Source organism: Miscanthus floridulus, chromosome 9 (genome assembly GCF_019320115.1).
Source record: "Miscanthus floridulus cultivar M001 chromosome 9, ASM1932011v1, whole genome shotgun sequence".
NCBI classification, from domain to species: Eukaryota; Viridiplantae; Streptophyta; class Magnoliopsida; order Poales; family Poaceae; genus Miscanthus; species Miscanthus floridulus.
Window position 1 is genome coordinate 67,466,652 of NC_089588.1, and position 72,089 is coordinate 67,538,740.

The 72,089-nt window shown below is 42.6% G+C and overlaps 1 protein-coding gene and 2 non-coding genes across 3 annotated transcripts; 1 reads left to right on the forward strand and 2 right to left on the reverse strand.

The window, feature by feature from the left end:
- Positions 1 to 12,799: 12,799 nt before the first annotated feature.
- LOC136482096 (receptor protein kinase TMK1-like) lies at positions 12,800 to 24,193 on the reverse strand. The gene is made up of 2 exons (XM_066479344.1): positions 21,757 to 24,193; positions 12,800 to 13,782 (listed from the first exon to the last, which is right to left on the reverse strand). The coding sequence occupies exons 1-2, from the start codon at positions 24,023 to 24,025 to the stop codon at positions 13,316 to 13,318; spliced, it is 2,736 nt and encodes a 911-aa protein (XP_066335441.1). The 5' UTR covers positions 24,026 to 24,193; the 3' UTR covers positions 12,800 to 13,315.
- An 8,832-nt stretch (positions 24,194 to 33,025) lies between these two features.
- Positions 33,026 to 33,134, reverse strand: LOC136484428 (small nucleolar RNA R71). Its single transcript, XR_010765949.1, has one exon. It is a non-coding gene; the product is annotated as a small nucleolar RNA R71 (small nucleolar RNA).
- Positions 33,135 to 71,881: 38,747 nt separating this feature from the next.
- LOC136484498 (small nucleolar RNA R71) lies at positions 71,882 to 71,988 on the forward strand. Its single transcript, XR_010766019.1, has one exon. It is a non-coding gene; the product is annotated as a small nucleolar RNA R71 (small nucleolar RNA).
- The last annotated feature ends 101 nt before the right edge of the window (positions 71,989 to 72,089 follow it).

Consider the following 72,089-nt stretch of genomic DNA (forward strand, 5'->3'; position numbering starts at 1 on the left):
GGATATGTAAGTGCTAGTGATGTTGAAGATGATTTAGCCCTTGCTGCTAACATTGATGCAGATCCCACCGAGGGCGATCAAGACAAGGAGGCCATCACCATTGACTCCGTGGCTGCTGCCGCGGACTACCCTAGCCTTCTTGTGCAGTGTGTGTTGAGTACATGTGTGGGACATGAAGAAGAGATGAAGATCCAACGCCACAATTTGTTCCACATGTATGTCATTGTGCAGGGTTGTCGTGTTCTCACTATCATTGATAGCGGGAGTTGCAACAACTTGGTGAGTTCAGATTTGGTTGACAAGCTTGGCTTGACCACACGACAACATTCGTATCCATATAAACTTCAATGGTTCAATAATAGTGGTAAGACTAAGGTAACTAAATCAGCACGCATTAGCTTTTTCACAGGCTCTTATCATGATACTGCTGATTTTGATGTTGTCCCTATGTAAGCTTGTTCCATTTTGTTAGGTCGCCCATGGGAATTTGATAATGATGCTTTACACCATGGTAGAACTAATACATACACTATCATACATAAGGACAAGAAAATTACATTGCTGCCTTTGTCTCCTACGGATATTATTAAACATGCTAATGAGATTAAAAATAAACCTCCAACAGACATTGCTAAAAATAATGGGATTAAGTTAAAAGGAGGTGTTTTTCTTGCTACAACTTCTGCTACTGCTGAGTTATGTGATAATCCTAATGCACCATGTTATACTATGTTTTGTCAACCTTTTATGTCTGGTGCATTGCCTGCTGTCACTAACCTTTTGCAGGAGTTCGCTGATGATGGGATGGAGTCGAGGACGACTCTAATTCTAGAAGGAGGGGATGATGAGGACATCGCCAAGATGGAGTCGAGGACGACTCCAATTCGAGAAGGGGAGGATGATGAGGACATCGCCATGCTAGACACACCGACGCCATGGTCTTCCCCAAGTTGCAATTCGTTCCCAACTCAGCTGCCACATCGCCCTCGGATTCAGCAGACACGTCGTCACTGTTTCGGTCATAACTTTCTCATACGACATCGAAACGGGCCGTTCTTGGATGCGTTGGAAAGGGGACAACGACGCTGTCGTTTTGGATCTGGTCCTAGCTCCAGAAGGTCCATGGATCATTCTGTGTGACCACGGCAAGGTGCTGCGTCACCTATTTGGGCCAACTTGGCCATGTATCATGTCGGGCCTTAAGCCCAAGTTGTGGGCACCCAACCCCTAGCCGTCCCCAACCCTAGGTCGAGTCTTAGACTATAAACACAGCCACCGCCACTGCTACACAATTGGGTTTTTGTTTAGAGTTTAGTTTTCCATCGAGAAACTGAATCGTTCATTGTAACTGTGGTGACAAATCCTTTTACAGTGATCCAGGGCCCCCGTTCTTGATCTCCTCCACTGTGTCGATTAGTCCTTTGGAACCGAGTTCTTGAATCCTCTATTGATATTCGCGTCATTCTTATTTGCAATTTCAGATTGCGTGTTTTACCTTCTTGCTTGTGCTCTTTGATTCGCTTGCAGGAAAAGCCTTCTTGGCGAGGTCAATCAAGTTGTGCTTGGTTGATAACCAACGGAGCAGTGGTGTAATGGTTGCAGGGTTCGAATCGCGTCAGATTTGAAGCCGGATCGCCAACGTCGAGATCTCCACAAATCGAACTTACCGGCTACCTCTCGGAAGATCGGGCCTATACTCATCAATATCTTTCTCAACTGATGTCCTAACACAAGAGGAACATAGATTGCAAACTAAAGGTACTAATCTCTACAAACTTACATAACAAAACAATGTAGTTGTTCTCCTCCTATGTGGCACTCCTGCTTGCTAGGCAAAAATGAATATAATTAGTGCATCCTTCGAATTGGTAGGCAATGCACCATGGAACCCCTCTTCTTCCTCCTAGCCAATGAAGGAAAATTGTTCAAAAGCACTCAGACTCCACCTGCACAAAGCAACAGAATTAATAATATTCAACACACCATTCTTTTAGTTATGAAGCCCTAATTGGCCTATATAGAATCAAAACAACAACCTACTTGAACAAAGGCATGACGTAATTACAACAAAATACAGCATATGCACCTTTACTGCTCTGCTAATGACTCCATGAACAAGGGAACATAAGGAAGATAGTGAGGTCCACCGCTCATACATAATAGTTTCTAGGTACTTCTAGGATAGCCAATGGCCCGGGCAAGGAGGACATGAACTTTACTACGGTTCATGTCATATACAAGCAGTGTTTTATCCTCCCCAACAAGGAAAATCAAATTCTATTCTGGATGAACTGCAATCACTCTGTAGGCCACATCACAAACCTCGGTACCAATTTCAATATTCTTCTTTCCCAATAGCTTCAATGTGGTCACCTTATGCTTTAATGTCCATTTACTAGTACCATAGTCTCCAAGGATCTAGATTGAAAGGTCATACCTATTCAAAGTATCAGCAGTACATAAACACAACTAACCCTAAGCTTCATGGATGGACATTGCATCACCAATTGGCCTACGAATTTTCCTCCATGTCTTTCCCTCCATATCAATAGCAACTATCTAGGTGAACTCCAGCATGTGCATAAAACCATTAACAAACACACCTTTCTCATATGTGGATACTACAATACCCTCGCCCCATTCAAATTCTTTAAAGATCCATGCTCTAGTTTTAGATGAGTAGATGTTGACACCTAAGGAGTTATCATCGTTGATCCCATATTCAAACACATGGAAATGCAAGGAGACTATCGGATCGAACCCCAAGCGAGCTAAACCACAAGAATGGTTGCTACCTGGCAGTAGCAACCATTTCTTAGTCACCAGATTGCAGACAATATAGCAAAACCTAGAGTACCAACAAAGGATGAGGCCCCAAGAGTAATCTGAGATCACAACATCCTGAATGGGGAAGGGCAAGAAGGACAAGGAGGGGTATTCACCATTGATGCTAGTGAAGTTGTGTTTGCATTTCCAGCTACGATAGAAGAATCCAGTGAGAATCTAGGGCAGCTCCTTACGGTACTCGGATCTTGAGATGAGGCTATTCTAGGAGCGACAGAAACACTTGTAGCTACATAAGGAGCGGGCGGTGAGGCAGCTGAGGATGAGGACCAAGACATGGTCTGTGAGGATGGCCACTTCGTTCCTCTTGTTCGGGGCCTCCTCCTCCATCTTGATGAGGATCTAGTGGAGCAGGGATGTGTTCATGAGCTCGTTAATAATCATATGGAAGCTTCATTCATTGCTAGATGCATGAAGAAGGGAATAAAAATCCAAGAACAATGCATTAGTGAAGTGCGAAAGCATTACCATTGCCTTGGATCTTGTAGCATTGAGCTCGAGCGGTGACAGCGGTGATGAGTACTAGCCTTATCACCAGTGGATCTGTGTTGTCTACCTGCTAGTGAGGTGTATCGGCATGGAGCACTAGGTTGTTGGCAGTGACTGGCGGCCTACACGCTGCTGAGTAGGGGCGATCGCACAGTTCGGCACTAGGGAGTAGGGGCGGTGATGAGGAACAGCAGCACTGAGGAGGAGAAATATACAATGAGGAACAACAGCACTAAGCAACTATATCAGACATGGGAATGCAAATTTCTGCAAAACTATGTAAATACGCGTGGGAGTGACGCGTAGGACTCATGCGTGGGCTTGGAAATTGATGAAAGCGGCGGTGAAGGCTACCAACGGTGGTGATTGGGAGATGTTAGTACCTACTAATGATGGATGTGTCATACGGTCTGCAAACTCTAAGGCACACAAATGGAATGTTCAAGTCACAACAAATAGAGATGAACTCAAAGTAATAACTACTAAATATTATGAACATTTTTATTCAGAACGTAGAGGCATGTTACAATCGAACTACTCATGGGATGCATTACGAATGATGTCCTCTACATCCACTACGGTCAAGATGCCATTGCCCATGACGGAGAACTCGTCGATCATATTCTCGCGCTATCGATAGCCCATCTCTCCCGGGAAACCTAGCTCCACCATGGTCAGGTCCTCACCCAGCCGAAGCTAGACGGTGGCCATGGCCAAAGCAGCCCCTAGGCAAATGCAGTATGTGGCCACCTCCATGAGCTGTGGTGGCATAGTGCGGAGGTGGTCCACTAGCGTTGTCCCCGCAGGCATAGGAGGCGAAAGCACGCGGACGGTGTTGCATACTACCGCATGGAAGTCCAAGTAGCGCCTATTGCTCTTGGTTGACATTCGGGAGAAGACACGGGCGTTGTCCTTGGCTACCTAGCAAAGGAAGATCGCCTCAACTGCCTCACCCTGTGTGACGATCAGCTGCTCCTAGACAGCTAAAAAGGAGACAAGAAAACACTACAACTAAAGACACGGCATCACACGTAGTGAAAGAGCAAGATCATATCGTGTTGAATGCCTTACCAGTGAGGCGTGCCTAGGCCTCGACAGCAGCAAGCTTTGCCATAGCCATTTCCTGCTTCATGGTGGCAATAGAGAGGCGCAGCCGGTCTACCTCCTGGCTCTCCTCGCAGAGGGCAGAGGTGGCCACGTCTAGGTGCTCTACCAACTCGAGGACAACATCTGCCCCATCATCGTCAGAGGAGATAGCCTGAAGCGGGGATCGGCTCTCCAGTGGCAGCGCCACTGAGCTACCCTCCCTGTCCTATCATTGCATCACACAAATGTAGGGATGAGCAGGGATAACCTCCAGTGACTCTTCCATTGGGTGCTTCGTTGCCCGATCCACCATTGGATGAGATCTAAAAGATGAGGTGTCGAGGCAGAGCACCAGATGAAGAAGATAGGTAAGTGTAACAAGTTTAGAAAAGAAATTGTGTACTTGCTTACTCGCCTTAGCCTCCGCTTTTATAGAAGGATGGGCGAGATAGGTGCCCGTTGGAGTTCCCTTCGATTATACTGAGCGAGAGTAGGAGTTACGGCGAGGCCACATCTCACACGATCTTAGTGCAGCATGCTTCTCCTGGCAGAAGTAATGTCGACGGAATGGTGCTGGAAGTTGAACAGAGAAAATTGACTTGACCACATGACTTGGCTCCTCTAGTGCTAACCTCGCGGTTTGGGGGAGATGAAGTGACGAACTGCTAGCCTATTTTATTCTTATCGACTGCTTTGAATTATCTTTTGTAATGGTAGAGGTGGGTAATTTACATGCAAAATTAGGGGGTTCACATGGTTTACATACACAGTTTACGTGGTTCACATGGTTTACACTGTTGGGGCCTCTAAGTAGTAATAGTAAGATAGTAAGATAAGATTCTTTCATTCTAAATTTTTGTCACATTTTCATACACGGTTTACTTGACTCACACTGTTCAGAGGATGACGATTGATTTCCTGAAGATGTTCAACATCCCCGTGCTATGGAACCTTCAAGAATGGAGCGATCATAAAATCCCAAGAGGGTTTTTTGGAACTCACCTTGCTCCACTCTAATCCCCTCCCCAGTGCTCCACTATACCGTGACGTCACTCCCCGACTCGAGGATCCATCTTTTGTTATCACCACGCGTGTCCTTGTTCCATGGAGAAGCTCCCAATGGAGATCGCTATTAAGATTGCTAGCCGCATCGCTGTGGCTGCAGTGGATCCCATGGAAGATTTTGGCAGCCTACGGGCACCTATTCGTAGATGCATAGGATGTGCGGCGACATCGTAGTGGGATGGAGCATACCACTGCGGTGGGTGCTGCTGCATGGGATGCAACGTGGGACCTAGAAGCGGTTCTACAACCATGAGTACCGTGCCAAGCTCATCGCCAAGCTTGCTAGCGTCGGCAACCCGGAGGCCTGCTTCTATGCTAGGATGCACACCGTCTTCGTGGAAGACCGCAATGCGCTCATGCCGCGGCTCGACAAGCTTGAGTGCTCTGCCGTGGCAGGCCATGATGTTGCTGCATTTGTTCTCTCCCTTGTGCTCCATAGGTTCAATAGCGGTGCCGGCAACGACAACATTTCCTGGAGATTGTTGAGGAAGACCGAAGGTGATGAAGCAGGCCCAGCAGCGAATGTGATGTGAAAGAATGAGAAATGTATGCGGTGCCTCCAACAGGCCATGGGTGTTGTAGGACTTGGCTAGGTGGCCGGTGCTAGGTGAGTCTAGTCCTCTGCCTCCTCTGGCCATGCCGGTGCGTCGCCAGGATGGACATCAGTGCGGAGGCAGAGGCTACGGTGACCATGCAGGATGGGAAGATTGAGAGGAGTGGGCTATGTTCTACAGCGAGGAGTGTAGGATCCGCAGTGAGTGTGATAGGTTCTTCAGAAGTATGTGGTAGATTTTGGGCAGATCAATGTTGATATGTATATATCTGGATGACAGGGATTTGTATGATAAACTCTTCATTCTCCTCAATACAATGATACACAAGTACGATTTCTTTCTAAACTCATTGCAGTTACCTTCCATCTTGTATGATGCAGTTTAGATTCCCTTGCACATGTTTCCAATTTCTTAATACAAGTTATTCAGTCATCTCCACTAATAAGCCCGAGCGGGGAAGGCAACAGTCAAGGTCCATGACATCCACGGCCACCCACGCGAGTCACGAGCGATGGAGCAGGGAAGACAACGTGGACCATTTGATTCCTTGCACTTTGTGATCTAACACTAACACTGAATCACCATATGAAATGGCAACAGGAGCTGTAATAATGATAATTTGCCAACACAGCAAACCAATTTGCAAATAAACCAAGGCAAATACTTCCACCCCAGCACCATCTCAATGAGATGCTTTATGCCATGTCTGTGTAGCCAAGGCAAATACTACGACACTTAAAAAATGTAGTAACAAGCATCACAACCATTCAGATATTAATTGTTTTTAAGGCAAAAACTATATATAAACGACACAGTAACAAGCATCATAGCAATTTCATTGATAACTTCAGTTACATTCCATATTTGTAAAATAACAAAGACCTATCGAAGACTATTGGGTGTACAATAACAAAGACCTGTCGAGTATAAGTACATCCCATAGTCGAGTCTGGAGATAAGCAGTGCAAACTAAGGACAAGGCAACACCTCGCAAAACTTCCACCAGTATCTCAGTGAGGTGTTTTACCTTCCCTGCTGCACCTCTCATGGTCAGGAGAGAGAGAGAGGCAAGAAGAGGAGGCGTGGAAGAGAAGTGCCACCGCCGTCACTGCTGCTCTAGAGGAAGGAGACGATCGCTAGGGCACCGGGACTGATGAATCAGCGACAGTACAAGAAATACGTAGGGCAGAAAGGTGGCAACTGTACATAGAGACATATCACCTTCCTAGTGGCCCTACACATATCGGATACCAAACCAAGGATACCAAAGTGAATTCAATACCCCTTGGCTTGCCCAAATAAGTAAACCCCCTTAATCGCAAAACTTCCACTAGCACCTAGATTGAGCAGCCCCCGCTGTGCTTAGATGTCGGTAGTACCCAATCTTGAAGGCCTTCTCCCAACGCCGCTGCTGGCGTCGGAGGAGTTGGAGAAGGAGCACCATGGCGATGAAGAAAATATAGATACTTGGCACAAGAGCTTTCTCTGTATCTATCTATATCTAAGGAGGAAGGAGTGCGTGGACTGCCAAGAAACACATCCAGCCCTAGCTTAAATAGGCCAACCTTGAAGATGGAGAAGCAGAGAGAAGTTAATACGCGTTAGGGAAGACGAGGCATACTCCATAGAAAAGTAATGGTGATGCAACTATATTGTGAGCAATTGGGAAATAGGGAAATAACTCACGCTAAATTTACTACTGTCAGTACACCAAATGGTCGTTTAGGGCCGGTGGCCATAACGCCTATCCCAGTCAGCTCGGCTTTTCATATGATAGAGAAACTATCACATCTATTGCTAACCCATGGGTGGTGAAAGTTTCAACTGTCGGATTCCTTCCTTAGGAGGCCTCACTATCGGTCCAACCGGCAGTGGAAGTATAACACCATCGCTTCTATCACCACGGAAGTGAAAGTGGTGACAATGATAAATCAATCTGTAGTAGTGTAAGTGTTGTTGTAGAAAAATTTTATTAGCTATTCAACCTCCTCTAGCCATTTAGGACCTTTCAGCAGGTCGACCGACCTACAAGTGGGGCCAGCCAGCCTACAAGTGAGCCCATTCGGCTCAATCTTCAGTGGTTTGTCTTGAATGGTGGATGTGAGGCCCTAGAAGTCGGTTTCATCGCGGATGATCTTGATTTACTCTTACGATATGGCCCACTTAGCCTATTTTCTAGATAAATCCTCCTGCATTCACAAATTCAACAAAACTTATGAAATTTGTTTGTTTAAACCCCTATGCCTATGTTTGGTGATTGAATTAAGTATCAATAAAGGTAAAGTTGATGGTTTATTCTTGCTGTAGTGACCGTCAACAATTAGATTGTGCAAAGTGCAATGGAAGCATTATTCTGAGGAAGAAGCCACTTGAGAAAGAGAAAATGATCTGAAGGCATAGTTCCCTCACCTCTTTGACGATCTTTCCTAATCTCGAGGACGAGATTCATATTAAGGGGGTAGATTTGTAACACCCTAAATTTTAAATTTTACAATTTCCTAAAATTTATTAGAAATTAAATTTAGATTATGGCCAAACAATAGTTGGAGGAAAATAATATGTTGATAATTAAAATTTATTGTGTTGCTTTTATGTCGCTAGCATTATTTTTATTGGGTGGAAAATAATTTATTAGAATTCGATTTAGATACGAATCGGTTTTGCTCTATTTATAAAATAAAGTATTTAAAAGTTTATCTAAAAGTAAAGTTCCAAAATTTTATTTCCCAAAAGCAAGTTTCAATTTCCAAAAACTCAGAAATGATTTGAAATGCAAGTTTTGTTTAAAAAGGATTTGAGTTTGAGCTTCAAATGAATTTACAAAAAATTAAAAAGGCTAAACTCCCTCTCTCTCTCACTCCCTGGGTCGAATCCGGCCAAGTCTTCTCCCTCTCTCATGCCCACCTCCCCTTCCCATCCTGGGCCGTGGCCCAATCTGGCATAGGAGCCATCCCGTCCACCTGTTTCCCCTTCCTCTCTCTCTCTCTCTTGGTCCACGGGACCATAGACGTGGTCCACAACGCCAGCGCACTGCATCCACGCATAGTTGGTGCACCCAGCCAATCACGTAACGCCACGGGGCGCACACATCAGCGGTGAAGTGGCAAACCCCAACCGACCCCTGGTCTTTTGCAGAAAGGCCCTCAACGTTTCCAAAATCAACCCACCATCCAATCCCTATTAAAAAGCATCAGAATCCAGTCCTATTTTCTTCCATTTTGGCCCCTGCCTTCCCTCGTGTTTGTACTTGTAGTCCAACATCCCTTTTAATTCCAGTTTTGTTTGTTTAAAATGCAAAATTAGTTCCTTTTAATTACAATTTTGCCACTGAACTTCAAAAGCCCATAACTTTCAAACTATAGCCGTTGTAGGTGGTTCTTTTGCTCATGAGTTCATATTGACAAGTACTACGCATTAATAAACTTTATATCATGTTTTTCCACTGTTTGGTGTACTGTTCTTTTTATGTTTTGTGGGCCATGTTTGTTGTTGTGTCAGCAGAAGGTGTTGAGTGCGAGAATTTCTAGGATCAGGAGTTAGAGTAGTTAGACCATTAATTGCATGCAGAGTCTTAATTGGAATCCTATGATAGGGTTTACTAGCTTTTGTCACATTATCTTTGTAACCCAGTTGGGATGGGTAGAAGTCATGCTTAGCTTTGCTGTCATGGATGGGTTGGGAAGGATATAATTTAATATTGATTAATGGCTTATGCAACATGGGATGGTAATCTTTTTAGCAACATGGTGACTAGGGAATCTGAGCAGGATGGACGGATTGGTATGATGGTTATTTGGTTTTGGTACACAATAGGGTTCCTTGGGTTGGTGCTCGTACCTGCTCTAGATTCTAAGGACCGGTTCATGGACAAGTAACCCAGCAAAACAGTGCAACCTGGTCTGGATAGGCTAGATCTAGCTAGGTAGTTAGTTTCCTCTAAGTTATGCTACATCGGGATGGTTTATGTGGCCCAAGAGGGTCCCCTAGGGTCTTTGACTTATGTAGGGGGAGAAACCTTAGAGGTAGGTGTAAAACAGACTTGGAGGTGCTTTGTAAAGGCCTTGTAGTGTGACCCCGCGAAGGACCTAGGTAATGTGAAGCGTAATGGGGAAAACATGACTCATGGTGAAAGTGTGTAACCTCTGCAGAGTGTAAAACTGATATATCAGTCGTGCTCACGGTCAAGAGCGGGCTTAGACTTCTTCGTGATTATATGGCACTAGTTTGGTTGGGTGGTTCCCTTGGTAAGGGAATGGGTGGTTCAGTTGGGAGCTTGGATGGAATCCAAGTGTGGTGCTTGGATGGAATCCAAGTGTGGTTCGGTTCTCTGAGGACAAGGCGGAATCTTACTTAGATAAATAGGTGCTTAAGATTTAAGGTAATAAGTGTGTCGCTTAAGTGCTGTGTCAACCTATATAAGCCTATCCTTGCTTTAAGCCTCTTTTCCTACACTTGCGGAGTACATTTTGATGTACTCACCCTTCCTCTTTGTCCCCCTGCTACCCCACCCAGACGCTGGAGACGATGAGGAGTATGTTGAAGACGGTGCCTTTGACCCCGACAACATGTTCTAGGCTGGTGTTGCCCCCGGTCAACCTTCCTATGAAGATGGCGTCCATTTCCACTGGAAGTTTAGTAGATTTTCTTTCAGACCCACGGGTCGTTTTGTAATAATGATTTCGTTATGTAAACAAATCTACTATGATACTGTAATGAAGTCGACATATGTATGAATAAATTGATCTTGGCATACATATGTCGTGCATTCGATTTTGTCCTTAAAATCGGGTGTGACAATCGTTGATCTGGTAATCTCTTTGGTGGACATAAGATGTACTTGGAACTAAAGTAAGAGTCTCATGCTCGGTTGTCTTTGGCAGTTAATCTATATGCTCTCTCTCATGTCATGTCTCTATCCTTGGACCATGCTCTTGTCGACTCCTAATCGTGTGACCATCCCTACTTGCCCAACCCGCCTATACGTAATGTTTATCCATCCACGATCTACATGTGCCACGTGATTTTTCATTGGTTGTGTGCTCGGTAATGGTGTTATGATAACAATTGACGGTGCAACGACAAAACCTAGAGCCTCCTGTGGACATTTCTCTCATTCATCTTATCTTTTGCTATGCAGATATTCAAGTTGCAATAGAGGATGCAAACTGTACAAGCTAAAGCTTAGACATTTGTTTGTTGGTTGTTGCTAGTACAAGGCGTCTAGTATGAAAATTTGCATGCTAGAAGTAGTGAACTCATGCCATTGCACTTTGTGCCATGTTTACTTCTCAATCAAATACTTATTTCCGGGAGGAACTTTGGTCAACATTGTTTTGATTATTGATGTAGTTCAGGTCACAAAATTGTGGGGATTACAGCTTGACTACACGCATGGCACATTATTTAAGTGGTACCATGTTTGTACTATTGTTGAACTGATATATAGGTGCTGAAAAATGCTTCTTACTCACAGAATTTGTGTTCATCCTTTATTTTTTTTCTGGTTTATTATTGTGAAAGTTGGGTCCAACATTTCAAGTTTGATCTAGTTGTATCAATGCCTACACTGATGAAAATTGTATCATTGCTTTTTAGTCACATGGCTTTCCATATTTCATAGTTATTAGCATAAGTTCTGTGTACTCCCATGCCTTACTAGCTTTTTTATCGGGATACTAGCGCCCGAACATCCGGACGGACGCCCACCTCCGGACGCCCACGCCTGATCCTACTCGCTATCTCCCACCCATCCCATCCTCCCGCGCCCGACGCAGCTCCCTCACTCCCACATCCGGACGCCCTCCTCTCTGCCCTCTTCTTCCCCGTGCCTGACTGCCCCTCTCTAGCCCTCCACCGCCGGTGGCCCCTACGGCCCACTTTCTCCCCGCGCGACGGTCGTCTTCCTCCTTGCCCGCCGCCCACCGCCCCGCCGCAGCGGCCTCCACCTTCCCCTCCCCCTTCCACCTTGCGCATGGGCATGGGTGTTGGCGAGCACTGCCACGACGCCCCCGCCCCGACCTGGCCCAGCCACCTCTACCGCCGCCAGGACCCTAAGCTGCCCATCCACCATCCCCACCCTGCCTCCCAAAACCCCTTCTAAGCCTGCCGGAGTTGGAGAAGAAGAGGGGAAGAGGTTGGAGAGGGAGGTAGCCACCGTCGATGTTGCAACCCTAACCGCCGCCCACGTTGTCTTCATCTTCGGTGGGGCGCAGGCGCACATGGACGTGGGCACGAGGTCGCATGGGAGCGCGGAGGTGGCGTCTAGACTCGGTGTCCGTCGGGACGCCCGAGTTCCATCATTACTGGCTTTTTATCTGTACAGGAAGGAGCCAATGCGAGAGGCAGCCAATCAACAATGAGAAGTGTGCAGCAACATACAAATTAACCAGACTGACCAAGCCAAACCGGACACCGGCAGACTGGAACGAAAAACCAAACCTGTGGAAACCCAGAGTGGACAGGCCTAGTATCTCATGATGATATAGGCTTTAAAACATGTTCTTGCATTTTCAATTTTCAATTTCTCACGTAAAGGTTTGTCTTGTTTGTACATAGGTCATTGAAATACATTTTCTATGGTGCCGATTCCTGCACTTTTATATGTGTTCATGTCAATGTTTTAAGAATTGCTACTAGATTCTATAAAAGCAACTAGATTCTATAAAATGCGACTTGTTTAATGGTATAATAACATTCTACAGATTGGTTTATAGGAATGTACGGGTTGGCAACCTCTTAATTTACTTCCAAAAAGCTAACGCAAAACTTGAACGTTAGGTAGCATTTCACATGTTCAGGTATTTTCGAAGAAAGCAACCCTCACGGTTGGTTGTACAGAGCAAATACAAATACTAGATAAATAATAACAAATAGTTTTGTTGTACACAAAAAGCAACCCTCTACGGCCTAAAAAAACTAACCATCAGAATGCAGTTCGGAAGCTATGGTTTCTTTCATCTCTTTTCCCTCATGACCATTCAAGAACAAACTGTTTCTCGATGTCCCCAGTGACCAAATGATACAAACTGGATAAGCTAGATACAGCACAAGTTTCAAGTATCATGACTTCCCTCAAGTTTGAGCCTGGTTAGCAGCCTTTAATGAAGGAAGATGCTGATTATCAAGTAACCTTGTTTTCAATGGGCTAACTACAACACCTGACAGGCTGGCGCATTGACCTTCAAAGCTGTCCGTGATCCACAGAGCTGTAGAGAGCCTCTTGATGCGTCAGATCATGGTTCCTCATTTATATATGACAAAAAAGGCCTCACTAATTGTCAATGGTACTTCCTTGATGTGTTGTATGTGCTGAATGAATCCGAATCTGATATAGTGAAATCATCGCATCTCCATCTTTCTAGCTGTTGGTGAAGACCCATCTCGCTTGTCCCACCCTCATCATCATCATCAACAATATTTGTTGGCTTCCACTGATCCACTAGGCTGGAAAGCCTGTTCACACAGTGACACATGTCTGGCCGCTGGTATGGTTCCCGCGCCGTGCAATGGCGAGCAAGATCAGCCACCTCCAGCAAGCTGTTCCAAGATTCAGCATTGAGCTCCAGGGTGTGGTCCAAAAACTTCCTGAACTTCTCTTTGTCAAGCATATTTTTTCGGAAGATTGTTACAAGATGTGTTTCATCCTCGGGTAATGAGTCATCGAGTACTTTCCTTCCCGTAATCATCTCCATTAGTATCACACCGTATGCATACACATCTACTTTTGTAGTGACCTTTCCTGTAGCTGTATACATATCAATAGCATGTTTATCAATACTATGCCACAAAATGGAACAAATAAAAAACATGACAATGCAAAAACATGGGGAAAAAACAATTGTTCACATACAATTCTCTGCATTTATTTCCAAAAGAATTAATGCTGAAATACCGAATTTGAAGAAAATGTACAGAAAAAGGATAAAATTTGAGCTCAAGTGAAAACAAAAATGTCTGGGAAATGACTGAAAAGTCCTCCAGAATTGATTTATGACACTGTCTTTTGAATCTTTTTCCGTCAATAAATGGATACATGAAATCAGTTCCAGTCCAATTTTATTTGAGTAAGTTGTCCTAATTGTATTCCAATGTACTAAATGGTGCAAAACCACGTCACTGTTTAGTAGGAATAACAGAACTAAGGTCAGGCTTTACTAGGTGCTGAGCATGATATGAACCAGATATACTAGTAGTCAATTTTTTACATCACAAAAAAAGAACAGGCATGTAAACGATTTTCTGTACTTTCGAAAGAATGGACGTAAACCAAAGGAAAAGGTTCAGTAATTTCATTTGGAGTTGACCAGTGGCCTCTTCAGGTGCGTGCCCGTAGGGATAAATAAGCTAAGATTGAAAAAACAAAGTGGTGGAAACTGAAAGGAGAGGCGTCAGAGGTATTCAGGTAAAGGGTTATCAAAGAGGGCTCTTGGAAGGAAGAAGACGACATAAACAACATGTGGGAGAAGATGGCAACCAACATTCGGAAGGTGGCCTCAGAGGTGTGTGGAGTAACCAAAAGAAGTGGAGGCGAGGCTAAAGATACTTGGTGGTGGAACGAGGTAGTCCAAAGGGCTATTAAGGAGAAGAAAGAATGCTATAGACGCTTGTACCATGACAGGAGTGTGGAAAACATAGAGAAGTACAAAGTGACAAAGAAGACTGCAAAGCGAGCTGTAAGTGTGGCAAAGGGTAGAACGTACGAGGATCTTTACCAACATTTGAGTACGAAGGAAGCAGAGAAGGACATTTATAGGATGGCTAGGGTTCGTGAGAGAAAGACACAGGACTTCAACCAAGTTAAGTACATTAAGGATGAAAGGGAGCATATCTTGGTGAAGGAGGATGAGATCCGACATCGATGGCAAGAGTATTTTGACAAATTGTTCAATGGTGAGAATATGAACACAACCTTTCAGTTGGATGACTCTTTTGATGACACCAATAGACGCTTTGTGCGGAGAATCCAAGAATCTGAGGTCAGAGAGGCGTTGAAAAGGATGAAAGGAGGTAAGGCGATGGGACCGGATGGTATCCCAATCGAGGTGTGGAGATGCCTCGGGGACATAGCTATAGTATGACTAACCAAGCTGTTCAACCATATTTTTCGATCGAACAAGATGTCTGATGAGTGGAGAAGTATATTGGTACCGATCTACAAGAATAAAGGGGATATTCAAAGTTGTACTAATTACTGGGGAATTAAGTTGATGAGCCATACTATGAAGCTATGGGAGAGAGTTATCGAGCATCGCTTGAGAGCAATAACGCGGGTCTCTATGAACCAATTTGGTTTCATGCCCGGAAGGTCAACCATGGAAGCTATTTTCTTAATAAGACAAGTGATGGAGCGGTATAGGGAGAAGAAGAAGGACCTACACATGGTTTTTATTGACTTGGAGAAGGCTTATGATAAAATACCAAGGAATGTTATGTGGTGGGCTTTGGAAAAACATAAAGTCCCAACGAAGTACGTCGGGTTCATTAAGGACATGTACAACAATGTTGTGACTAGAGTTCGAACAAGTGATGGAGACACAGATGACTTCCTGATTAGGATAGGACTACATCAAGGGTCAGCTTTGAGCCCTTATTTGTTTGCTTTAGTGATGGATGAGGTCACAAGGGACATACAAGGGGACATCCCTTGGTGTATGCTTTTCGCGGACGATGTAGTGCTAGTTGATGAAAGCCGGACAAGAGTGAATCAGAAACTGGAATTATGGCAGGAGACTTTGGAGTCCAAAGGTTTTAGACTCAGTAGAACTAAAACTGAGTATATGAGATGTGACTTCGGCACTACTACTCGGGAGGAGGAAGATGTTAGTTTGGAAGGTCAAGTAGTGCCTAGGAAGGATACCTTTCGATATTTAGGATCAATGCTACAGAGGGACGGGGATATTGATGAAGATGTTAGCCATAGAATCAAAGCAGGGTGGATGAAGTGGTGGCAAGCGTCTGGTGTCCTATGTGACAAAAGGGTACCACAGAAGCTAAAAGGCAAGTTTTATAGGACGGTGATTAGACCTGCTATGTTGTATGGTGCAGAATGTTGGCCTACGAAAAGACGACATGTTCAACAGCTAAGTGTCGCGGAAATGCGTATGTTGCGTTGGATTTGCAGTCATACAAGAAGAGATCGAGTTCGGAACGATGATATACGTGATAGATTAGGGGTAGCGCCAATTGAAGAAAAGCTTGTCCAACACCAGTTGAGATGGTTTGGACATGTGCAATGGAGACCTCCAGAGGCACCAGTGCGTAGTAAAATCCTAAGCCAGGATAGTAACGTGAAGAGAGGCAGAGGAAGACCGAAATTGACTTGGGTAGAGGCAATAAAAGGAGACTTGAAAGGATGGAATATATCCAAAGACTTAGCCTTAGATAGGAGTGCTTGGAAGACAGCTATTCACGTGCCTGAACCTTGATTGCTTCTGATGGGTTTCAACTCTAGCCTACCCCAACTTGTTTGGGACTTAAAGGCTTTGTTGTTGTTGTTGTTGACCAGTGGCCTCAACTATCAGCAATAACATTGTACGTTTTTCCAGATATCTGCTTAGCAAAAGTTTGTGTGTTAATATGCCATCACCAGCAGAAAACTGAATAACTGTTGTGTTGCTTGCTTGGGAAATGTTCATCCTCACAAGCATAATCAAACATCATCTGTACAGTCAAAAATGGCAAGACAATCCCTCAAATAAAATGGCAAGACAAAGGACTCATGAAGCGGTTGCTACAGAACCCATCTTGAAAAGAAAAGGGGGTGAGGATTATGTAAAGCAGTTATTAAAACCACTTTCTGTTCTAAAATGAAATACCCCATGATTTTGGGGGGTGACTTCAATATTCTAAGATATAGTAGTGAGAAGAATACAAAGTTTAAAGGGCGTACCCAGTGCAGAGAGCTCCAGCTCTGTGCGGGGTCTGGGGAAGGGTGTTAGTGGCAAGCCTTAAACAACAAATACATTGAGGTTTTTAACTTAATCATCAATTCCTATGAACAAAGGGAAGTGGTAATGCAAGGAGGCAAGTTCACCTGGAGTAATAGAATGAACCCTACTCTTGAAAAGCTTGATAGGGTGCTTATTTCAAAGGATTAGGAACAGGACTTCCCTCTATGCAATGTGAAGAAAATACCCAGATATAAATCTGACCATAACCCTCTGGTCTATGGTTCAGATCTGGAAAATAAAGTAGTATCAAGAGCCTTCTGCTTTGAAACTTCTTGGCTAAAACACCCTAGCTTCACTACTAAGAGATTGGTTTGTTAGGAAAGAAATAAGTTGATTGATTCGGTTAGGATATTTCCTTAGGAGTCAAGTCAGTCATCTCTATAAAAGAGAGAACCCGTATTGATTGTAATCAAGCAAGAAGAACATACGAAGTAGTCTACGGATGAAAGGGTTTTTCCTGCTACCCAGCCAATCCATATCAATTGGTATCAAAGACCACTACCGAGGCATCGCCGTCCATGGCCGGCCTCGACACCGATCTTGCGACCATCTCTGCCAAGCTCGACCTCATCTTGGCCCAGTTCGTCACCCTCAACAAGTACCTTGACGCCCGTGAACCGGCGCTTGGAACATGCGTTCGGCATTGTCTCCGGGCCACTGGTATCTCCGGTATCACCGACCCCTAGCCCGACAATTATGACACCACCAGCGAAGGTCCATGCTGCCACGACTCCGGCAGCATCTTCCACACCCACCCTGATGCCCGTGCCTTCTGCATCTTCTGCGGCAATCCCGGCACCACCCACACCACTCGCATCTGCAGCACCACCTCCTCTGTGGGCATCACCTCCTTCGCCACCAGCAAAGTCCCAGAATGCCGTACCAGCAGCCACTGTATCTTCACCACTGGCAGCTTCGCCAACAGCCCCGCTGGCACATGCCATCACTCCTGCACCAACTTTGGCAGTCATGGTGACTGCATCAACGCCTCCTGAGCCATCGCCAACAGTTTTATTGGCAGCCATGGCAACACCTGCGGCACCCTTGGGAACAGTTCAGATTGCGAAGACTCTGGACTTGCTGTCCATGGCCCCTGCAACCTTGGCTGCGTCCCCAACCCAGGGGCTCATTCACCTGGGACTGCGATGGGACTAGCGGCCCTCTACTCAAAATTGCCGGAGTGGGGCCGTGAAGTCCAGGTGCGGTGCTCAGCATCGCAGCCGCCCAACCTGATGCTGCCCTCCGTGCTCGTGCTCCAGGCAGCTAACGGGGGCCCATCTCCACGAGCTGCCATGGCGACCTCCTTTAAGTCGCCATGAGCGTCATGTGGACAACATTCTCCAAGCAGCTTACTCATGGCCTGCAAGGTCTTAGGCTCCAGCAATCGCCACAGATCAAGGATGAGCTGCCTTGAAGGGGTGGAGTAGTACCATAGTGCGTGAACAGTGCCGGATTAGATTAGATTAGATTGGTTTGGTTTGTTAGGAAAGAGATAAGTTAGATTAATTCGGTTAGGATATTTCCTTAGGAGTCAAGTCAGTCATCTCTATAAAAGAGAGAACCCGGTGTCGATTGTAATCAAACAAGAAGAACCTAAGAAATAGTCTACGGACGAAATGGTTCTTCCTGCTACCGCAGCCAATCCATACCAGGAGTATGTAAATAATGGTATTGTGATTCTGCATACGCAGATGACACAATCTTGTGCATTCAGGATAGCAAAGAACAAGCAACTAATCTCTAGTTCCTGTTACATTTGTATGGGTTCATGTCTGGGATTAAGATTAATTTTGCTAAAAGTGAAGCTATTATGATCAGCCAAGATGTTGATACGTCTTTGGAGTATGCCGACACCTTTAGTTGCGCTGTTGGGAAATGGCCTATAAAGTACCTAGGGGTCCCTGTGTCTAGATCCAGACTACACATAGCCGATTGGCTTCTTCTTGATGAGAAATTGCTCAAACGGTTAGATGGTCGGCAAGGCAGCTCAGTCCATTGGTAGGAGAACCACCCTTTTGGACTCATCTTTAAGTAACATGCCCACATATGCTATGTCTATATGTACCTCTTTCCCATAACTACTACTGACAAGCTTGATAAAACCAGGAAGAAATCTTTGTGGCAAGGAGGGGGTTTGAGAAGAAATACCACTTGGTTAGGTGGGAAACCATAACTAAACCCAAAGAAAAAGGGGGCTTGGGGGTCAAGGACTTAAGAAAGATGAACATTAGTCTGCTATGCAAATGGTGGTGGAAACTTGAAAATGATTTCTTTGGCAGGAGATTGTAAGGAAAAAGTATCTGAAAGGGAAATGCTTGCAACAAATTACCTACAAGGCTAATAATTCCCCTGTGTGGAATGAGATCTTAAAGTAAACCATGTCTACTTGATGGGTAGGTCAATGAAAATTGGAAATGGCCGTATGTGTGATTTCGGTGCCGCTATGTATCAGTGGGGCAGGGGTTTAGGGGTTTTCTCGACCTGCGTGAGGTCTTCTTCTTAATGCAATGCCCGGGGGCTGTCTTGCCCCCACAGGTCGAGCTTTTGGAGAGATATTTGGTGTGCAAATGTTTCTCTGAAGGACAAGTTTCCTGGCTTATATGACATATGTACTACTCAAACTTGCTCAATGAATGAGCTATGTGGTAAAAACTGGAACTTGGAGTTTCGAAGGTGGTTAGATGAAGGCCTGCAAGACCAGCTTAGGCGCTTACACGACAGTATTTTCAGATACAAAGTAAATGACTGAAAAGATGTAGCTCGTTGGAACGGAGAAATCTGGGAAGTTTTCTGTCAAATCTGTCTACAAACACTTATGCAGTAGCTCTTATGATCCAAACAATAAGAAGGTTTGGAAGCCAAGCTCTGCCTTTAAAAATAAAATTCTTTATGTGCCTAATGTAACAAAGGATAACCTGGTTAAAAAGAAATGGAAAGGTGACGATTCTTGTGCCTTCTTTTCTTTGAGTGCCCTGTTATCAAATATGATTGGAGTACCCTGGCCTTTAGTTTTGGATATCTGTTAGACCTTCGTCCTTTATTCAGTATTGGATGTGGTTCAATTGGGTCCTCCCAAGAAGGAAAAAGGTTCATATGGTCAGTTTGGCTGCTGTTTGCTGAGCTATCTGGAAAACAAGGAAATCTATTTGCTTTGAAGGGAAGAGAGTAAAGGCTCCTACAGAAATTCTATGTTTGATATGTTCTATGCTGGTATATTGGACAGGGCTGCAGAATCAGGAGTCTGCGACTCAAATGGAGCATGGGGCCGCGATTCTGAAGTCGGTGGCTTTGCAATTCCACCAGCAAGTCCAACGGACGGGGGATGAATCTCAGGTGATCATCAAGATGTGACGGCTTCAGTTCTGCTGCTTGGAAGTCTGTCTTCGCTGGCCTGCTTGCCGTGGCAGCCTCATCTGGCTTGTAAGTCTGGTCGGTTTTGAGTGTTAGCTTCTTATGTCAGTGTTAAACATGTAGTTTACTGGGAGTGGCATAGTCGCCGTCGTTTGTGCTTTTGGTTGCTTCTGTGGCAAAGCCCTTTGTGCTTGGGCTGGAGGGTAAGTAATGGTCTTGGATATAAATCTGGGTGATTGACTAACCTTGATTCAATTTATTACTACCAGTAATGAAACTCGGCTCGTCCGTTGTGGAAAACTGGCTTTTCAGCATTTGGTGGGTCGTCCGATCCTGCCAATAACCTATGTTCGGTTTAAGGGATACTCCATACTCTAGTGTACGATGGTGAATTAGTGATGTACTCTAGTCTACGATGGTGAATTAGTGATGTACGCTAGTCTATGATAGTGAATTAGTGACTGCATCAAGAATCAACCTTGTTCCAAATTCCAAAAACCAATGTCTAATGTCTGACAACATAGAAGACCTATCTGTGAACACAAGAAAAGTATGGGTGTGTGTGGTTTCCTGCATATGCTCGAGCCTAGCCTGTAGGAAGCAGGGAGCGGTTGTTACGTTGAATGTCCGTGGTACTAGGTCTGGCTCACAGGATACGAAAAGGTGCTACTCAACCACACTGAGCAGATACACAGAAATTGGCCATTTCTCTAGAGCCAAGTTCACCGAACGTGTGATTTAGTTTAATTATGCTATTAGTGTGTGATTAGTGCATATTAAGTGACTTTAATTTCTTTTAAAGTAGACTAAGGCTTGGAAAGATAAAAGTAAAGGTTATTATAATATAATAACACAAAATAATTATAACCTCAACTCTTCATTTTGCACTTTCATCTCATGAAACATGTACTCACGCAGGCAACCAAACAATATCTCTCCCCATCCAGGCCGAATACATATATGCAACCAGATAAAATGATCCTACATACACCTAACCTGGCTCGAGTGTGGCTCCCTGATACAAGACAAACTAAGGTCATGCGTCATGCATTGCACAGAACCAAACACAACCTACACCTCTGCTAGCGATTCTTGTTTCTGCTTTTCAAATACAACCTGAGAAATATGTCAGTGTATTACCAAACAGTCAAATTGAATTAAGCACAGCTCTGTGTAGTTCTACAGTGGCAAGAATCCTGCTTGTTAGGATCATGTAAAGAGTTGAGTTCCTAAGGTAATTTCTAGATGATCCTACCTTGCTGACTAGTGTAAATTGAAAGCATAAAGATTGCTCAAGTAAAAAATAAAGTATGATTGAACTGAAAGCAGCCAAAGTAACAGAAGTAAGAATTATATGCAAGACAAATGCTGATTGTACTTGAGAACAAAATATTTATAGAAGTGAGAAGTGAACATACTGGCATATTCAGGCGCAAGATATCCAAATGTCCCTGCTACTCTTGTCATCATGGACTTATCTGTATCTTTCGCAAGCTTGACCAATCCAAAGTCCGAAACCTTGGCTCTTAAATCTTGATCCAGCAATATGTTGGAAGGCTTCAGATCCCTATGGATGAAAGTCTCCTGCGCCAAACCATGCAAATATTCTATCCCCCGGGCAACATCCAAAGCTATTGTCATCCTTTGTGTCCATGTAAGAGGAGTATAACCACTCTGCTGAAGATCACACAAGTGCTCACGTAGTGTTCCTCCCGACATATATTCATAGACCAAGAGCCTCTCATTGCCATGCGTGCAGTACCCAAGCAATGCAACCAAGTGTCGATGTCTCACCTTCCTAAGAACATCAATCTCAGCCATGAATTCTTGCAGCCCTTTAGTTCCCATAGTGCCACTGTCACACCTCTTCACAGCAACCAGCTTGCCATTGAGAGTCCCCTTAAAAACCACCCCAAAGCCCCCTCTACCTAAGATGTACTCCTCATCAAAGTTGTTTGTGGCCTTTAGTAGCACACTCATCGGTAATTGCATCCCATGGGACTCGAAGAGGTCAGCAATGTTTGTGCTGTCAGCACTTGAATGACTGTAAAGCTCAGTTGGGCCTACAGAACCACTTATGTTGCTATGGCCATTTGTCCTAACTACCTGAATCTTCATCATCTCAGATTCACCAGAAGGGCTCTTTGTTGAGACAGGACTGAACTTGTCCACATTCTTTTTCCTTCGATGATGTAGGAAAAGCCCAATGCAAATGACAAGAAGAATGACAGCTAGAAGAATTCCAATGATCATTCCAGCATTTGACTTTGAGTTATGTGAACCTGTTGGATTGGAAGATGAGGACCCCCCTCCACTATCACCACCTGATTCCCCAAACCGGTTGCCTGCAGTCATAAGCTTTATAGGCTGCTTAAACTCAGGCACTTGTCCAGTAAGGCGATTATTTGAGACATCAAGATAATTGAGGCTTTCCAGTGTCGTCAAAGCATCTGGTATCACCCCCGTGAGTTGATTGTTAGACAGATCCAACCGTTGAAGCCTAGTCAGGTTTGCAAAAGCCGGTGAAATAATCCCTGACAAGTTCTGGTGAGGCAATTTGATTTGAGTTACATCCATTTTGATGCAGGAAAGACCAGGCCATGGGTCGCATGGGTTGTTTCCTGCCCACTTCGCAAGCTGCAATGGGTATCCAAACCCTAAAGCTACCCCAAGCAGAGTGGTCACCAGCGGATCACATGGCCCAGGGTCTTCGTGACAGAACCCGTTCCCAGAATCAATATCCTTAGTCTTAGCTGTGAAGTTTGGTTTTGGCCCTTGAAGAAAATTATTGGACAGCGTCACATCCTGAAGGGTTGCGATCCCTATAAGAGACGGTGGCACCGGTCCGGTGAGACTGTTGTCCCTGACATTGAAAGTCTCCAGCTGCGAGTTGGGGTCAAACTCCGGGATCGGGCCGGTGAACGAGTTGGACTGAAGAAACAGTGTCTTCAAGCTCGGCAACTTCACCACAACATCAATTGGCCCTGACAGCTTGCCAGCCGACCTCTGGTTGTTGAGCTGCAGTGTCTCCAGCGCGCCCAACACCTCTAACCCCACCGGCAGGACCCCGGTGAGATTATTGTACGACAGCCGCAGCGTCTGCAGCGATGTCAGGTTGGCAAGAACCGCCGGGAAGGGACCAGAGACAGAGGCGTTGGAGGCCGAGAAGGTCTGCAGCATGGCGCACCCCGCAATGGCGTCGGGGATGCTCCATGGCTCGAGAGGGAGGTCGTCCATGCTGAGCTTGAGCAGCGAGGGGAGACCCTCGAGGAAGTCCGGCGGCAGGGCGGAGAAGGCGTTGCCGTCGAGAACAAGGGTCTCGAGGGAACCCATCCGGGTCAGGGAGGGCACGTCGCCCTCCAGCACATTGCCTTGGAGCTGCAGCGACTGGAGCGCGGTGAGATTGGCGAGGGACGAGGGAAGGGTGCCGGATAAATGCAGCTTGACGAGGTTGATGCCGGTGACGCGGCCGGCGCCGTCGCAGGTGATGCCGCTGAAGGAGACGCCGCCGCAGACGTCGGTGCCGGTCCAGGACGGCGGCGGGTTGGTCAGCGACTTGGCGAGGTCCAAGATGACGCCCGCGTCTGCGGTCATGGCCGTCGCCGCGGCGGCGGGGGCGGGGGCGGGGTCGAGGCTGGCGACGGCGAGGAGGAGCAGGAGGGGGAGGAGAAATCTCGCCCTCCCCATGGCGGATTCGCCGTACAGGGGGCGCAAATGCGACGGATTGTTGCGGAGGATTTTGATTTCTTGCCTGGGCCGGGAAGATGTATTTTTGGCGTCTCCGGCCGCGCGGTGGTTCTGTTCCCCCCTCTGTCCCTCTTGTTTCTCTCTCTATAGCTTCTCTCTCCTGGATGAATCTCGTTTCGTTTCATTCATCTGCTTCGGCTGTCTGCGGCGTGCGTCCTCGGGAGTGTGGGCTGGCGCGGGGCGTGGTGGGTGGGTTGCGCCACTCTTGTCCCTTTCCATGAACACGTCCATGTACTATGAGACACCTTTGTTTTCTTTTTCGCGAAGAAAAATTCTGCCAGTCAGTTATATACTCGCATCCAAAACAAATTGTAATTCAATTTTTTTGAGAAATTCAAACGTTTTTAAATTTGGTTAAGTCTATAAAAAATATAAAAAAATGATACATAATCTCTACTAACAATCAACTATTCTAGTAAACCCTAAATATGTGTCCCCCCGCTGAAAAAGTTCAAATATTGTGCATCAATAAAATTGCACTCAAGATTTCAACATCATTAAAATCTATGTATTGCTCCTAATTCTCTCTCACATGCTTGAACTCGATCCAATGGCCAACGTTATTTGGATTACCCCCACCCCTTGGGCTTCAACGCATGCCACTTGCCCATCCCCCCCAACCCATCCCCCCCTACACGGCGTCGACGCACCTCAACCAACAACCCAGAATCGAATCCCAAATAAACAAAAAAAGTTTCCTTCGAAAAAATTTCCTTCTTCACGCCTCACGCACTCCGGTCGTTTCGATCCTGCCTGTCGCCGCTAACGCCTGCACGCCACTTGCCCATGTTGCTTTCGTGCTGCCTGCATGCCACCGCCGAACCTATCGCCTGCCCATGCTGCTCCATACCGCCTGCACGCTGCCAAAACTCCCGCGCCATGCTCCGCCCGTTACGATTCTGCTCGTCGCTCGCTACCACCCCAGGCCACGTGGTCTAGCGCAGACCCATGCTGCCGCCGTGTACACGACCATGGAGGCCGCCGTGGGAGCCCCGTAGGAGTGTTTGCATCACCACGCCTTGCGCCTCATGTCACGCAGGAGCGCCCCTAGAACCCCGCAGGAGCGTCGTGAGTGTTGCAGTGCCGCGCCGACCGCTCGCCCTGATGCTCCACCATCGAAGCCCATTGCTGTTCGCCGCACGGAGAGCCACCGTGCTACTCCGTGCCGCCTGCAACATTTTAGGTCCTTTTTAATTTCAGTTTTTTATGATCATTACCTTATACATTGTCACAGATAAGGCTGGATAACGAGCTGGCTCGGCTCGGCTCGTTCTGGCTCGTTAAGATAACGAGCTAGCTTGTTTGTGGGTTCATCATCCGTCCCCATGGCTAGTTAACCTTGCCTAGTTAACCTTTACTCTTGCTTGTTTGTGGATTCATCGTCCGTCCCCATGGCAGATACTCTAGTAAAGGGTCCGGATAAAGATGGATAATTATAATCGATGCTAGAGTAGTAGTCGATAGCGTAGACGTGGCGTCTAGGCTAGAGGCTACCTTCGTTTGCCTCATACTCCGCGGTTGAGGGGTAGGCGGCAGGTGATGATAGCCCTATCCATACCCTGGAATCCTTTTTGAAGAAATTTGAATGCATCCTCTGAGGATATATATCCCGCAGCCCCCGAGCCTACAACGGGATATATATCCTCAGAGGATGCATTCAAATTTCTTCAAAAAGGAATTGTAGACAAGACCCTCCAACTCTTTGTTTCAAATAGCAAGAGGCTCGGGGACCACACTCAGTGAGTGCACTTTTTCAAAAAGTGCACACCACTCGAATATTTTAAGAAGCACTACATGGTTTCTCTCAGAAAGCACTTGGACAAAGCTCGTTTCTACTTGGCAAGACCTAGAGGAACAAGAAGGCTTCCAAGATCAACCATACAGTGCTCGGGGGCTTGTGGGACATAGTTCCTAGGTACCCCTCAAGGAAGGGAGAAGATCTAGTCTGACTAGAATTCCCCACATATAATCCTAGTAACATTGCTATCCTATAATCCTACAAGGACTTCTACATTGTAATAGACTAGGACTCTTGTCTCCTAGACTATATAAAGGAGGGCAGAGCTCCCTAGATCAGCACCTCTACCCAAGAGGAACAGACCTCACGGTCTAAACCCCAAACGTAGGGTGCAATATATTTTCCACCCAGACTGGACGTAGGGACGCTATTCTGGTGGACCGAACCAGTACAAATTGTTGTCTCTGTGTTCACCGTTGAGTTCTGCATACGGCGAAGCCCACCAACCATCCTCCCGGATAACCCCGTGACGAGTTGTCGGTCATCAAACATCGACAATCCAACTACTCGGAGTCAATTATAGGATCTTGTAGATGTCTTGAAGGGTGCAACTGAGTAACCCCTCGAAGACAATGATCAATGACCGCTTGTCTCCAAGTTGTTGGAATCTTGTAAATTTGGTCTTCCATCTTGAATCCGAGCCCCCGGGTGTAGTCGAAGCGATACCGACTAAGCCGAGGCAATGGCCAAGCCCTCGAGCTTCATGCTGACTAAGTCATGGAGGCGGAGATGCCTGATCAGAGTGGCAGAAGTGGCCAACGCGGTGGCCAAGTAAGGTAGCTCTCATGAGCCACCCAGCATTGTGGTGAAGATCTGGTCCCCAGCAAGGTAAACATAGAAATATGTTGTGATTAATATTTAGGATATCAAGTTAGGAGCAGGTCCCATGCAAGGAAAATAATAGAGTGGGAGCAGACCCTAGTATTATGAAATGCATGTATGAATTTTTTCGTGTCTTACTCTTGCTAGGCTGTGTAAATTTCCCAAGTAGATGATCCTGTATTTGTAAGCACTTGTCTCTCTAGCGTATGGTCAGGGGGCTCATGACCGTAACCATGTGAGCCGTGTGAGTAAATGCATCACAAATATGAGTTCATATTATTCGAGTAATTTCACAACCGTTAAGAGGAGGCCAGAGCAGTCAAAAGCTGCATGAAAAAAGAGTACGTGTGGAGTGCATGTTGTCCCGACTACTAGCACAGAGCTGTGTGGGTTGTCGGGAATGCAATTATGGTATGGCCGCGGAGACACATGCATAATATCCAGAGATATAAAAAATTAAAAAAATAAAGCATGACTTAGCTTGATTCATGGCCAAGTGAAGTAGTCGGCGTGTCGTGGAGGCATAGTCAGATGGCTTGATGTAGTTGGACGACTTGATGTAGGCGGAGCGCATGTTATACTCTTGCTTGCTTGCTTCCGGCTTGGATGGCTTGATGCATAGAACGGATGCGTGGAGTTGTAGTCGAGCCATGTTAGTCAAGAGAGAAGCCCCTCGGCGTGTCCGGCGACTTAGGTGTAGTCAGATCGCAGTAGCCGAGTGAAGCCCCGGCATGTTAGAGTTGGAGTCAAACTCAGTCGTCGAGGCGGAATTAGAAGGGGCTGGTAGTCGGATGTGGCATGCATGACGTGTTCGGGCCATGCATATACACATATACCTTGGTCTTGCTTGCTTACTTGCTTGTATGATACCGTGGCCCTGTAGTTCGTAAGGGCGCTGCTTTGCTATATTGAATTGACGTCGTCATGCTCCATGTCTTGTTCGGCCTTGGAACCGTGATGGACTCAAATTCCCATAGGGCCGAGTTGTCTCATAGCTGCGAGCGGATCGTATGTGACTCGGACTATTCCACGACATGGAGACAAGCCGCCTAACATGGAGACAGGGGTGTCGCTCGGCTGCACGCTTCTCTACATGTTGCGGCGAGTTGCTTTTTGACATTGAACTTCATGCTTTCATGAAGGAGCCAGAGGCTTGATGACTTTGATTCATGTGCGAATGACAGAGCAGTGAACGGCTACCTGGATACTCGGCCCATGGCGGGCCAAGATGTCTTCGTGAAAAGATGAGCTATTAAGACGATGTGATGACGATTGCCACGGTGGACTGACGACAGCGCCCTTGTGGGGTCGACTAAAAACCACCTGTAGGATGACATTGAGGGATGCCATCTCAATACACCGAGTCACCAGTAGATGTTGAATTGTCACAGGACTGACCATGACGAAGAAATTCCCATACAAAACCGAGAGGGTCGATCTCGTCGAGAATGTCATGTTGATCTTGATGTCCTTCGAGCTCTTGAATCGTAATTGCGCCGAAAGCCTATACCTAGCGTACCAGCTGTCGGTGTTTGATGACTGACAACTCATCACGGGGTTACCCTAGAATGATAGGTTGGTGGGCTTCGGTGTATGTAGAACTCAATGGTGAATGTAGAGACAACAATTTATACTGGTTCGGTCCTGCTGGAATAGCGTCCCTACGTCCAGTCTGGGTGGAAAATATATTGCGCCCTGCGCTTAGGGTTTAGACCGTGAGGTGTGTTACTCTTGGGTAGAGGTGTCGGTCTAGGGAGCTCTGCCCCCCTTTATATAGTCCAGGAGACAAGAGTCCTAGTCAGGTTACAATGTAGAAGTCCTAGTAGGATTACATGATAGTAATATTATTAGGATTACATGTGGAGAATTCTAGTTGGACTAGATCTTCTCCCTTCCTTGCGGGGTACCCAGAGACTATGTCCCACAACTGGTAAAGCCACTGTATCTCTCTATAGTTTGTGACTTTGAGCTATTTCAATACTATGTTTCTATTTATTATGTTCCTAGTTTGCTCTAGTAGTATGTTTGATATAGTCATGATTGACAATGAATTTGTGCATATGTTCGCAAAGCGCTTAGCTAGTACTCGAGTGAGTTAAGTGGTCGATATTATGTAAGCGTGGTACTTAAATATTGTTTACCTACAGATGCACTCTACATTTTAGGCCATGTGGTAGATCGCGAGTGTGACATCCTCGTTGAGTCCTTTGTAGTCCACTCCCCGTTTGTAGAACAAGTATAACCCGGTTGCGAAGGAAATCAAGCTCTGTTCTTGATCTTTCTTAGTAATGTTCCTTATGCATAGATGAAGAGTTAATTGTGCTATAAATGAAAGTGTATATACTAGAGTGTACCGAAAGACTTCTCAAATAAGAAATGACTTAAGAATCTTTTCTCTTAATTAATCTCCTACCTAGCCATACTACATTTATAAGTATCTATTTCTATCTCTGAATTACTATGAATGTCTTACATTTATCATTTATTTATCATTTTGCTTACCCCTGTTATAGCATGAGAGTCGAGTTAATGATTTTATCATAAGTATACATATTTGTCATTATCTCTAGCCTCCCCACCACTCCTCCCTGTGGAAAAATATAAATAATGATACCTAGTATACTCTCGGGTGAAATGCTACAATGGTATATTATCTGTGAGCTTGCGGATTACTTAATATATTATTTTCTCAATTACAAGTGACATGAATAAATACCAATAAATATTTCTAGGCATCATCGCTAGGGATGACAACTTAGTAATAGGTGATGTTAAGAAATGTTAACAAACATTTCTAGCACCGTTGCCGAGGAGGGGCACAAGGCTAAAAGTGAATTGATCAAATAAATATTTATTGATGAAATCATTAACTATACACCTCTACTTTAGCAGCCTTACCCTTATTTATCTTTGTTCATATCTTATATAGGGTATTGCAGGATTGAATTTGATTCATCGACACCAGTTTCTGAAAGCTATGGCTGAAAAGAACTCTACGTGAGTTCTCTACTCCAAACATCGAGAATATTCGCACTAGACCAACACTCAAAACCAACAATCTTGAGTTTGAACACAAGCCAAGCCTCATCAACATGGTGCAAGCTACCCCATTCAGTGGAAAGGCATATGAAGATGCTAGTGCTCATCTTCAGAATGTCCTGGAGATTAGTAACACAGTCATCATCAAGAAACGTTGTTGGTATTTATAAGTGCAAATAGAATATGAAGGATTCCTGTAAGCGCATAGAATACCATTGTAGCATTTTACCAAGGAGTATTCCAGGATATCGTTATTTATATTTTACCATAGGGAAACAATGGAGTAAAGATTATTAAGGAGTATCTATCAAGTGAACATACCATCATAGCTAGAGCAAGGGGTAAAGGTAATGATAGGAATTAAGCATAATGACACTCAAGGGATAGATCACTAAGATATTGTAAACTAGTTAACTCAGGAGAATAACGCGTGAGGTAGATTCCTATGATATTCCTATTACAGAATCAAAGTATATACATATACCCAACTTTAGTTAAGACTAACTCTACTCTTGTGCACTTCAGGATGCTGCTTAGACAGTAGAGCACCGCAAAAGGATAACTCTATTGACACGACTATGGTCCTACAATTTAAGAACCTGCTCATTTCGGTATGGACTATAAAGGATAGATGGGGCTATCACCTCCCACTGCTACCATACAACCAGAGAACAGGGTGTACTCATAGGTAGAGCATTGTATAAGCACCATGCTTACACGTGGCTCGGCTACTTAGCCTAGCCTTGGTAAACTAGCAGGCTAAGCACTCTATGAACCCGCACACAAAAGTAATGATAACCTCAACTAAGCAAGATACATAATAAAAGTAAGCATAGCCATGTAGATAGGAATATGATGAATTGATAATAAGTCTTACAAGATGTAAAAGTGAAGATAAAAGGCTTTGTCGAGCCTCCAAGACTAGATCCAGAACTTGAGTATGGGCCCAACTCGACCCTCACTACCGAGCTACTAATCTATTACATTGAAGACTTCTAGACCTAATCCTCTTGGTGTGTGTTGATCTAAATAAGAGATATGAAATAGGGTTTCTAAGATGATCTCAAGGAGGGGGTATAGGGCCGTATATATAGGGGGTGTTGGCGGTCACTAACGACAACATCCGACTGCCAACTATAGTCCAAAACAAGAGAAATAAACAATCTTTTGAGAAATATACCTTTACTATTGACATAGTTCCACTTGTATTGGAGAAAACACAATTTGCAGGACAATATTCAAATACAAGTGGAAAATGATCAAAATGTGCAAAAGAGAAAGCGTAATGCAGATCCTATATCAAAGAGCCAAGCAAAGGCCCACTCCAACGAAGCATTTGGGCCAAGCACCGATGTGGAAATGGTCTAGGCCCATAGAGGAACCGACCATGCGAAGGCGGTCATGGGGCGGCCCCACTAGGGTACGGGCGCACCAGGGGTGCGGTCGCAACCCTACACTACCTCCTGGGTCCAGCTTCCTCTAATGGTTGCATGCCGCCATGCTACGTCGATCCATAGTGGTTTCCAAAAATACCTGCTCCAAACCGACCATGGATTAGTATAAAAGAGAGGGTAGAGCTCACCTTCAACACACACCTCATTTTGGAGCCAAGCACCTCAGACCACATCTTGTACTCTTTTACCTCTTAGTAGTAGTCTTTGGAGCTAGCAAGGTCTACTTGGAGAGCTTGTCTCCTTGGAAGAAAAGCAACACTTGGTATGAATACAAAGATAATTTCTTCCATAGTCAGGCTCTCATATCATTTATATAGTTGTGCTATAGAACTAGAGTATAGTTGTCTTGTTATAATAATGATTTATGAACTAGCATATAGTTTGTGTGTCATGATCTTAACATATTCAACTTCATGCTTAAAAATCATATTATTTGTATGAGTAGAAGTAGAGCTTGGGTTGGGGTGACAGTTCATCGTTCCTTCGGGTTTGCCCATATTCTTGATTGTCGATCCATAGGGTCAGAGTCCTAGGGGGATATGGGTAGTTTCTTTGTATATGGGCATGGTGCTCGGGTGCATGGGAACCTTTGGATATGACGGTATCCCATAGTTGAGGGGTAGGCGGCAAGTGGTGATAGCTCTGTCCGTCCCTTATAATCCCCCACATCTGGGTATTGTGTAGGTGTCTTAAAGTCACCCTAGCTTGCTGGCAGACTAGTGCCCAAAGATCTCCCCGTCCATCTCACACTTAGTTCTAACTCTAGTCATGTAACTTGTATGATCATTAAACTGTTCTTTGCACAGCTATATTAGAACATACCGGCTCTGCTTAGGAACATTCTTTTATTATTTGTTTTCCTTTTATGCTTGAGGTTGGCGCAGATGTGTGTCCACTATCCATGAAATACCATTTTTACCCCTGTCATGTACTATGGTCCACTATGCAAGTATGGAATCATGTTTATAACTATGCTAGACTCTTATACCTTGCCCTCCTTTGGGAAAATATAAATAATGATACCCTGAATACTTCCAGGTGAAATGCTACAACGATAGATCCGTGCACTTGCGGATAATCTCTGTAATCGTTAAGAACTATCGTAGTTGGTGTTTCTTAGCGGCATTGCTAAGATTAAATCAATCTTAGTAATGGTGTTAAGAAATACCAATAGGCATTTCTAGCGCCATTACCGGTGATGGACTTAAAACCTCCTCACTTGGTAATTGCGTTAAGAAATGACAATAGGGGGTAGCATCAATTTTGAACCCTTGGATCAAACCTAACTTGAATAAATAGCATAGATGCGATCTTTAAGGCGGTGGAGAACCTGTCATAGCGAGGTGAAGGCTAACAGGTGGCTCCACAGGCCGACCAGTCTGTAGGTGGGGCCAGCCAGCCCCACCTAGCAGTCCCTCATGATCTTCTTCGGTGTCATGTCCTCTGGTGTCCTCTAGAACCTTCTAGGTTTGTTTATGTCATGGTTAAGCGCGATTAAGTCTAACATTTGGGTCCACCTTGATAGTTTTCTAGATAAACCCTACTGAAAACACAAATTCACCAAAACTTATGAAATTTATTAGTTTAAACCCCTAGACCTATATAGGTGATCATTTTCATGCATTTATACAAGTTATATTGATGGTTCATGATGGGTGTTAATGACCATCAACAGACGTCGCTCAAGACATCATACTACTCCACCTATTTCCATTCTCATTAGTAGGAAGGGCGAAGCAATAGTTCTACACCAATAAAGATAACATCAACACTTGGGCAAAATGTTCGAAGGCCTTGCTAGCAAAGTTTTTCCTATAGGAAAAACCAATGCCTTAAGAGGAAAGATTTCCAACTTCCAATAGCAGAAAGGAGAAACCATTCCAGAAGCATGGGAATGTTTCCAATAATACATTTCAGACTATCCTCATAATGGCATGGAAGATTGGTTGCTCATGCAAAGTTTCTACCATGGATTAACTCAAAAAGCTCATGAACAACTTGATGCTACTATTGGAGGAGCATTTATGTCAGTCACTCTTGGAAAAGCTGAAGCTCTTATGGAGAAGATAGCCTCTAATCAATGCTGGTCTCAAGGCAATTTTCAAACATGTAATAAGAGCGAAGAAGCACAAGAAGAGGTGTGTGCACTTTCAACCAAGATGGACATACTGTTGAATTGGCTTGAACAGCAAGCCAATTATAAGAAAGATTATCAGGCCATTCAAGATGCTTATAATACCCAAAACATATGTGGAGAATATTTAGGGGGTTGATTTCCCTGAATCTCAAGAGGATGTAAGCATTGTCATGAACAATTCTGCTCCACAACAACAAAGACAAGGATGGGGGCAACAACAACAATGGTCAAATTACCAAGGTAAGTACCCAGGTAATTACAATAAATCTTCTAATCGTTAACAACCATTCTTGAGAGATTTGATTGTAGAACAAGCCAAGATTAATGAAAATATTTCTAAAAAGCTTGCTTCTAATGATAAGGTCCTAGAAAACATAAACACTAAAATGGAAAGCTTTCCTTCTGCTACAAAAGACCAACTTAGCTATAACTAAAAGATAGAATCACAATTAGCCCAGTTGGCTGCTACTCAGCCTTTTGCCACTAACCTTGAAAAGGTCAATGCCATAACCACAAGAGGTGGCAAGTCTAGTCATGATCCTCCATATCCGACAAGGACGAGTAAGACACCAATAGAAATGCGAGAGGAAGGAAAAGAAGAAGCCAAAGAATTTGTACCACAAGCACATGAGATGATGCAAGATTATCACGACACCACCTTCCTACCATTTCCACATAGAAATTGAAAGGCTAAAATGGATGAGCAGTTTGGTAAGTTTGTGGAGGTAATTCAAAAGTTATATATCAATATTCCTTTGCTAGATGCCCTACAGTTACCTACATATGCAAAATACCTCAGGGACATTCTAAACAACAAAAGACCATGGCCCACCACTAAAGTAATCAAGCTAATGGAGGAGTGTAGTGTGGTCATCCTCAATACATCACCAGTAAAGAAGGATCTAGGATGTCCCACTATTGATTGTTCGATCGGAAACCAAATCTTTGAGAATGTGTGTAACACCCTAGTGTTAAGCATTGCATTTAACACTTGCATTTCATGAGCACAAGCATCACCCGAAGCATTCACGAGCATGAGCATATGAAATTTCTTCTTATTCTTACATATTATCACATGTGATGTTGGTTTTATACATGTATATGCTTGTAATCATGTGTGACCAATACAAGAGATGGTTGTGAGGTCACAAAAACACCTTAGACACATCTTGGATGGGAAAAGGAACAATGTTTGTATTCATGACCTAGCCCAAATTTGCTTCTAAGTGATGGTTTGCTTGTAAACACCTTTTTCATGATCCTACTTTGACCAAAGTTGAACTATAGCATAGAGTGTTTGCATGATAGTGCACCATTAATAAAAGTTGTAGTTTTTGACATGGGGAACAAACTTTATTTAAGGGTCATGAGCTAATTTAGTGCCTAACTATGCTCAAATAGAGCTCACAAGAATCAATAAATTGCTAGTTTTGGGAACTTAGAAAAATTTCTAAGTCTTAAATAGTTTACAGTTTAAGTGTAGCACACTTTGGGAATTTTTAGTTTGAAAACCATTGTGAAGTAGACAAAACTTCTTTAAGCAATATTGTAGTATTCATGTAGCTCTACAATTTCTATTAAATAATTTTTGCTAACTCGAACCGGTTTAGGAGATCTAGAGGCTCCAAGATTGGGTTTTAGTCGGGTTCACCCTGGTCTGAACCGACCCTGAGCGCACGACATCGTGGCCGACCGAGCATATGGCTCAGCTCACTGTGTGGCATCCGTACACCATCGTCGGCCCCCTCATCAGATCAGGGAAGGGTAAAGTGCCGTGTCGCTGCTGCTCGCTCCCACTCGACCTCATTTGCTTCTTCGCTCTCTCTCTCGCTCACCAAAGTGGTACAAAGTGCCATCGCCATTACCACGCATCTCCGCCGTGCTCGCACGCCATCCACACCACACCACCCACCAATCCATCTCACCCATAGCTTCGCCACCACCTCCTTTACCTCCCCGACCCGCCATTGTAGGTATTCTAGCCAAGGTGAGGCCACATTGCGCGTCGCCATAGCCGCCATGGCCACGGTGCACCACCGAGCTTCAAGCTCACCCATGGCTAGCCACCACCATTGCTCCTCCGACATCCCTCCACCTTGGTCCATCATCACCGTAAGGTCTAGATGCTAACACCGTAGCTCGTTTAACCGCTACCGCAGCACTAGTGGTGGAACGCGCGATCGCACCGTGCGCGTCCACCATGGCCGCGAGCCCAAGCTTGCCATGACCAGCCCTAGCCAACCTCCCTTTCCTCCAGCTAGTGTTTGTTTTAGCATTGCTGGGAAGCCTAGCACCATCCCTAAAGATGGAGACCCATCACCGACAGCAATCTCGTCGAAACGATGCCCTCATCGCCGCCACGCTCGCGCCGCCATGCCGCCATGCACATGGCCGGAGCTCACCGCCACTTCACCATAGCTTAGACCTAGCCCTAGAGCTATGCTAGGACCTCCTAACACAGTAGCCCCGCTCACCTGGCCGTGTCATTGCCAGAGATGATGAGTTCACCACTGTGCACCGCCGCCGAGCCGCCATGCTCATCGGCGAGGTAGCTCCGGTGATCCACCGAGCCCACCGAGGGTACCAGTAGATGCACGAGTGGGTGGGGTACATGACGATGGTGACCTCATCGCCAGTGACCTCTCCACGGTCAATCATTGTGCCCTGCTTCTTTGTCGATGACATGTGGGTCTCGTTGACCTACGAGGCCTAGCAGTCAGTCACAGCAGGGTGTAGTGAACCGGGTGCACGTAGCGATTTAAGTTTTAAATGTTTTTCTTTATTCTTTTTTAGAAATTGATTCAAACTTCAAAAATTCATATCTAGAGCTAGGAGTGTCCACATTGGGTGAACCAAATTTTATTGGATTCATAATGAAGTGTACTATTTGATAAAAATGTAAAACCTACTGTTTGGGGTATTTTCTAGGGAAATTAAATTAAGCTAGTTAAGTGCTTTTAAAATGTGATTCCAATTTTGTTGGTCTTGTGTTGATATGGTCTATCTAGGAAAAATACTAAACCTATAGTAGGCATCCTTGAAATTTGGTCTTTCTATTTAACCTTGATTAATTGCTAGTTTTTTGTGAAATTGATAGGAGTAAATATACAAAACTTATGAGCATGAAATGTTTTACACAGTATTCTTATGCTAATATGAAAGTAGGCAAAATATGAAATCTTTTGTTTGACAATTTTCACTAGGCTAAACTATTTTTGCTAAAATAAGTCTATGCAACTTGTCATTTTTATAGTGGTGGCTATACTTATCCAAATGGCATGAAATTTGTATAGTAGGCTATTGGGGTCATGTGTAAGAGATGGTTGTGAGGTCACAAAAACACCTTAGACACATCTTGGATGGGAAATGGAATAATATTTGTATTCATGACCCAGCCCAAATTTGCTTCTAAGTGATGGTTTGCTTGTAAACACCTTTTTCATGATCCTACTTTGACCAAAGTTGAACTAGTGCATAGATTGTTTGCATGACTAGTACACCCTTAATAAAAGTTGTAGTTTTTTACATCAGGAACAAACTTTATCTAAGGGTCATGAGCTAATTCAGTGCCTAACATGGTCAAATAGAGCTCACTAAGAATCAATAAATTGCTATTTTGGAAACTTAGAAAATTTTCTGTCTTAAACGGTTTACAGTTTAAGTGTAGCACACTTTGGGAATTTTTGGTTTGAAAACCATTGCAAAGTAGACAAAACTCCTTTAAGCAATCTTGTAGTATTCATGAATCTCTGCAATTTATGTTAAAGAAATTTTTGCTAACTTGAACCGGTTTAGGAGATCTAGAGGCTCCAATATTGGGTTTCAGTCGGGTTCACCCGGTCTGAACCGACATTGAGCGCACGATGTTGTGGATGACTGGGTGTAGGGCTCAGCCACCGCATGGCATCTGTATGCCATCACCGACCCCACTCATCAGGCCAAGGAGGAGGGTAAAGTGCCACATCGCTGCTGCTTGCTCCTGCTCGACCTCATTTGCTTTTTCGCTCTCTCTTGCTTGCCAGCGTTCGCTGAAGCGAAACAGAGCGCCATCACAATTACCGTGCGCCTTTGCCATGCTCACATGCCATCCACACCGAACCACGCACCAATCCATTTCACCCACAGCTTCGCCACCACCTCCTCTACTGCCTCAACCTACCATTGTAGCTGTTCGAGCCAAGGGAGGCCACATTACGCATCGCCATCGCCGCCATGGCCATGGTGCGCCGCTGAGCTTCAAGCTCACCCATGGCTAGCCCCACCATTGGTCCTCCGACGTCCCTCCACCTCAGTCCATCATCACTGTAGGGTCTAGATGCTAACGCCATAGCTCGTTTAACCTCTACCGCAGCACTGGCGTGGGAACGCACGACCGCACCGTGTGCGTCCACCATGGCTGCGAGCTCAAGCTCGTCATGGCTAGCCCTAGCTAGCCTCCCATTCCTTCCTCTAGTGTTTGTTTGAGAGTCGCTGGGAACCCTAGCACCATCCCCGAGGATGGAGACCCATCACCGATTGCCATCTCATCAGAATGATGACCTCACCATCGTCGCACTCACGCCGCTGTGCCACCATGCATGTGTCCGGAGCTCACCGTAGCTTCACCGTAGCTCAGACCTAGCCCTAGAGCTCTGCTAGGACCTCCTAATGTGGTAGCCCTGCTCACCTAGCCTTGTCATTGCTAGAGACAGTGAGTCTGCCATCGCGCGCCACCGCTAAGCCACCATGCTCGCCGGTGAGGTAGCTCTAGTGATCCACCATGCCAGCCTGAGGGTACCAGAATGATACGCGAAGTGGGTGGGGAACACGACTGGTGGTGACCTCATCGTCGGTGACCTCGCTGTCGGTGAGCTCTTCCACTGGTCAACCACCACACCCTACTTCTATGCCAATGATATGTGGGGACCGTTGACCTACGCGGCCCAATAGTCAGTCGCAGCAGGGTGTAGTGAACTGGGTGCACGTAGCGATTTAAGTTTTAATGTTTTTCTTTATTCTTTTTTAGAAATTGATTCAAACTTCAAAAATTCATATCTAGAGCTAGGAGTGTCCAAATTGAGTGAACTAAATTTTGTTGGATTCATCATGAAGTGTACTATTTGATAAAAAATGTAAAACCTACTATTTAGGTGTATTTTTCATAGGGAATTAAATTAAGCTAGTTAAGTGCTTTTAAAATAGTTTCTATCTTGTAAAAGGCATAACTTGATATAGGGAAGTGCTCAAAATGTGATTCTAATTTTGTTGGTCTTGTGTTGACATGCTCTAGCTAAGAAAAATACTAAACCTATAGTAGGCATCCTTGAAATATGGTCTTTCTATTTAACCTTGATTAATTACTAGTTTTTAGTGAAATTAATAGGAGTAAATATACATAACTTATGGTCATGAAATTTTTACATAGTATTATTATGCTAGTATGAAAGTAGGAAAAATATGAAATCTATTGTTTGACAATTTTTACTAGGCTAAATTAGTTTTGCTAAAATAAGCCTATGCAACTTGTCATTTTTGTAGTGGTGGCTATACTTCTACAAATGGCATGAAATTTATACAGTAGACTATTGGGGTCATGTGTAAGCAACTATAATGTTCTCAGAATTTATTGAGCACTAGAAATATTTATCCTTTAAATCACCCTATTATATAAAGAAATTAATAAAGGGATATAATCAAACCCTTAAAGCACACAGATCCATTCACGACGCACACCGTAGGCGTTAACACACAGGCGATCGGCTATTTAGCCGATGCAGGCATAGCAAACAGCTAAGGTCACGCCTAATTAGGAACAAATCTACTAACTAGCATTCTCCAATCTATAGTGCCATCAGTGGGGATCGACCGGATCGTTACAGCCATAATGGTGAACTATAAACCAGATTCAACTAGCCAGCAAACGTCTTCAAGATTATTCTTGCCTTAACCGCGTACTATGCATAATCAAGATCGAAGTAAAAATAGCCGATGAAGTATAACCCGTTGTTCAGAGTAAGAAATATCGTGTTGTAGTAAAGCGAACGACGAACTGAAAGGATATAAGGCTGATCTAATTCAATCTCTGCCATGTTATAAGCAAATTCAACATGTGGAAGGCAGTCTTCCCACTACTTCAAATTCTTTTTCAACACAGCACGCAACATGGTGGACAAGGTACGGTTGACAACTTCAGTTTGCCCATCAGTTTGCGGATGACAAGTGGTGGAAAATAACAACTTCGTACTAAGTTTAGCCCATAATGCCTTCCAAAAATAGCTTAGAAATTTTGTATCCCGGTCTGAAACAATAGTCCTTGGTACTCCATGTAAACGAACGATCTCCCTGGAAAACAAATCAGCAACGTGTGAAGCATCATCGTTCTTATGACATGGAATAAAATGTGCCATTTTAGAGAATCGGTCAACAACAACAAAGATAGAATCTCTCCCCCTCTGAGACCGAGGTAACCCCAAAATAAAATCCATGGATATATCTTCCCAAGGTACATTCAGAACTGGTAATGGAGTATAAAGACCATGGGGATTAAGGCAGGACTTAGCTTTCAAGCAGATTATGCAGCGTGCAACATGTCGCTAGACATCACGTCGCATATGTGGCCAAAAGAAATGATCGGAGAGCATGTCCAATGTCTTTTTAATGCCAAAATGACCAACTAAGCCACCAGCATGTGCTTCCTGCAAAAGAACTTGATGAATCGAGCAGGCTAGAATGCATAGTTTGTTAGTCCGAAATAAAAAACCATCATGCACATAATACTTGTCCCAGCCTTTTCCAGCAATGCAATGAGAGAAAGGTTCTTTAAAATCAGAATCAGCAGCATAGAGTGTTTTAATGGATTCCAAACCAAGCACTTTTGTATCTAATTGTGTAACCAAACCACATCTCCATGATAAGGCATCGGCAACAATGTTATCTTTTCCACGCTTATGTTTTACAACATAGGGAAATGTTTCAATGAACTCAATCCATTTAGCATGTCTACGGTTCAGTTTGCCTTGACTTTTTAGATATTTCAAAGCTTCATGATCAGAATGGATGACAAATTCTTTAGGTAACAAATAATATTGCCAAACTTCCAAAACTTGAACTAAGGCATAAAGCTCTTTATCATAGACAAAATAATTCAGATGTGGACCATTTAACTTTTCAGAAAAGTAGGCAACAGGTTTACCTTCTTGAAGTAGTACACCTCCTATGCCAATACCACTTGCATCACATTCGATCTCAAATGTCTTACAAAAATCAGGAAGTTGTAGCCGCGGTGCTTCACAAAGCTTTGTTTTCAGCTCATTGAAGGCTTGGTCTTGTTCATCACTCCACTTGAATGGAACATCCTTCTTTGTCAAATTGTTGAGGGGTGCAGCGATGGTGCTGAAATCTTTAACAAAACGCCTATAAAAACCTGCAAGACCATGAAAACTTCGAACTTGACTCACATTTGTAGGTGTAGGCCAATCCTTTATTGCTTTAATCTTTTCTTCATCAACTTGAATTCCATCTGTAGAAACAACAAATCCAAGAAAAACAACATGGTCTGTGCAAAATGTGCATTTAGCAATGTTTCCATATAATTTGTCAGCTCTCAAAACAGCAAGAACTTGACGGATATGATCAAGGTGTTCATCAAATGATCTGCTATAGATCAGGATATCATCAAAATAAACAACAATAAATTTGCCAATGAAAGCTCTTAACACATGATTCATCAAACGCATAAAAGTTGAAGGAGCATTTGTCAAACCAAAGGGCATCACAAGCCATTCATAGAGACCAAATTTAGTTTTAAATGTTGTTTTCCATTCATCACCTATTTTCATTCGAATTTGATGATAACCACTACGTAAATCAATCTTGGTGAAAATAGTTGAACCACTCAGCTCATCTAACATGTCATCAAGCCTTGGAATAGGGTGACGATATCGAACAGTTATAGCATTGATAGCACGACAATCAACACACATACGCCAAGAACCATCTTTCTTTGGAACTAACAAAATAGGAACATCACATGGTGATAAGGATTCATGAACATACCCTTTGTCCAAAAGCTCTTTTACCTGTTGCTGAATTTCCTTTGTTTCTTCAAGGTTTGTGCGGTATGCTGGACGGTTGGGAAGAGAAGCACCAGGGACCAAGTCAATTTGATGCTCAATGCCGCGAAGTGGGGGAAGTCCAACTGGTAGCTCATCAGGAAAAACATCCTCAAAGTCCTGTAACAAATCAAGAGCAACACTAGGCAGCGAGCAAGGTAAGTCGTTAGTGGAAAGTAAAACCTCCTTGTACAACAGTACAAAGAATGGAGCTATAGTGTTTGTCACATCTCTCAAATCACTCCTGCTCACAAATAAGCACTCAGTTTGGTGTGGCTGTTTTAAAGTGGAATGAGGCTTTATGTGGCTGGATGCTTTAGAACTATCTTCCTTACTAGTGTTGTGGGTCTCACTCAGTTTTCTTTTTTTAGATTCCTCTCTTTTCATGCGAGCCACATCTGAAACATGTATCTCCTCTAGAGATAATGGAACAAGAACCACCTTCTTGTCATTGGCAATGAAAGTGTATTTGTTAGACTATGCAAAATGCACCGAATCCACATCAAATTGCCAGGGCCGACCAAGCAGCTGATGGCATGCTTGCATGGGGACAATATCACAATCAACCTCTCCATGATAATCACCAATGGAAAATGACAAACGAATCATGGCTGAAACCTTAACTGTCTCAGAATTATTCAACAATTGCATATGGTATGGATGTGGATGGCGACGTGGCTGCAAACCAAGCTTCTCAACAAGCAAAGCACTAACAATATTATTGCAGCTCCCACCATCTATGATGAAACGGCACACTTGTCCTTTCACTTTGCATTGGGACTGAAACATATTATGGCGTTGTCCTTGTTCAGCAGCAACAAACTGAGTGGAAAGAACTCTCCTAACCACCAAAGAAGGAGATGGTGTATTCATTGTAGAAGGCTCCAAATCAGGAAAATCAGCAAGCAACTCATCAAAATCAGCACTAGTAATCTCATCAGAAGATGGAGAAATAATATCTTGTAGCATGTTATTGTGAGCAAAAGTTGGAATAGGCTGAATGGCTAAACAATTTAGACCTAGCTCAAATGTACCATCCTCAGCTGAATACTCACAAGTATCAAGATTTAGATCTGCAAATACATTGTTAAACTCTTCATCCTCTTCACTTTAAGAATCATAAGAACCATCAGCAAGTGCAATAATGGTACGCCGATTGGGACATTCAGCTTGCTTATGTCCATGACCACCACACTTAAAACACTCAATCTTGCTTGTCTTCCATTGGGCTGCTGTAACAGAGGAGCTGGACTGATTGGAATTTACAGCTTTGCCTCTTGAATCAAAATGTTTAGCAGACATTGAAATTGAATGAGAAGTTGCATGAGATGAAGGTGTGTGCACCTCTGACCCATGCTGCTGTGAATGGTGCCATGGAGTAGAACTATGAGGAGTTGAAAATGAAGCACGGTTCTTATAAGATTCATCAAGCTGCTGTTCTGCCCTTTTTGCAAAATGTAGCAATTCATCCATAGTGTTGTAATTAGTCATGTCCACCTTGTCTGTGATTGGTTTATTAAGACCAACCAGAAATCGAGCCATCATTGATTCCTCATCTTCAGTGATACCGGTACGAAGTAGACACATTTCCATTTCCTAAAAATATTCATCCACACTACGATGACCTTGGACAAGACATTTCAGCCTCAAATGTAGCTCACGAGAATAATGGGCAGGAACAAATCTCCGCCTCATTTCTCGTTTCATGTCATCCCAAGTAATACGATCATGTCCAACATGGCAGAAATCAGCACACACTTGATTCCACCAAGTGATTGCATAACCTGTGAACTCAATTGCAGTAAGCTTTGCTTTCTTGACAGGAGGGTAAGTATAGAAATCAAAGATCTAATCAACCTTGGTCTCCCACTCAAAATAATCATCAGCACTTTCCTTTCCGTTAAATTTTGGAATAGACACTTTCACTTTGCTTCAACCATCATCATCACGACGACGATGGCGGTCACGATAACCATGATGGACACCATGCCGATGATCATCCATGTCGGACAACATATCATCATCACCATCATAATCTCTACCTCCAACTAGAACGCGCCGAGCACAACCAAAACCATGGCCAAACCCACCACGTCCATGTCCATGACCAGCGGCACGACGTGGTGCCTCGTTATCCTCATTGTCATCATCCTCATTTGGTGGTGGTTCTCTATGAGGCATGTTCAATTGGAGAGTTTGTAGTTGTTGCATCAAATCATTTATTTGTGTACGCAGCTCCTGGAATTCCTCCACCAAAATAGCGGCACCATCTCCACGTCCTGCCATATTAGTAGAGGGGGAAAAAAGGACAATATATATGTGGAAACACTCCCTCACCACTTGCTGAACAAGTTCTTTCTCTTCCTGGAAAGGGCAAGAACCGGGGCTACAATCTATAGTGGAAGAGTGAAGAGACTACGGTGCAACAGCTCACAGTGCTTTTAAGTGGAGCTTGGTGGGGTAATATGTAAATGGAATGCGCTGAAATGTAGTAATGCAAAACCGAATAATAATCCAAGAACTCAAGTCTAAGTTGCTGAATATAAAGGAAAAGATGCTCAAAGAAAGGAATAAGATGTAGGAAGTGGATAGATGAACACCAATTGCACCAACCGAAACTTGTTGCTGCCCAAACCCCTTTGTGGTGTGCTGAACACAATTCTCTTTTATTTCTTTTCTTTCCCTTTTTTTGAACAAGAACTCGTTGTTTTCAGTCCTTCTTTTGACCCATATACATCTTTTCTTTTAACCTTTGTGACAAACGCAGCACAACTTTCAACTAAAGGGGCACATAAGGATCAACTAAGATGGACGGCGCAGCACAAAAACAAGAAATTCGGGTGGGGAATTTGTGGCGGGTAGAAAACAAGGGTGGAACGGGTGGGTTTTTTTGATTTATATATATGCAGCAAGCAATGACGATCAGAACACGGGTGGGATGGATGGGTACATGCAGCAAGCGATTTGATGATTAGAACAATGATAACAACTAGAATGATGTGGAAAAGAAAAATTCAGCAACTAGACAAATCTTAAAGGATTAAAACTCAATAAAGCAAACTACAAAATCAGTAGCACGTATGAATTTGGGCTGTAGGTTTTCTTTTTTGGCTATTAGTGGACGCAGGTATATAAACTCTATCCTACCAAAAACAAGAACAATCCTAACGAGTAAACGGAGGCTCTGGTACCAGATGATGGGTACACGCCTATGCAACGCGTGTAGCAAGTTGTGTGGCCTGATCTTCTCGTAGGATCCGCGGACTTGATAACTTGTCGCTGCGTGACCTGGTGAAGAGGCAGTGCACCGTGAGGCTGTCCACGCGATGAACTACCGAGACAATCACCCTTCCATGTACCGATGAAATAGCCCACGCAATCATGCCCTATAGACGTGAAGGCATGAACTGGGTGAACCACAGTTCGGCGTTCTACAACTCTCTCAGGAATCGAAAGAACAAGTGTTGCAAGCCTCTCAAGACTCACGCATAAACAAAACTCCACGAGTTTGTGTATTCTGAATTTAGCCAATCAAGATCTAACCTTTCATTGTCTAGTACAAGATATATATAGAGATAGGGATGTTCAGCTTGGAGTAAATGACAGCATGCGTATGCACCAGTGGATTTCGTGGCTGGTTCGCGCGTCTTTTTAGCTTCTGATAGTAGTTACTAAAATGAGCATAACTCTTTATTAGGAAGTCCAAATAATGAGCCGTTTAATGGGCTGGAAAGTAGACTTGAAGATGCTTCCATCCACATATAGAACACCATCTAACTCCTTGTATTCTATCTGCGGTGATGCTTGGAATTCGTACCATGTATCAGTCATCTAGCTTTTGGTTGCATTTCCATGCAAAGGTGATGAACCACCATTTTATTCTTGCACACCATAGGCTTCTTGGTTCAAATGTCCAGAGGCTTGAATCCATCTTCATCCCATGCTGGTTCATACACTCCATCATTCCTAAGGACATTGGAACAAGAACTCAAAAGCATAGGCTCATTCAACATAAACTGATTAATAAACATAAGGTTAGCGTTCACCTGAGAATGAATTTCCTTCTCTAATTGTTTAGCTCTACTTCTTGTAATTGGACCAGCTATATCAAGTGGAGTTTCATTTGAAGATGAGTGAATGCTTGGAATGTCCTCATTATAGGCCTTATGGTTTGAGAATTATAGCTGTTAGAAGTCTACTATCAGAAATACTTGTTCTCTAGACAAATCTGAAAGATGGAGTTGTTTGGCCTAGATAACTACTGAATCACCTTAAGACCATTAAAATAAAGTTGTATGCAATTTCATAAGCTTTCCACAAAGTACACAAACATATTATTTAGATGTGTGTAACTCCAGTTATGGTCAAAACAAGTGGCTGCTATCTTGTAGTCCACAAAATTGTTTAGATGAGAATTTGTTTAATTACTAGAGAAGAGATATACACCTACTCACTAAAAGAAAATGTATCTTGTTATCACCTTAATGCAATGCTATTGAGAACACTTATGAGGATGCATTTCATCACACCATATCATATCATGCATGTCAGTATATATGTATTCATGATATCTTATTTAATGCTCATGCATATAGGATCGTCCGAGGGGATCACTCTATTGGAATTCAATGAAGAAAAAGAGGAACATCAGGGGGCACCTCAGCCCATAGCTCCAAAAGGTTAGGAGCAAGCTCTTGAGCACCTACCCAAGTGCCCAGATCATCGGCCAACTTCATTTCTCAAAGGCAAGCCCAGGAGCATTCTAAGTCTCCCATGTTTTACAAAATATCACTTGAGTCCTTTATGTTTGATGCATTAGGTTATTAGAGTTGATTGGAAACACTTGATGTATAGAACTACCTTGTCCAGATATATACCTTGAACCCTATGTAGGTTTAGGATCGAATAAGTGCTTAGCAATACTTAGCTCGGTAGAAGTCGGGTGATTCCCTGTCACCTGTGAGATATAGGTGGACACTGAAGCACGGTTGGCTATATTTGCTATTGTGTAAAAGAACCATGAGTTGTTGTAAATCAAGGCTGGATAGAGTCTATGTTGTAGGTTCACTCATGTGGTCCTGTCTGTGCCGATTAAGGACCGCATCATTGTTGGTCCTCAGTCATGTTGAACGCATGCCTCTCACTTAGCTGGCCAGATAACTTGTTCTAACCATGAAGCCAAGTAGCTCAACTGAGGGTGGGCCCTGTTCTATTAGAGTGTACACTCTGGATGGTAGTAAGGATGTGCAGGGAGCCAGACATGAGCCCAAGGGTAGGGTAGTCCTAATTGTCCTAGCAGCTAGTTGTCCCTGATTGTGTGGTGCTGATCGAACCTACAAAATGTGTATCTAAGTTGTACCAAAGGTGACCTAAGGTGATCATTGATCTAGTCTACCTAGATTTGTGTTAGAAATAAATTCCCAGCTGGTTGAAAACGATTCGAATCGCCGTCTCTCCCGGATAGTGAGAAACTTGACTGCGCTTCCTTCTATAGTAGTGTTAATGGCAAGAGGAATGGTTCTAAGAATGAGATATTAAATGGCTATGGTTATTATTATGCTATCCTTAATGACATACCACATGTTTGGCACAAGTTAGTTGCTAATCTAGATATGAGTAGCTATAATTAATTTGATGACCGGATTATAAAATGTATAGCTGAATTAATGGCATTTTATGCAAAATATTGTCAAGCTAGTTCCAATTATAAAGCCTTGCATGATCCTTCGAGTCACTTTATTCTTGGTTTATGATAGGTAATTCTAGCTCAATACCTTCTCATACTTAGGGTTTATTTCCCACTTGTTGTAGATGGTACAATCTATCATGGCTATTGTAAGAAGTGCTTCTATCCTACCATGGATGAGGAGTAGGGCCCTGGGCAAGGCTTCTCTCATTAATTCCCTCTATCATGCATTTATGGTTGTGATCATGGACTGGCACTGTATTGGAACAATGATGTGAGGTGTTAGTTTTCAAACTTAATTCCTTCCATGACTATTTTATTTGAACATGGTTTGTAATAACTCTTAATCATACTCTGATGTATGACATTGTATTTGTGAACTGATGTAACATGTGACATATATGTTGAATCATGTACGATCTTGGTTGTATGTTGACGGTTAATCGAGACCCTTCATGGTACTCGATGGACTACAAGGTTTATATGGGCTCAAGTATGATAGTGTGACTGCTTGCATGCTGCCGTTGCACTTGTGCTCTTATAAATTGGATGGTTTTGCTACACTTCTCGGTCGACGCCAACCCAAGGGTGCAGGAGGAGCTGGTCAGCGACTTCAATGCTGGTGCGAAGGCTATCGTGGCGGCTACAGATGTGGAGGACATCATCCTCTCCGCCTTCCTAGACCCATAGATTGTATGTAGGGTATAAGATATTAAGGAAAGATTTATGATATATTGTTATATATCAAACCTTTCTATCACGTATGTTGTCAAATTTTTATGCTCTGGATAAGTGGAGGAACTTGGTGAAAGACTGCAAGAAGGTTCTATTCTCTCACACATTAATAAATTGTGTATTTTTGTCATTAGCATCGCAATTACATTTGTTGTATTTCTTTCACTCTATGAAAATGGAAGAATGTTGTTGCATCTAGATCCATCATTGATTGAACGTATTAAGGAGATAGATGCAAATGACCCTTATCCAAAGCGAAGCAAGTTATGAGGATCATTGGATTGCCATATTTATTGGACTCGTAGATTGTATGTATGGTATAAGATATTAATGAAAGATTTATTGTTGAATGTTGGACTCAGTTCTATTTTATTTTGTACTTATTCTAACATTTGTCTAGTTATTACAATCGGTTAGAATGAGTGACAGTTTACATGTGTGCAATAGATTAGATGACACTAGTTTCCGTAGTATGTAACGGTGATCGGTCTAGGTAAACAGTCGTATCAAATGGTGAATATATGTGCTATTAGATCAAACGACACTCATTAGTGTAGTGGTAGGTTAGACACATGGCTGGCAAAGCAACACAGAGAAAACTTTGTACATGTGCGCAATTACGTGCACACTTATGTGTATCATACGGTGTGCATACAGGCGTCCTTTGATCCGCCAGATATAACGTGCTATTTCCAAGAAAATGAAACTTAAAGGGCCAACCATTGTACATATGGTCTATTATTAATTCATCTTAAGGTACGGGGCACTACAAATAATATTGAAATAAAAGAACAGAAAAGCAAAAGCAAAAGCAATAGAAAATCAAAAGATAACTACATATAGTTCCCTATTCCCATTTCCCATGCGAATAACTCAAATTCTTGGGAAAGGTTGTAGTCCTTGCTGCAAAACATAACCCTTCCTTCCCATCCGTCTACATGGCCGCAGATGCCGCCTGCGCATGGAAGATCGCCGTGCACCTGTGTGGTGGCGGCAGCATTATCTTTCCCCATGTCATTTGGATGATCACATTGGCAGTCGCTAGGTGGCATAGCACACACCCCTTGTTGCATAGTGACTAACTCATTGATCCACCACCGCTGCCACCTATGATTCTTCCTCACCCACGACCCATCTTATGTACCACCGTGTAGTGTCGTCGATGCCGGCATCATGATTGTGCCTATAGAGCAATATGGAGACCAGATAGGCCGCCACATTGTGCCCACCATCGGCGGCGTGGGAGAGATCATCGAGGCATGGCCAGGGGCTGTGGTTATTGTTGGCGGTCTCTATTGATCAAATCCGACCACCAAATAAGTCACAAAAAGAGGAGAAATTAGTAATCTTAATTACATATGCATTTACTATTAACTAAGTTCCACATGTATTTGGAGAACATTATTTTGCAGGTCACAAACACAAATACATGGAGTAAATCACCAAAAGGCGCTTTTCGCCGCCGATTTGCATAAAGGAACAAGGGAGACGCCCATCAACTCAATTCAAAATGGGCAAAAACCCACGAAGCAGTGATCCATGACCAATCCATGGCCTGCCACGCAAAGGCGGTGGCGAGGTGGTGTAGTCAAGGGGTGGCCGGTCCTAGAGGGCGGATGGCCCCTAGCTAGCTTGCCTTAGCCTCTCCTTCGACCGGCGGCGGCATGGCTCCATGCTAAGGCGGTGTAGCCCGGGGCTTCGCGCTAAGAATAGCTAGAGCATGGCCTTAGAGCTGTGTATAAATAGAGGGGGAACCCTCCTCTCAACACACACCACATTGAGCAATACCTCACTCTCTACTCTCTTTAGTTTTACCTTTTAGTTGTATTTGTCACACCCCAAAATTTTCCAATTTTGGGTTGTGCAAAGAGAACACTAAATAAAATGAATTATTTTAATATTTGGATTAAATTTACCAAGTTTAGTTTGAGCTAGCGCAAATTTAGTTATAGGAAAAATGTGAATTTTCAAAGTTTTCTAATTTTGATGGGCGTTTGGATGATGTGATATTTGCTTGTTGCTTCTTTGTTTGTTGAGAGTGAGCAAAGTCATTAAAATGCGTTAGTAGGTCGATTTTCCTTCTCTGGCACGCCTTTATCTTTTTCTACAATCAAATTCTTTGTTTCTCGGCTCAACTTCTCATTGGGAGCTTCCTAAAATCTTTCCTTTGTAACGCAAATCACTCCTTTCAGTTCCTCGTCCATCAATCAATCTCTACAAACTTCTCGGGAATTTTTCCAGCTTTTTCTAGAACTTGTTCCTACTTGTCTATGAACATAATTTAATTCTTAGATGCTTCAAATTATCTTATCATGGGCTCCAAATACTTTATTTGGGTTCCTCATGTTCCATAATGTCTCTGGGAAATTTTCTAAAATTTTTAGAACTTTCAAAGTATTTTTCGCGGCTTAAACAATAATTCTAGACTTTTCTGGAATTATTTTGTCCATGAAATTAATTAATTCTAAAAATAATAAATCTCTTATTTTTTTCAACACTCAAAGCCCATGTGCAGTAATCCTAATAAATTCTAAAGGCCCATGCATTTTTTTACTAATGGGCTTTAAAGATTATTTAGGCCCATTAGTAAACGTGGAGGGTGCAACATTAATTAGTACCATATTGCTAGTTGATGTAGATGTGGGGAGTTTTTCTCCCTATAAATATGTACCAACCTCTTAGGCAAAGCACACCAAAACTACCGTAAGGGGAGCCCCTAGTTTGGGAAATCCCTCGTGTAGTAAATTAGATTTTTTCTCCTTCTCTCACCGTCGCCACCGTGCTGCCCAGCCCGACCATCTTCTCCTTCATGCAACAAGTCGAGCCCACCCCTGCGCAGCTACTGTTGCCATGGCCGTATGGTGGCTGTACGGGAGGCCAAAGGATGAAGACAAAGTAATTACAAAATTACCACCAGTTCGTAATATCATCGTTGTATATTCGTTTTAAGTCCGTTTCGAGTCGTTCCAATTGCGTTAGATTCATATCGATGCGATCTACATGCTAGTGTCATCATTTTTCATGTCAAGTGACTTTTATATATATGCTTAAATATTAATTTGATTAATATGCATGCTACTAGTTTTTATAAATAAAAGCAACATAATTATATACAATGCTCTTTTGCAAATAAGTTTTAACATGACTAGTTGCTAACGTAACTATGTTTCTAAATTATAATATGTTTAGTATAAACACACATATCAAATTTGATTAGATGTTCTCACATGTCAGTTTGTATTTGCAAGTTAATGTAGAATTGGCATAAATGATATCAAAATATTTATAAATAAAATATGATTAGCTTTAACTCAGTTTTTAAGTATAAATATGATTTGTTTAATCTAAATTAATGCTACTCACATAGTTTTTCCTAATTAATATAAATCAAGCTTATCGTCTTCTCTTTTCTTTTATAATATAAAACCATGTAGTCGTTTCTTTACAACCATAGTTCCGATTACGGTGCTTTTTATATCTATGTGTTCATAACGAGTTGTAGAATATCTTTAAAACCTTTTCACTTGCTGTTTATTATGTTTGGTGCACTGTTCTGATTTAGTTCTATTGTTTGCTTCATGTATGATTGCATGGATGCTTGTGTGGTGCTTTATGATCATGTCCAGTCGATGAGCTTTGTTGGTGATATAAAAGAAGTGGGTGATCCAGAAGAAGTCCTTTGGAGGTTACAATTCAATAGAAAAAGGATATGAGTTTAAGGCAAGTATAGCATGGGATCTTCCTTGCTGCCCTATACAACATTAATCACTTATCATACTGCATGTGTCTACCTTGACTGCCACTAAGAATTTCCTAGTACTTTGTTCCTTGTGCCTTGATACCTATGGGGTATTGCATTGGGTAGTATGATGCTAGTGCTCAACTACAACCATGATCTTGTAACTTGACTAATGTTACATGTAATAAACATTAAAAGATGTTTTTAGCAACATGAAACCAGGGGCTAGAGCATTGGGCTATTTTTATGGTGCTCTAGATTCCTCTCCCTAAGGACTTATTTGTAACTGATCATCCGGGACTTATAGTACAACCATGAGGACTACATGGCTCTGGTCTTAGTCTAGTACCTTGCTCTTTCTAGTTTGTAGCAGTTTACCGAAAGGGCAAGAGAGGCATACCAGGCTAGGTATGGGCCTCATCCCTAGGGTGTGTACTATGTTGCGTGTATAAGTGCCACTTCTAGAGATGACTCCATAACATTTGGGAGATGGAATTCTTAGCGGCTACTCCTAATTAGAACGACTAGGTAAAAGCTTTGTAGTGTACCCTGCCTGCTCACCTTGGAAGTGTTTTGGGAGTTGCAAACCCAGGCATATGGGTATCACGACTCATGGTGAAAGTGTACAACCTCTGCAGAGTGTAAAACTGGTATATCAACCGTGCTCATGGTCATGAGCGGCCTTGGAACCCTTATGGAATAGATGATGAACACTGATGATACTAATAATAAAGATGCTCACTAATGATTACTGTTTATGCTATTCATTATTCATGTTTACCTGATCATGTGTTTATATGGGATCGTGATAAACTTGTTGCTACTCCTATGCTAAAATTATGACAATTCAAAGCTAATCGCAGTTAAACCAGTGTTAGCCTTGTGAGCCTCATGAACCCCATGTTATATTTGTTGAGTACGACATGTACTTACACTTGCTTTACTTTTTAAACCATTGGAAAAATCCTAGATGGGTACCAGATTGCTAGAGTTTGGAGGAATTAGGCTTGTGATCAACCAATTAGTTGTCCCTGTGGAATTGGAGTCTTCACCCAAAGATCAAAGTTGTCTTTCCGTTGTTTGCTATCAAAGGTTATATCCTTTATACTAAGTACGTTATATTTTGAGCATTGTCTTTTGATATTACCCTTATTTGTAGCTATATGTGAGATTTGACTTCCTAGGCTCACATATGGTGCGTATCTAGTTTTGTTCTTAAAACTGGGTGCTACAGTATTAGAGCAAGGCAAAGCCACCTTGGAGAGCTTGGCTCCTTGGAAGAAGAGATTCTTGGTATGAATATCAATATGGGTTCTTCCAAAGTTATGTCTTCACTTTATTATAGTAATACTTATGAACTAGAGTATAGTTATTGTGTTATTATCTTGATATATGAACTAGTGCAGAGTTTATGTGTCATGAGAATAGGACACTTAACTTTATGCTTAAACAATCATATAACGTATATAATCGAAATTAGAGCTAAGTTGAGGTGGTGGTTCATCGTGCCATCAAGTGTGCCCAAGTTCTTTACCTATCAATCCGTAGGGTCAGGGACTCGAGGGGATTTGAGTAGTTTTTGTATATGTAAGCATGGTGCTTGGGTATTGACAGATAGGTGAATGCATTGTCCTTCTCTCTGGTTGAGGGGTAGGTGGCAAGTGGTGATAGTCTTGTCCATCCTTCGTAATCCCCCACATTCACTTAGGGTGTAGGAGTCTAAATTATCACATAAGGTTGCTGGTAGACCAGTACTCGGTGGCCTCCCGACCTTCTTCACTCTTAGCCCTCAAACTAATTATGTAATTTGTTTGATTATCAACTAATCTTTGTATGACTACACTAGACCAATGCCCGCTCGACTTAGGATTATTCTTTTATCCTTTCTTTTTTATTTTATCCTTTGAGGAATGCCAAGTGTGTGTCCACTATCTTGGAATTACTATTCTTACCCTTGTTATAAGCATTGGTGTACTTGCAAGCATTATTATTCAAGTTCCTATCCATACTAGACTCTTAATCAAATGCCTTCCTTTGGGAAAATATAAATAACAATACCCTGAATTCTTCTAGGTGAAATGCTACAATGATAGCTCTGTGTGCTTGCGGATAAATATGTAAAATTGTTAAGGAACTATCAAGGCTATTTCATAGTAGCATGGCTGCACATTAGTTATGTTGCTAAAAAGTACCAACAATGTATTTCTGGCGCTAATGCTGAGGATGGATTCAAACCCCATACTTAGTAGTGATGTTAAGAAATACCAACAAGCATTTCTGGCGCCGTTGCCGGGGATGGATTCTATCTCCATACTTGGTGATTGCGTTTAGAAATGTTAACAAGCATTTCTGGCGTCGTTGTCGGGAAAGGCACATTGATTAAAGAATCGAGTAGGACATGTTCATGATAATATGCATGTAAGGTAGCCATTGTTTATGCAGGATAACTTCGCTTGTTTTTCTCCTATTATGGGTGAAAACAGGGATAGTGTATGACTAGTTATGACCTACCGAACAACTACATTGAAAATCTAGAGGCACTCCTAAGGAAGAAACAGTCTCATGCCGCTTCTTCTTCTGCAACTCCTTCGACAATTGAACCAATCAACCCCATACCATCCGCTCATGGCCAAGACCCTCCACGACTACTCCACCCCTGTTGTTGCCAATGTGCCCATTGGTCCTATAGTTAACATTGGGGATGGTAACTTTGAGCTCCGTACTGGCCTCAGCATGATGTTGTAGGCAAACCAATTCCATGGTTTGCTAAGCGAGGACATGAATGTGCATCTCCAACACTTCCTCGAGTTGTGCGACACGATCATTATCAAGGACGTCGCACCAGAGAGCATCAGGCTCCGCTTGTTTCCCTTTTCCCTTTTAGGAAAGGCAAAGTAGTGGTTCTACTAGGAAAAGGAAGTTGTTAAGACATGGGACAAATGTTCCATGGCGTTACTCGCCATGTTCTTCCCCATGGACAAAACCAATGCCCTATGGGGACAAATTTCAAACTTCTAGTAGATCACCACGGAATCCATTCTCGAGGCATGGGAAAGGCTGTAGGACTACATTTAAGCATGCTCACACCACGGGATTGAAAATTGGTTAGTGCTTCAATATTTTTATGATGGATTAACAATCATGTCTAGGAGCCACATCGACATAGCTACTGGAGGCGTTTTCCTTTCCCTCACCATTGGTGGAGTTATGGCTCTCATCAATCAAATGGTGGAAAATCAAAGTTGGGGGAGGAAAGGAAAACACAAAAAGGAATGCATACCGTGAAGGAGACAGACATGCTTTTTGCAAAAATAGATTTATTAATGAAAAGACTGGAGGAATGTGCCTAAGAAAAAGACGCCATGGTGGGCACCGTCCAGGCCATGGACTCACACATGACATGTGAAGTTTGTGGGAATGTTAGCCATTCAGGGAATAATTGCCTCGAAACCCGCAAAAAAGCCTTTCATGAACAACGGGTTTCACCAACCAGGTAATAATGGGTGGAACAACCAATCCCACCCACAAGGTAATTCAAACTACAATTCTATTTACAATTCGAATCAACCTTCTTTCAAAGGCTTGGTATTAAGCCAAGCTAAAATTAATGAAAATATTAATAAAAAGTTAATGTATAATGACAAAATGCTTGAAAACATAAATACTAAAATTGAAGGTTTGACTTCTTCTATCAATAACCAAATGAGCTCTAATAAAATGATTCAAACTCAAATAGCTTAACTTGCTGCCACTATACATGTTTCTGATTCAAGAAAGATTCTAGGACAACCTGAAACTTCTCTCGAATATGTTAAAATGGTCTCAATAAGGTCAATAAGCCTTTATGTCAGGAAAACCATATTTATTTTGTAGATCCACCATTCATTGCCAAGAAAAAAGATCCTGGCCGCTCGACAATTACACGCTCAATTGGCCCGCATGTCTTCCATAATGCATTCTATGACCTTGGAGCAAGCATCAACATCATGTCCAAGGTAACATATGATAAAACACTAGGTGCACCTTTGTCCATTGCACATTTCCGACTGCAGATGGCAGATCAAACTTTATGAAATCCAGAGGGATTAGCCATGGACATCTTGGTGAAAAGACATGTACATCCCCATGAACTTCGTTGTTCTATACATGGGAAACAATGAGGAAGTACCCCTCCTCTTAGGGAGACCATTTCTTAACACTACAATTGCAGTCTTACACGTGGGATCAGGGCATGTTAGCTTTCATATTCAAGGGCAAACAATGAGATGCCCATTCAATGGGTTTAAAATGCATAAACATGTAAAAACAAACCGGTCCAAGAAACAACCACATAAAGGGATCAAATAGGTATGGCTGGTAGAAGCATCAACATCCACATCTACCTCTCCGGACATGGATGTACCTCCATCAAGCAAAAAAGTGATAGGAGAAGAGTCCTGCTCATTGGACTTTAAAATGGTGAGTCCTTGCCGAAGGTAAATCGGTAGTTATCCTTCGTATTTATGATAATAAAACTATAATGATAATTAAAAAAAATTCTTTGGTTCTCTTATTCATGATTCAATGTCTTCACCTCCATTGGATGAATCTTGTTTATCTTGTCATGCTTCCTTTCTCTACACTGGTATGTTTTGGTTTGGGGTTGGTCATACATCTTTTAAATTAAGCATGGTGGTTAGGTTAATAAGCTTGCCTTAATCAAATTAGACATGGTGTCTAGTTTGATCATTGAACCAAAACTGCTAGTGTAGAGTTTGGTTGATCATATGGACTGGCACTTGCAGGAATTTATCAACTTCATGAGGGTAAGTCTTTGAGATGACAACTGAGATGAAAACTTGTTTGGTAAACCTTAATTAAAATAATAATAATAAATATAATAATAATGATAATAATAATAAAAACTTTCAACACCATGTATGGTTGTCTTGTTATCTTGATGGCACCATAAGACAAGCTTGGGGGGAGCCTCCTAGCACGCTCAAAAGGAGGCCATGAATCACAAATCAAGCCACAACGTCCACCAGTTAGCAGCATTCCTTGCTGAATCATGGATAGTAAGTTAGGAGCTAGCTTGGGGAAGGACTCCCACAGAGGTAACTTGTATCTCACATTTCTTTTAGTTATTTTATTATCTTAAAAATGATGAGATATGACTAAAACAAATTATGATGTCCACTCTCATATGTAACTTAGGAATGTTTAGTTTCTCCTTTGTTGAAATGATGAATAGTTGCTATGTCTATAATTCATCTATGCCTAGGCTGTAACTTAGTATTCTCTAAGATTTAAGTTTGTTGGCTAAAAATGTCTCATCCTAAAAACTTGGAACCTGTGGGTTGTAAAGGCATGATCCTTTTCTAAGTTATTGGAAGGTTTGATATGGTAAATAGGATATGCTAAGACTTTGTTCAAAGAGAAACTTGACATCCGGAGTTTTCTTATAAAATGGTAAAATCAAAAGTTCCTCAATGATTATGAATTCCTACCACGGCCATATGACATGATTCAAATTCAAAACCTTAGTCATGTGCTACTTATATTCACATTGAGTTTTGTCAAATTGTTGTGACCCTTGTAGAGATTCTAGTCATGCACCCATGATCAAGATTTACGTACACCCACAAATAAATGCTGACTCTTACACTGAGAGTTACGCAAAACATGTTTTTTGTCCACCTAAAATAAAAACTCCATTCATTTATCATGGGTCCTTCTCTCCAAAGTTTTCATATGCCAAAAAGAGTATGGGGCTATACTGAAAAAAAGATAGAGACATATGAAGCTCTCAAAATAGCAAAAGAAAAGAAGGAAAAAAGAATGGAACACATGAAGGTTCCAAAGTATTGAAAAAAGAGAGATAGCCCATACTTCTAAGGCAATTATTAAAAAGAGAGAAAGTCAGGATCAAAGAAGTATAAAAAATACTAGGGTTAGAAAATATTCCACACACTCGCACTTCTTGATCAAAGTGTATGACTTGCGTCTCCTTGGATCCGGTTTTTGACTTAGCAATATATGTGATGTAAGTATGCCTCTCATTCATACCTACCTAAAACTCCACTCAAAGCTTTTTAGAGATAGGATTAAAAGAAGGCAAAATAATCAAATGCCTTGGTGTGGATCATACACATTGAGCGATCGAGTGAATCATTTGAGGAACTTACATTTTATTTTGCAAAATTCATAAAACCTCCAGATAGAAGGTTGATCAAAGAATGAATGACTGGTAATTCTATTAAATCTGTTCTATCTTGCAACCGCCTAAGACTTGGAAAAGCAATAAGCCCCACAGGGATTAAGTTAAAAGGGTGGATAGAATGCCAAACTTATTTAAATTGAGGAAGAATACTTTGTCATAGGCATGACACTTGTGAATTATATTCGTCATTGTAGCAACTACTGATCAGCAACCAATAACTTAGCTATTTGCTTAGGATGAGCAATGGTTGAGCTTGGGGGAGCTTGTTGGCGGTCTCTATCGATTAAATTCGATCGCCAAATAAGTCACAAAAGAGGAGAAATTAGTAATCTTAATCACATATGCATTTACTATTAACCAAGTTCCACATGTATCTGGCGAACATTATTTTGCAGGTCACAAACACAAATACATGGAATAAATCACTAAAAGGCGCTTTCCAACACCGATTTGCCCAAAGGAACAAGGGGGACGCCCATCAACTTAATTCAAATTGGGCAAAAGCCCATGAAGCAGTGATCCATGATCAGCCCATGGCCTACCACACAAAGGCGGTGGCGAGGCGACGCAGTCAAGGGGCGGTCAGGCCCCTACTGGCACGCCTTAGCCTCTCCTTCAACAGGCGGTGTCATGGCTCCATGCTAAGATGGTGTAGCCTAGGGCTGCATGCCAAGACTAGCCAGAGCACTGCCTTAGGGCTATGTATAAATGGAGGGGGCAACCCCCCCTCTCAACACACACCACATTGAGCAACACCTCACTCTCTACTCTCTATAGATTTACCTTTTAGTTGTATTAGAGCAAGGCAAAGCCACCTTGGAGGGCTTGGCTCCTTGGAAGAAGAGATTCTTGGTATGAATATTAATATGGGTTCTTCCAAAGTCATGTCTTCACTTTATTATAGTCATACTTATGAACTAGAGTATAGTTATTGTGTTATGATCTTGATATATGAACTAGTGCAAAGTTTATGTGTCATGAGAATAGCATAGTTAACTTTATGCTAAAACAATCATATAACTTATATAATTGGAATTAGAGCTAAGTTGAGGTGGCGGTTCATCCTGCCGTCAGGTGTGCCCAAGTTCTTTACCTATCGATCTATAGGGTCAGGGACTCAAAGGGATTTGGGTAGTTTCTATATATGCAAGTGTGGTGCTTGGGTATGGAGAGATAGGTGAATGCAACGTCCTTCTCTTTGGTTCAGGGGTATGCGGTAGGTGGTGACAGCCCTATCCTTCCTTTGTAATCCCCCGGATTCATTTAGGGTGTAGGGGTCTAAATTGTCACATGAGGTTGCTAGTAGACTAGTACTCGATGGCCTCCCAACTTGCTTCACATTTAGCCCTAAAACTAATTATGTAATTTGTATGATTATCAACTAATCTTTGTATGACTACAGTAGACGAATGCCTGCTCAACTTAGGATTATTCTTTTATCCTTTCTTTTCTATTTTATCCTTTGAGGAATGCCAAGTGTGTGTTCACCATCTTGGAGTTACTATTCTTACCCTATCATAAGCATTGGTGTACTTGCAAGCATTATTATTCAAGTTCATATCCATACTAGAATCTTAATCAAATGCCTTCCTTTAGGAAAATATAAATAATGGTACGCTGAATACTTTTGGGTAAAATGCTACAATGATAGCTCCGTGCGCTTGCGGATAAATATCTAAAATTGTTAAGGAACTATCAAGGCTATATCTTAGTAGCATGGCTACACATTAGTTATGTTGCTAAGAAGTACCAACAAGGTATTTCTGGTGCCATTGCTGAGGATGGATTCAAACCCCATACTTAGTAGTGACGTTAAGAAACACCAACAAACATTTCTGTTGTTGTTGCCTAGTATGGATTCTATCTCCATACTTGATAATTGTGTTTAAAAATGTCAACAGTTATCCATGAATACCATTGGTATCCTAGTGAGGAAGCAAGCCTTTGGGTTGCCGAGTTGGGTGAGGCTGGGCATAGTAGTTGTTGAGATCATTCCATGGCCTCGCCCTGTGTCTGCATCGGTCCATTGCCACGCAACGATCGATGGCGGGGTCACCGCAAATGTGGTGCATGAATGAGCAGGTCGCCCATAGGCTATCGAGGTTGTTCATGGGGCAGGCTGAGGTTGTAGCAAGGTGGCCAACAATCTCAATGGCTAGCTCGGTAGGGAGCACCAGCGATAGCAACATGGGGTGCTGCCTCGCCACCTTGAGGGCTATGGATGGAGCTATGATGTGTGGATGGCGGCGAGCCAGAGGGCTAGAGAGGGAGGTAGAGCGGCATGATCGACATACGTTGATTGAGGAGGAGGTTAGGGAGGTGACCGCATGGGGGCTACAACATGAGTTCTTGAAATACCCTCTACAATGCATGGGAACTCACAATGAGCTGCGTGGTGTAGTCAATTTTCTCCATCCAACTTCCAATGTCATTCTGGGATAAGCGTGGTCCACTAAGATCATGGGAGACGTGGCCTGCCTTAACTCCTGCTCTCGCTCGGTGCAATCACATGGAAATCCAAGGTCACTCAACTAGTCCTTCAATAAAAGCAGAGGCTAAGGTAGGGTAGCAAATATGATTCCTTTCTAAACTCATTACACTTACCACCTAGACATCCCATCTATAAAAAAATTTACATGCAATTTGAAACATTTAAGTTTTATAATCTAACGGTGATCGGTCTAAACAGCCATATCAAACAGTCTAGGGAAAGCAACACCGAGAAATAAATTAAGGGGTCAGCAAACTAATTCAAATGACTTTATTGTTGTTGAATGTTCATTCCATACTTTCATGACTCTTATATAGCTGGTAATCATGCCTATTTAATGAAAATGAAAGTCCCACTGAGACTAGCCTTTTATAGATGAGTCTAAAATGTGCAAGTGAATGTAAACCGCCACATTTTCCATGACCCATCATCTTCGCTGCGCCATCGCTCATGACCCACATGGGTGACCGCACAAACAAGCATCTTGACGGTTCCTTCCCCGCTCGTGTCTTGAGGTGGGGCTATTTAAGCAAAGGTAATGCAAGCCTTTGAGGCACACTCCGATCCCAACCTTCTTTATGCCTTAACATCAGACAAACTAGAGAACCCCTTCAGTTGCTCCTAGTCACCCATTGTCATGGCTACCCTAGTCCTCCATTGACTCTAGTCCTGCTGGGAGAAGGCCTTCAAGATTAGCTTCTGCCATCACCTAGGCATGGCTATGCCCACTCATCCTAGGTGTTAGAGGATGTTTCGCGAAGATAGGGAGGAACGCCTCCATGGTACAGTCCCGCTACTGATTGTAGTCCGTGGTTAGAGCATGCAGAATCAAAACCTTAGAGGGCCTAGCTAGAGCCGCCGAAGACCTTGTTGGTCTTTGTCGATGAGTTGGGTAGTTGAAGGGCTTCAGCGCAAAATCTTGCCATCGACTCTGGGCCCCATGTATCGATTCAATGGCTTGGTTGTCCGTCAGCACGGGTATTCCTCTCTCCTGTGATCTATGGAGTAATCGGTTGAGGGAATAGATGGCCTCATAGTTTAGCTTCTCCTCATCCTCCCATAGCTCCTAGGGGGATGTTAGAGGAAGTTTCATGAGACTATCCCCCATCTCGATTCTGCTATGTCATCGGTATGGGTTAACCCCATACACGTAAGGTCTTTGTTATTGTACATCTGGTAGTATTATTGAATTTATCAATAAAGAGTTCCTTTAATGACTTTATTGTTGAATGTTCAACTCAGTTCTAGTTTATTTCGTACTTAATCTAACATTTTTCTAGTTACAATGGGGTAGAATGAGTGATGGTTTACTTATGCGCAATTAGATCAGATCACACTGGTTTTCGCAGTATCGAACAGTGATCGGTCTAGGTAAACAGCTGTATCAAATGGTGAACATATGTGCAATTAGATCAAAATTAAAACAACAATGCTTATCGCAGTAAAACGGTGACTTGGTTTGAATGAGCGTCGTAGCTGACGTGGTACATGTGCAAGGGTATTTGGGTAACAGAATCTATCACCAACCAATTTGACTGCCCATGTATTCATGCGCGCCTCCTTTGGTCCGCCAGATATTGGGTGTCCTGCTATACCTGACGAACAATTGTGCCAGGGAATTGAATTTGCTAGGGAATCAAATGTGTGAGGGAATAAACAAGAAAGGTAGATGTTGGTATATTTTAATGCACATAGAGAAATCCACAAGTGCACGGATACCGCTATAGCTTTCACCCGAAGGTATTCCAAGTATTGTATCCATAGGAAAATGTGTGAGACTAACTATGGTCTAACTTAACTAAGGGTAGCAACAATGTTAAGATAAATAGGAGCGTATAGAGGATAACTAAAGTTCTCTAATTCTGACTTGGGTAAGCTATGTCTTCTACTATTCAACTAGGGACATTACTAGGGAAAGGCACCAATAGAGGATGCTTTCCTTCGCAACCACGTCCTACGCGTGCCTACAGATGGGAGGTGCACTACAAAGGATCAACAAAGCTATATAGTATAGGCTATATAGAACTTATGTCACTCACACAATCTACCACCTTCCAAAATGCAGGGTGCATCCACAATTAACCAAGGTCTAAGCACCATGCTTACACTTACAATTAATACTCTACTCCCCCTAGGAAGTGAATAAAACACTCAAAAGAGAGTCGTGAACTTGAAGAACAATATAAACAAGATGCTTACTTGAATCAGAAGTTTATTACTAGAGAAATTTTAGACGCAAGGATAGATAGAACTTGAATCCACCAAGGTACAAGCCATAGAGAGAGCACCGATAGGCCATCACCTCCTCCATACTCTTCCCTCACTCTCCATCTCACTATTTCTATTTATAAGACTAGATCCTATGGAGGACTAATCTTCTCTTGATAGCTGGCTCTAATCCTCATGATATGAATTAGGGTTTCAAGATGGCTCTAGGGAGGGTGGCAGGGGCTGGTATATATAGGTCTGAGCATCCAACATGAGCCCTTGGATCAAACCGACTTAAATGAAGGCGTAGATGCAACCTAGGAGGCGGTGGGGAACCAACATAGCAACAGGAGGCTAACATGGGGGACCCATAGATCGCACGACCTCTAGGTGGGGCCGGCTAGCCCCAGATGTTTGAGACACGGGCTCTGCTTCGGTGATTCATCTTCTAAAGTCTTCCCACGTCGATTACGCGGTGGAATTCCATAATTTCTTTTGACGAATAGGTTCCCCTTGATGGTTTTTTGGATAAACCTTGCTGAAAGCACAGATTCACCAAAACTCATGGAATTTATTAGTTTAAACCCCTATACCTATGTTTGGTGATGGAATTAAGTATAAATATAGGTTATGTTGATGGTTTATAATTGATGTTAGTGACCGTCAACAGTAGACATAGGTCTTATGGGGAGCTATGCGAGCCTAGTGCTATCAAGTTTGTTTCATGCAATCTCTCTCCTATAAATAATATAAACAATCCTTCTTGCTAGCTATTTAAAACCCCGTTGGGGACGCCCTAACTAACGGTGACTTGTTTCGAACATTGGGCATATCATATGTTTTCCTGTGCGAGGGTATTTGGGTAACAGAATCTTCACCAAGCACTCTGACTTCCCATGTACTCTTGCATGCCTCCTTTGGTCCGCCAGATATTGCGCGTCCCACTATAGATGAGGATGAAATGTGCCATGGAATCAAATGTGCAAGGGAATCAAATGGATGCCCTGCCTCGTCTTTCCCACTGCATCGCTCGTGACCCGCGTAGGTGATGACCACTCAAGTAACGGAATTCACTGTTTCCTTCCTCGCTCATGACACATGGGGCTTTTTAAGGCAAGCTAAGGGCAGCCTCTCAAGCTCACTCCAAACCTTCTTCCTCCCTTAGCATCAGACAAACCAGAGAAAACCTTGAGTTGCACGTATAGTATTGCATCGCCATGGCTTCGCTCATCCTCCATCAACTCCGACACCACTGGAGAAGGCCTCCAAGATCAGCTTGCACCAACACCTAGGCATGGTTATGTCTGCTCGTCCTTGGTGTTAGTGGAAGTTTCACGAAGATAGGGAGGGATTCTTCCATGGTCTGTCACCGTTGCTAACCATAGTCTATGGTTAGAGCTTGAAGGGTCAAAACCATGGAGTGTACTAGCATTGGACCTCAGCGAGTGGGGTATTCTACAATGGTGTTCCTGTGACAAGTGGTTGCCATGGAACCAAAATATGCCCTACTCAGCCTAGCATATCAATTCAGTGGCTTGGCCATCATTTTGCGTTAGTTGTTCCTCTCTTCCGCTTGGTTTCCAATGCGGGTTGGTCTCCTCATGGCCCCTTCTGCTCCCAGTGGGATGTTAGTGGAAGCTTCACGAGGATGCTCCCCAGCGTAGGGCAGAGTTGTAGTCGGGTATGGGGAAATCCCTAACTCGATAGGTCTTTGTTATTATACATCTCGTAATCTTTGAATGTAATGCAATTTATCAATATTATTGTGTGATGTTCAACTCGGTTCGAGTCTATTTTGTACTGAATTGGCTGATGAATTTGGACTTAGTAATGCACTAAATTGACTGACTCAAGTTGAGGAATAACCAAGGTGAATGATGAATGCACCAGCTAGCAGCTAAGGTAGTAGCGCATGTCAATACGCATATCCTTGTACTAATGGTGAGTAACTCCCCTTGGCGGTGGAAAATAAAAAAACAAAGAGATGGCAAAATGAAATGCAGAGATTACATCAAGCATGAGAGTACATAATTCAGCGGTAAAAATATATTACAAGTCTTGTGGAATTAATGATTTAGTTATAGAAATTTAAGCAATATAAACAACATAAGTACAAAGAAATATGTGGTGGAAACATGGAAACTTATTTTTGAAAAAATCATACGAATATCAACATGGTCGCTATGAGCATGTGCATGCAGTATTGTAGGGTGCTTGCAGTACTCGACGCCTCCTTGCTAGTTCTGCTTGCATGTGTTCCTAGAGAAATACAAAGGCTTTCTCTATAGTATGATACAGTGATGAAGTGCTAACTCATCGGAGTATTGTCTGGTATGAGCTTCACTCAATTCCCACTAGAGGCCTTGTTTGGATGCACATGTATTCATCTCAATCCACATGTGTTCAAATGGATTGGAGTGCAATTGAACTAAAGATCCATTCCAATCCACTCCAACACATGTGGATTGAAGTAGATACACATGCATCCAAACAAGGACGGAATGAATGTTTAGCTTCCTTTGGCATCATCATTCATTGGAAAATAAGGAGTTCACTCCAAGTTGAATTGTACATGCAAGTTGAATTGGCCGTGTCCCACTGCTCATTACATGATGAACAACAACCATTGTACATTCACATTAATGGACGAATAAAAATCATTATACACCATGGAATATGTTTTGATCCAAAGATGGTGCAATAAGTTGAATCTACCAAGATTGTATGCAAAACATCCTCAAAATATTCATCGTTGTATTCCCCATTGTATTCACCAATTCACTTTCCTAGTGTGTATCATCTAGTGATTGTCTCGTCCTACTTTAGATTGCTTTAACAAAGTGATCCGGTGCTGCTATATAGTGAGAGATGTATAATACGGCTTGTAAGCGCACTATACCACTCTATGTGTGGTATGTTCAATTCGATCTTGATGGTGGAGCCCAAATGGATGTTGCTTGGGTATCACAGGCGACACTAGGCGAGGAGGTGGTGGTTGCAGTTCCTGAGGCGCAACGCTTCCCTTCAATGTTAGCCTGATTATTTAATCAACCTCACTCATCTTCCACCACACATCACTATGAAAACCCCAAACTCCTCCATCATACTATAGAGGAAACCCCAATCTCCTTCACCACAATCTGCTTCATCGACACTCCTCCAGTGACTCCTCTAGCAATGGCCGACTTTTTGCCACCATGGGATGACTCCTTCAGCGAGGAACACTCACTGCCACTACTCCCCTTGTCAGAGAGCGACATAAGCAGCTACTATGACCCCAATGAGGGGTTGTTGGATGACAAAGTCTATGCCCTCTTTGGTGAAGAGCTGAAGCCGATGGATCAGGACGAGGAGGAAGACGAAGAGGATGAGGATGAGGATGAGGATGAGGACGAGGACAATGATGACGACGATGGCAGTGACAACAATGGCGGCGGCACCGGCAATGGTGGCGATGGGGACATCAGCGGCGGTAGGGACAACGGTGGCGTTGGGTACAACGGTGATGAGGCCGCACCTCGAGCTAAGAGGCACAAGAAGGAATATGGATCCTCCGGTGCCAAGGATTCAGATTAGTTTAGTATAGGTAGTCCTACTGTATAGTCTAATCTATTTAGTTCTAATTAGTTCAAAATGAAGTAGTTATGTTTGGTACTTTTGTGTACTCTAATCTAGTAAGTTAGTTTGAAATGCAGTCTAATCTAGTAAGCTAGGAGGGAAAAAACAAATCCCCAATCAGTGTCTTAACTTCATGTATTAGTGGCTTGAGCATTTTGGAAAGACCTTAATGTAGTTGCTAAAAGCAGAAAAATCCTCAATCTAGTAAGTTTATTGTAATTACTTGGTAATCTAATACCATTGTTTGCTACTTTTGTAATCTAGTAGCTTGGAGCTTTTGAAAGAATGAAATGAGGACATATATGAGAATAGTGTGTTGAATTCATGGATTCGTTCATGTCAATGGCTTCAACTTTCTAGAATGAATGAAATCAAGTCATCTTTGATAGCAAAGTTCCCTTTTATTAACTCATGGCCAGAGCAAAGATTGTAATTGAACTGATCTTTTTTGTTTGCTTCTTTGTCCCTTAACCTCCCCCTAGATTTCCCCCTTTTTGTAATTAGGCATGTTTGGTTCCTATCCATAGTCCACCACAACTAACCTTAGCCAAGTGTGGCAAGCCATAGAAAGTGTGGCTAGCAAATTGGTTGCCACACTCTGCCATGTCTAAGGGAATCTTGCCTCACTTATTTACTCTATGACATGTGGAGTTCAAAAGAATCATGCCTAACCTTTGTTCAAAACCAATAATTGCCAACGTGGTCAAACTTGGCTAAGGTGAAGTGTGGCTAGCAACCAAATAGGAAAGTTCAATAGGAGCAGAAGCCCCTCTAGTTTATTAAAACAAATAAACAAACAAACTTCTCTTGGAAGCTATCGGTCCACAGGATCCATATATCCTTCAACACACTATTTGGCCATGAGATCTCTTACATCAATCCTTCAACGCAACACATTGAACATCAACAAACAACATGCCTTGAGATTACATCAATCCTTGAGCACAACACAATGAACATCAACAAACAACATGCCTTGAGATTACATCAATCCTTAAGCACAACAAATTGAACATCAATAAACAAGGTTGAGTTAATTAGCCTATACCCAAAAATAGTACAATAATCATGAATAAACATGGTTCAGCTAATAAGTTCTGCTCCTCTATAACTAGAGATGAAGATCATAGCAAGTATAGATACAACACTATTCAAAAAGATACATTACTGCAACCACAACAGTAGCACCAACCACTAGTGTGAAAATCCTAACAATTGTGGGTTGCACTATGTTTGCCTTAGCAGGCACCAATCTCTATGTTGTTGAATCTACTTCTTCATTTTCCCCAACTCGCGCATGAGAATTTGGAGAATCTACTTGTCTAGGTTCTGGGTGAATCACAACCCTACCCATTTTCACTAGTTTATTCAGATAGTTTCGTTGCCATTCATAAAACTTGTATCTCAGTCAGACTGGTACAAAATCAAGGGAAACAAAACAACAGATGCACTCAAAATACCAAATCCAATCTATGACTACATCCAACCAAAACAAGAGAGGAGCAGATGCTTACCTAGGGATTGTTCCTTGGGCATATAAAGAACATACGACCAGGATTAGTGTCAGTCTTCGACTAAAGCTTGTTGGCATTTCTTAGCGTCACCACCAAGACTTGTGTTTCCAAGCGATGCCACCAAGAAATACCTTGATGATATTTCTGAATGCATACTGAAATGTTCTGCAAGCGCATGGATATATTGTTATAGCATTTCACCCATAAGTATTCAGCTATCATTCATTTATATTTTCCCAAAGGAAGGCATGGTGTAAAAGTCTCTAGTAGGGACATCGTCAAGATAACATGACTATATAATAGACCAAAGTTCATAATTGGGGTAAGCTAGGATAAATATTGGATAGTGTGACACACACACACACACACTCAAGCCAATCTCAAGGATAAAGATACAAGAAATAATAAAGAATCAAAGAATATAAATAATAGGAGTAGGCTTATCTTCTATAGCTATCTTAAGATGAGCAGATGATCATACAAATACATGAGTATCTAAGGTTAGAGATCCTAGGTTAAGATAGCTTTGGTCACTATAAACTTACTTCGGGCACTAGCTTACACCTAGTCTGCCAAGCGATACCAGCGTCGGCTCTATGTCAAACCAGAACGTGAGGGATTCTGAGGGACGAATGGGTCTATCACTACCTGCCGCCTACCCCTCAACCATGGGGAATGAGGCAAATGAAGGTAACTTCTAGCTCAGACACCATGTCTATGCTATTGGTTACTACTCTAGCGTCAGCTAGGAACATTCGTCTTTATTAGGAGTCCTCTACTAGAGCATCTGCCTTGGGGATGGACGACGAACCTACAAGAATATAATGACCAAAACTAATGTTAAAGTAGAACTCACTACCTCAATCTAGGTCTTTGTCTAAATATGTATGTTGCATGAAAGATTAAGCATAAAGTTCTATATGCTAAACTAATAACATAAGAACTTAGCTCTCTTTCATAAGCATAGCTATATTGATAATATGAGAGCAAGTACAAAAGGGACTATTGATATTATTCATACCAAAAGACTCAAGTTGCTCAAGATCTCTAATGAAGGTTCTTGCCTAACTCCAACAAAACTACTAAAAGTAAAAAGAATACAAGTGGAGGGAGAGAGGCTCTTGTGTTGTAGTTTGTATTGAGAGAGGAGGCTTTCCCCCTCCTCTTATACTACTCCTACGATGGTTTGTAGGGAATATTTAGAGGAGATCCTGCTCAAACCGCCTTGGGGAGCATTAATGGAACCGCCTCGATGAAGCTAGGCTTGAGGGGTGCCAGCTAGGTGTGGCCGCACCTGGGCTAGGCCGACTCAGCACCGCCTTCGCCAGTTGGGTCATGTGTTTGTCCTATAGTGCAGCCTCATAGGTTTCAGGCCCAAGTTTGATAGGTAAGTGGGCTGTACTCTTGATCCTTAGCGCAAATCTACACTATGCCTTCCTGGATCATGCCTTTTGACTTGATCTTCCACTTTATTCGTGTATAGGCCTACAAAATACCAATCTTCCAAATACATGTGCAATCATGTTAGTGGTAAATGCATATGCATCATATGTTTGCTTATTTCTCCTGTTTTGAGTCTTAATTGGCGGTCGGATATGGTCGATAAGGACCTCCAACAAGATCCCCCAAGCTTAACCTTTGCTTGTCCCAAGCCAATAGATAAGACATTGGTTGTTGATCAGGAGTCACTACTATGCCGAATATAATTCATAAATGCCATGCCTATAACAAAGTATTCTTCCATAATTTAAATAAATTGGCATTTTATCCACACTTTTACCTTGATCCTTGTGGGGCTTGTTGATTTTCCAAGACTTGGGCGGTTGCAAGATAGAACGGCTTTAATAGAGCTGCTATTCATCTATTTGTTGATCAACTTTCTTTCCAAAGGTTTTGAGAGTTTTGTAAAATAAAAAGTAAGTTCCTCAAATGATTCACTCGATCGCTCAAATGTGTATGCTCCTCACTAAAGGCTTTTTTTTATATTGCCTTTCTTTTCATCCTACTTCTAAGGGCTTTTTGTGGAGTTTTGGGTAGGTATGAAAGAAAGGCTTACTTGCATCACATAATATTGCTAAGTCAAAAATCGGATTCAAGGAGATGCAAGTCATACACTTTGATCAAGAAGTGCAAGTGTGTGGAATTTCATAAGCTTCCTAATTCTAAATATTTTTGTACTCCTTTGATAATGACTCCCTCGTTTTGATGGTGATTGCCTTTATTCTAAAAATATGGGCTATCTTTGTTTCTTTCTTTCCTTTTCTCTTCTTTTCGTCATGCTCTTTGTCATGCATTTTTTCTCTCATGCCACTTTTTTAGCATGGACATTCTTTATTTTTTATTTTTTCTTTTCTCTCTTTTTAGCATAGCCCTTACTTTCTTTGGCACATGAAAACTTTATATAGAGACTCATGAAAAATGTGAATGGAGTATTTATTTGGTGGACGAAAAACATGTTTTTGCGTAACTCTCAGTGTAAGAGTCAGCATTTTATTTATGTGTGTATGTGAATCTTGATCATGGGTGCAGGATGAGAATCTCAACAAGGGTTACAAACAATTTAATAAAGCTCAATGCAATAACAAGTAGCATATGACTAAGGTTTTGCATTTTATAGTGCCATATGGCCTTGGTAGGAAATTTTAATCATTGAGGAACTTTTTATTTTAGCATTTTTTTAAATTGAAAACTCCAGAGGTCAAGTTTCTCTTGGAACAAAGTCATAGCAAATTCCATTTGTACCATATCATAACTTGCAACAACTTAGAAAGGATCATGCGTTAGCCAACAAACTTAAATCTTGGGGAATACTAAGTTATAAACTAGGCACAAATGAATTATAAAACAGAGCAACTATTCATCATTTCAACAAAGGAGAAACTAATCATTCTTACTACACATATGTGAAGTCAAATAATTATTATTCTTTTTATTATTATTTATTATTATTATATATATTTTATTTTAATCAAGGTTCACCAAACAAATTTTCATCTCTGTTGTCATCTAAAAGACTTACCCTCATGAAGTTGATAAATTCCTACAGGGGTTAGTCCATATGATCAACCAAAATCTATACTAGCAATTTTGGTTCAATAATCAAACTAGACACCATGTCTGACTAGATCAAGGTAGGTTAATTAACCTAAGAACAATGCTTAAATTAAAAAGCCTATAGAAGTAATATAATTACATCCAAACTTCAAACTAAGCACCATGCTTAATTTAAAAGATGTATAACCAACACTCCCAAACCAAATCATGCTGGCGTAGAGAGAGGAAGCATGAAAGGATAAACAAGAATCATCCAACAAAGGTGAAAAACTTTTAATGGTGAACAAGAGAACGTTAAGTTTTTTATTCTTTTTTTATGCAAGGTAACGGAAAGCGGTGAGAGTACAAGATACATGTTACCTTGTGGAGGTCCTCCCCCAAGCTAGCTCAAAGTCTAAGGTTCAGGGTTGTACCTCCATGCTTCTTGGCTTCTTCTGCATGGTTAGGATATGGTAGGTCATGAGTGGACTTACCATCCCTCGTGATCACCGCATTGACATTTTCAAATGAATTTTCAGGTTGCCCCGAGGTCTTTTCAAAATTATATGCAGGAATTGAAACAACAATTTGCGCTAGTTGGGTTTCAAACTTTTTACTAAGGCTTAATTGATTTGTGAAAGAAGAGGTTAAGCCTTCTAAGTTTGAATTAATGTTTTCCAAAATTTTATTATTAGAGGCAAGATTTATAATTAGATTTTGGTTTATTTGAGCTTGCTCTAATGCAAGATTTGTTAGGGATGGCTGATTTGCAAAATTTGAATAAGCATAGTTACCTTCCTAACTTTGTGGGTGCGACTAATTCCACCCTAGACCTCCTTGTGGACGTAACCTATTGTTGTTGTTCAGCGCAGCTTCATGGGTCTCGAGGTAGTCATTCCCTGAGTGTCTGAAGTTTCCACACACTTTGCATGGTATATGCGAGTAGAGTGATTGGATGGTACCATAGGTTGCTCCTTTTTTGTCCAAGCGTTTTATTAAGAGAACCAATTTTGCGGCCAGCATATCCGTCTCCTCCATGGTATGGATGCTGTCTTTTTGGGTTTAGAGTCTGTCTTCACTCTAGTCCTAGTTGGAGACCATTTCTGAATGAGAGTCGTAGCTCCACTGTCTGTGAGTGAGAAGAAGGCGCCTCCGGCAGCAGCATCTATGTGGGCTCTGGATGTGCAAGTTAGCCCATTATAGAAGTTTTGAAGATTCAACCAGTTTTCCATTCCATGGTGTGGGCAGGCAAGGATATATTCTTGTAACCTCTCCCACGCTTTTGGGATGGATTCTAATGTTGTTTACTAGAAGTTGGAAATTCTTCCACGAAGGGTATTGGTTTTGCTCATCAGGAAGAACTTCGCAAGGAACACCATGGAACACTTGTTCCATGTGTTAATAACTTCATAGTCTTTGTAGAACCACTGTTTCGCCC

Coding starts and splice junctions, on each gene's coding strand:
- LOC136482096 (XM_066479344.1), bottom strand. CDS start 24,025: ATGGGGAGGGCGAGATTTCTCCTCCCCCTCCTGCTCCTCCTCGCCGTC. Junction 13,783..21,756: donor TCTTGCGCCTGAATATGCCA/GTATGTTCACTT, acceptor ATATGTATACAG/CTACAGGAAAGGTCACTACA.